The following is a 72,089-nucleotide window of genomic DNA, read 5'->3' on the forward strand; positions in this document are numbered from 1 at the left end:
CGGGGCAGAGCGAGTCATCGCATACGCGAGTCGGACGCTGTCTAAGGTGGAGAGGAACTACTCTACAACTGAAAAGGAGTGCCTTGCTGTCGTCTGGGCAATAACAAAGTTTCGCCCATATCTGTATGGAAGTCCTTTTCGCGTGGTCACGGACAACCACTCGCTCTGCTGGCTCGCGAATCTGAAAGACCCCTCCGGACGCCTCGCCCGGTGGAGCCTACGACTGCAGGAGTTCGACATGACCGTTGTGTACAAGTCCGGCCGGAAGCATCATGACGCCGACTGCCTGTCAAGAGCTCCTGTCGAGGCCGGTCCTGCCTGTATCGAAGACGACGACGATGAGTGTTTCCTCGGCGCTTTGGACGTCAGCGACCTGGCAGCACTCCAACGAGACGACCCTGAACTGCGAGCGCTCATCGATCACTTAGAGGGACAAGCGAGTTCGGTTCCCCGTGCTTTCTTAAGAATCCTGCATACATTTTCCATGCGGCGAGGGGTGCTGTACAAGGAGAACTTCGTCAACAACAACACAGCATGGCTGTTGGTTGTTCCTGCCAGCCTTCGAGACGAAATATTCCAAGGATGCCATGACGACCCAACGGCTGGACACCTTGGCTACAGCAGGACGCTCGCCAGGATTCGAGAAAAGTACTACTGGCCGAGGCTACCGAAGACCGTTCACCTATACATTCGATCATGCTACGAGTGTCAGCGACGCAAGAAACCGCCAACGAAGCCGTCAGGACTTCTGCATCCGATTTCTCCCCCGTCTATGCCGTTCCAGCAGATCGGAATGGATTTACTTGGCCCTTTCCCATCGTCAACGTCGGGAAACCGCTGGATTATCGTCGCCACCGATTATCTCACACGGTACGCCGAGACGAAAGCCCTTCCAGCAGGCACGGCTGTTGAAGTCGCCAAGTTTTTCATTGAGTCCATTGTCCTCCGGCACGGCGCCCCTGAAGTCCTCATCACAGACCGTGGATCTTCGTTCATGGCCCAGCTGACTCAAGAGATCATTCGTCTCAGTGGCACCGGCCATCGTCGAACCACTGCATACCACCCACAGACCAACGGACTGACCGAGCGACTAAACAAGACAATCGCCGATATGATCTCTATGTACGTTGACGTAGAACACAAGACGTGGGACGAGGTGTTGCCCTACGTCACGTTCGCCTACAATACGGCGGTTCAGGAGACCACTGGATTCACCCCTTTCCAGCTGGTACATGGTCGGAAGGTCACGACCATGCTGGACGCAATGCTGCCCCATGAGCCATCTGTAAATGAGAGCGACGACGCCCAGGCGGTTGCTCAACGCGCCGAGGAAGCCCGCCAGCTCACCCGACTCATGATTCAAGACCAGCAACGCGTCGACGCGGGCCGCTACAACCTTCGTCGCAGGGACGTTCACTTCCAGCCCGGGGACTAGGGTGTGGGTGTGGACGCCCATCCGTCGCCGCGGCCTGAGTGAGAAACTGCTGAAACGGTACTTTGGACCATACAAGGTACTTCGTCGCCTCGGCGAGCTGAACTACGAGGTGATGCCTGACGGAACAAGAACATCATCACGCCGCCCACCACGACCTGAAGTCGTCCACGTCGTGCGCCTGAAGCCTTACTACGCTCGATAGGACTGTGGATCTTATGTGTTTCAAATGACTCTTTAGTTTGCCGTTCTCTTTATGTGCTTTGTTTTGTGTTGCATCGAGGCGATGCACTTTTTAAGGGGGGAGTAATGCCGCGGGCCAAGTAGGCACCGCGGCCGTAGCACAACGGTTATCGCGCTTACCTCCCACGCGAAGGGCCAGGGTTCGATTCCTGGCCGCGGCTACGCATTTTTGTTTACACTGTAATGTGATGTTCTAGTGAATTCGAGAACCGTCTAGCTGATTCGAGATTAGAATGTTCTCCGCGTCGAACCTTCTACATCGAACGCTCCAGAAGCCAACGCGTGTACAAAAGCGGCTCCGCCTGGCAAGCAGGATTCAGTCTCGCCCCAGCGTTCGACTCTGCTGCCACGCCGACTTCGACGCCCGCGACGCTCTATTATTATCTTTTGTACCTTTTTATTTTTGGCACAAGTTCGCCACATTAAACGTTTATTTCTTTCTGTTTATTATTGTTTATTGGTCACCACCCGTGACAATATATTGTAGCAGGGTTCCATCGGCCAAGCGCTCGCTCGGCAACGCGCGTGGCAATGGGGAAATGTGGTAGACCGTTTCCGCAGCCCGCTAAGCACCCGGATAGCGCTTTGTAATCCGCCACAAGACCTTGAACTATGCAGACAAGGCTGGCGGCGCGCATGCGCAGCTGCGGCCTTTATTTATTTATTTCTTTTTTACGGATACCGTAGCGGTGGAGAAAAACGGTCTACTACATATGCATGCCTAATATCACTGATATATATTACAAAATATTTCTGGGACAACAAGAAAGAGGTCGATTTAGCTATTGGGGAGGAGATCAGACCGTGGCGCCCCAGGCGGTTAACTTTAGAACTACACGGATGGGGACAACGAATACAATGATTCAGCACTCGGCTGACATAACCAAATGCGGCGTCAGCGTTCGGCGTGTTCTCCGGTGAGGGGGAGGAGGGTCTCTTTTGTTACCACTCCAGCCTGCATGAACAATGCATCATGCACGGTACCCAGCTCAGCACAAAAGCCCTCAAGCTCGCATCCTCTTACTACTGCTTTCGGGAGAGATCCGGCACTTAACGTCACTTCGTTTATTATTAGTATTTTTACGTTACACTGTGCCCCGCACTCTATTAAAGGAGAAAATATGAACATTCTCACAAGGCCTGTGGGCATGTGCACAGGCCTTGTATTGGGTAAACACCGAGGTGTGAGGGCAACAAACGGCTCAGAGCGCCTCGCCAATAGTGATATCGCTGAATATCACGTCCTGAGGCACACCTTAGGCGCGCATTGTTTAACTACAATCCATCAGTATAAACGAACTTGGGATACGGGTCTGAGTGAACGGATAACAGAGAGAACCCGCATAATAGCCACGGCAGTGGTCGCACCTTCTTCAAGTAGACTGCGTTCAGAAAGGCACTCAACGTTGGAACATGCTTTGTTGGCATTTTGATAGGTCATCCAGCTCGTAGTCTGTTTCCTGTCCTGTTCTCTGCTTATCAATGTTCGCTTACAGGCAGTGTTCGCGAGAGCACTAAGTGACGGACTGAGGACAAAAAGATAATAAATGAAAGAAAACCTCGACGCTTTGCCGTAGCGAAGTCAAAATACAAAAAGCAAAACTTTTTTTTGTCCACTTTATCATTTTATTTTTTAATATTTGTTCCCTTCTTGACACTCAAGTCTGCATTGTTGTTGTAGGTCGTTTCCCGGTCTGCGTTAAGGCAAAGTGGGGCTGTCTTTACTCCCGTAAAACGACCCCTTTTGTTTTAGGATTTTTGAGGGGAAACTCTAGGAAACAAAAGGCGCCTTTGGGAAGGCGGGGGAAAAACCTTGCAATAAAATGCTTAGATGGGCCAGTTAATACATCATGGGAAATAAGCCTCGGTTGTACAAACTTTGGGCTGAAATATGAGTCAATATCGGCCAAAAAACTATGTTTTCACGAGCTCAATCAAAGTCAACTTAGCTAATCAGAGCTAGCAACAGGATTTGGTTGCTCGAAAGAATGTTCACGTTTGCTCGTTGAAAAACTCGGAAAATGGCAGAATGTCAAAAATGTATTTGAGATAATGAGTAAAAGATACTCAGAAATATAATTAAAATAGAGTATTAAATACTCTCGATCAAAAGTATTTGCAAGATACCAAGATACTTCAAAAAGTATTTTAAATAATGTATCTTGAGTAGAGTATTTGAGATAGGCACAAGTCTGCTGAAGTTCCAAGTCACCAAAAACAATTCCAAGAACTAAAAAGTGAAAGCCGTTTACAACTTCCTGTAACGCCGAACTAGAGCGCAGCTCTTGAGGAGAAGGAGTGGAGGGTATTTTTCTCCTCCTCCCTCATGATCATGCCTGCTAGTCCTCCTCCCCTCCTGCTCCCCCTCCCTCTCCTTTACCACCTCCTCGTCCTTCAAGCTCCTCGTCTCTCCTCCCCCCCTCCTCCACCTTCGTACTGCTTTCCTCCTCGCCGCTGAAGTCATGTGACCCCCTCCCCCGAGGTCACGTGACCCCCCCGAACCATACTAGACAATGAGGGGAGGAGGAGGAGGGGGAGGAGGAGGAGGAGGGCAGAGGTCCGGGGGGTCACGTGACCTCGAGGGGACGGGATCACATGACCGTGGGCGGGCCGTCACGTGACCGGCGGGGGGAGGGGAGTCACCCCCCGGGGTCACGTGACCTTGGCGGGGGAGGAGGGGGGAGGAGGAGGAGCGGAGGGGGAGGAGGAGGAGGGGGAGGGGCGACGCCGACGCCAACGCCGACGCCGACGCCGCACAGGCTGGAAACGGGTCATGTGACCCCCTCCCCCCGAGGTCACGTGACCCGCCCGGACCATACTACACAATGAGGGGAGGAGGAGAAGGGGAGGAAGAGGAGGAGGAGGGGAGGAGGAGGTGGAGGAGGAGGAGAGGGAGGGGCGCGGTTACGCCGACGCCGACGCCGACGCCGACGGCGACGCCGCTCAGGCTGGAAACGGGCCCCTAAGAGCTGCGCTCTAAAAGAACCTTGTCACAATGCCGACAGCTGGAGAAAACGAAAGTGGACACTCCCTGCATTTTCTCCGTTCCGGTGATATTGTAAGAGTAGCTTTGCCTACTGGCTGGAACCTCGAGGCTAAAGTGCTCCGTCAGGTCGCGGTAAGGTCTTCTGCAGTTCTGACTGAGAACAATACCGTACTTCGCAGAAACGGACAACACCTAAAGTTGACACATGAATCGTTCTGTTTGCACGGTGACGACGACGACGATGGACACTCCCTAGCCGAATCACCTATACCACCACCACTGCTGTCGGCACAGCTTCCCCAACCAACCGCTGCAAGCCTCTCACACCTTCCGTAATGAACAAACATCTCAAGCGCGCAGGTTGGCTAGAGTGCATCACCCGCAACGAGATTGAGCTACGTTTCTTTCGCAGGTCGCTTTCCACCTTGACAGTCCACGAAAGCTTCAGCGGCCGGGAGTTGGGAGTCGGGACGCCGCGACGACAGGGACACTCGCTTTCGCTCTTACTTAGTGCCGGCGTTTCTAGCGTATTCCGCCATGATCGCAACATCAAATAACATGACATGCCGTCTTCTTTGTTGCCATCTCTTGCCATTTCGGGACCCCTTTTCAGGTCGGGCGGGATAGGACCCTACTACACACCGGTCGAAGACGGGTCCTAGGCACCATGGGCGTTTCAAGGGGGGGCAAGGCATCGGTTTTGCCCCCCTTGAAACAGCTGCGCCAGGGCAAACACTGGCCGGCGGCGCCCAAGGACACCAAGGGCACCGCCCCCTGGCCCTGGAGGAGGGGGGGATGGGTCTGGTTTGCCCCCCCCTCCCCCCTCAAAAACAAGTTGACACGCCACTGCTATTCGCGTCTCCAGCTCGACGCTCGCCCTCCCGCGGCGGAAACGGGAAGCGCTCTAGTGAGAGTCCCCCGATTCTCCTGCTCAGCGGGCATGGCGGAACTGCTCGCGATCATGGCTCGCGAAATGTCGTTTCCGAATGCAAACAACACTCTTCACTGTCCCAACGTAGTGCTGCAGCCGGTATGAGATTGTACCTTACTGGAGAGTTTTAGTATTGCGCATAGAAGCAAACGCAAGCGGTGTGCGTTTGCGTTAGAGTTCCGTGCCCCTCGTTGTGCGTGCGCCTCATCGCCATGCGCCATCCAAGACCGCGATTTCGGGCTCCGCGCACGCGCAGTGTGGAACGCGCAAAGCTAACGCCAACACACAGGGCTTGAGTTCGCTCGAATACGCAATATTAAAACTCACTACTGTTTCACCGGCTTCCAACGCCAACGAAACGTGCTGCAGTGAGCAGACGTGCAAGCAGGTAGGCGTTCCTTCGAACTGGAAAGGCTGAGATTGGCAAAACGACGGCGAGCAAATACAAAAGTAAATAAATGTTATGAAAAAAATTAGTAATTAAAAAATGCTTTTTTTTAACCTTTGGGCATTTGGTCTGGAAGTATATTGGCGGCGACTTTGGACGTTTCGCCGATTGTCAAAAGTCGCGACTTTGATAGCACAATATACTTTACCCACAATTCATGTAATTTTATATGGATTTCTCACATTAGCTAGAATGTTTTCATTGATTTTAGACTATTTTTATTTTATTTGTAATTAAAATGCAGCAATTGGAACCAGTGATGATAATTAGCACAGTTTTCATTGTCGTATTTCGCGCGTTTAAAATTAGATCATAAGCAACAAATTATATTAGAGCTTGAATAATTACTTATTCAAATATGTGAATTTTAATATTATTATTATTAATACAAATCGCGGCAATGTATGCCTATAATCAACGCCAAGATCACGAGAATACTCTTTTTAACCATAATAGCCTTTCCAGAAAGGTATAATTTTGTTTTCTTTTTAGCATATGAAAAACTCTGACATAGTTATCAAGATAGACAAACAGTTAAACGCTGGATGTAATATGAAGTCCTACGCGTCACGCGGTGCTATAAACACACACACACACACACTTCAGCTGACTGACTCGGATTCCGTCTTGGGTTGTTGCAGTGAGAGCAGCCTTTATTAGTTTATGCGTTTCGTGAACATATTGTAAAAATTGGAATTATTCATTTATTCTTGTGCTGGGATAATTGTCATTATTTCCCATGACAATTATCTCAGCGAGAAAAAGGCAGCGAGAACGCACAGATATCAGCACTCATTTCTTCAACAACTACGAATATCAGCCTGGATCGAACAGTACGTCACAAAATAAAGTTTCCGCGAACAACTTTTCTAAGTAAATAATTACGATATGAGACACATCTTGAGTCATGAAAGAATTCGAAATTAAGACCTCTGTCAAGATATTAAATCCAAAAAAGACGTATACGTTTCGGTTTCGCTCCAAACTTAAAACGCGCATCCTTCCGTAATTAATACGCTAAACACCGTTCTTGTTTTCAGATTAAAGAAGTGACCTGCGCTCACAAAAACATTAGCTTCCTCGTATTACCAGAAATAATTTATGTCGCTCAGTGAAGCCAGCACACTAGACAGGCTCAACAGCGGCACGCATCTGTGACCCTCACTAAACCCGCCATCTTGGAAAATGAGTGGCGCCACCTATAGTTAGTTGGAGTCGTGAATAGGCTAGGCACCTTATGCGCCGAGAAAGTGATGGAGAGGAGGATATCAGAGCGGTGGCGGGGACGCCAGGCCGCCGAGCTCTGATTCGAACGATTAGTGGGTAGACCTAATGCTATAGCTGCCTCTGTCTCCACTGCACTCGTCGGACGCGTTCGAATGCGAGAGCCAAACACCAGACGCCTGCATTCCGCGTTCTAACGCTTAAGGTCTATCCACTAATCATTCGAATAAGAGCACGACGTTCTGACGTTCCCGCACGCTCTCGTATCCTCCTCTCCCTCACTTAATCGGCGTTTAACGTCGCTGACAAAAGTCGACGGTCTTCGTCGTGCGGATGAAGACGGCGGTGTGGCAGGATCATTTGCGCGCTTGGGCTCTTTCGCCGTAATTTTTAATCGGCGGAACTTGATCAAAAAGTGTTCGAAATACAAACTTAACGCAGATGACTTATCTCGGGGGTCGACCATAGCACTCAGCTATGGTCGACAGTGATTATGCCCATACCTGAAAAAGCTTTTCCCACGAAGCCACCGCCGCCGCTGTCATCCTGGAGCCCAACTTCTCCTGCAGCACCTCCAGCAGCACGCGGAAAAGGACCTCAAAGTGCTTCGGACTCACGCCAGGTCGCATAGTGTGGTTCACGGCGTTCTTGTGGATGAGCGCTCCGAAGACGAGCGGACTGTCCAGGGCGCTCACGATGGCCGTCATCTGGCTGCCGACTGCGTGAGCGTGAGCCTTGAATTTTGGAGTGTCGATAATAGCCGCCAGCTTCTTGTCCTTGAATTGTGGGAAGAGCTGCATGAAGTCCGGATGCTTGATGAAGAGAGCCACGAAGATGAGCTTGCCGCACTGCGGGTTGTGCCTGCTCAGCACGTTCCAGCTGTCCCTGATGAGTTTTTTCTCTCTCTCGGTAAGTCCGTGGCTATCTACCAGGTCCTTCGCTAGTGCTTTGCCCATTGCGCGTTCGAGAACGAATCTTTCGCGTCTGCTTCTACTTCGTCTTCTGCTGCTACAAATGCTCCAAACTTGCTTGCATCGCGGTTGTTCGGCAGCACAGGAAGGAAGAAGAAGTTTTCCCAAGGTAGGAGCAGTAAATTTCATAGCTCCAGCGTTTTTCCCTTTTTCCCTGTTTCGGGGGGTTATGGCCCCCCAAAAGCCAACGGCAGGACACGGAAACCCTTCCGCGACTGGACCAAAGCATTCCTTGGTGGCAGGGACAAAGCCACCAATACAAAAGGCCGGAAAAAAGACGTGGTCAGGCACGGCCGCACCAACAGCCAGGATAAGCCTAATGGCTGTAGCTGACGCAACGACCTCAAAAATGGGGACCAACCCACTCTACACGATGAGGAAAGGCTTCCATGTAACAGAGACCACACCTGCCCTGGACCAGACTCAAAAAGACGACGAAAACATCCAGGAGGCCTCTGAGGAACGCCCTGAATTAACAAATGACAACTCAAGCCATTCATTGGAGGCTACAGTTATTGAGGACCACCAAAACGACTCTTCGGATGCGATGGAGTCCACTGATGAAACCGATGGGTTCACAGTTGTGACACACCGACGAAACAGGACAACAGGAGTTCCTGTCTTGCTGCTGCCAGCAATAGACGGTTCCAAGCTTCAAAACATGAACCCGCTGCATCTTAGCGTTGACGTAACAAAGGCGGCAGGTGGAAAGATTCTTCACCATAGATTTACTCAGAAAGGAGGCCTACTCGTAGACGTTGCTGAAGAAGCCGCTGTGAAACGGTTACTCAAAGTCACCGAACTCTGCGGCGTCGCCATCAAAGCGTCTCTTCCGAGAGCCTACACACAGAACAAAGGACTTACCAAAGGCATACCTCGATGGTACACCGTGGAACAGCTCGCAGAATACCTTCAGCCGCAAGGCGTGGTTGCCGTCAGAAGACTTTATCGACGAAATGGAATTACCACAGAGACAACCCCGACAGACAGAGTGGTCCTCTCCTTTCGCCCAAACTCAGAACGACCATCAGAAATGAGCCTTGGCTTCTCAACTCACCGCGTTCATGAGCACACCGATGCACCCCCGAGGTGTTTTAAATGCCAAGCAATGGGACATGTGGCAAAATACTGCACAGGCTCCCTCACATGCAAGAAATGCAGTGGACCGCATCGCCACCGCGACTGTCCCAAAGATGTCAGGAAATGCACCAACTGTGGTGACCCTCATCCCGCAGATTACGCAAACTGCAAAGTACGCCTTGCAGCTCTGCCGCGTACGAAGGCGTTTCTGCGCGGCCCAATTCTGCGACCTGGTGAAAAAATACCAACAGAAACAGCTCCTCCAAGCTCGCATGACGTTGCTGAGACAACACCGACCCCAAGGTTCACGAAGGCAGCAAAAAAGAAAAGAAAACCTCACGGTAGACTACGGAGCACCACTTCTCAACAGATGTCGGACGAAGAGGAAGATTTTCCGTCTCTACCTCAACACCAGATTGACAGCGCGAATCACTCACATGATTCGTCATCTTCACGAGGCACCCAACAACAGCATCAGCACAAGGCACGACGCTACAAGAGTTATAGCAGCGCCCTGGAGGGACTCCCAACAGAAACAAATCGGCCTACAGTAACCATAATTCAAGCAATTTTTGCGACACTCGGTCAGGTTCTCATGAGCATGCCACAAGGACCTCACAGGGAAGCACTTCAAGGCATTCTACAACAGGAGAGATTGATTCTCTCGTTGTAAAAAGACACTATAACTGCATCTCAATTTAAAGTGACGATGCCTGCAGACCACATAAATTATGTTGTGCCCACAATCCTTCAATGGAACTGTAGGGGACTCCAAGCCAAGATTTCAGAATTATCCTACCTACAGCGGGTCCCGATCCCCATCTTTGCTTTCTCTGAGGCAGGACTTCCCGACAACCGTTCGATAGCAGGTTACGAGACTTACTGCTGCCCTTCAATTTCTACATTTCCTAATGGAAGTGCTGCATTATACGTTCGTCGTGAGTTATCTTGATGTCAAATTCCGACTGATTCTTTAATACTGCTGATGCCGAGTTTGTCGCTGTGAAGGTGTCTTTTAAGAAAACCACCATTACGGTTATGTCCATTTACATCAGGCCAGGCAGAGAATACGACATGATGGACGCCTTTGAAGACTGGTGCAATCAACGCAAGCCAAATTTAGTTGTTTGCGGTGACTTTAACGCGCACCATACGCTTTGGGGAAGTGATTCAATTGACAGCCGAGGTCGAAGGTTAGAAGAAATATTCTCAGCTACTCAACTGTCTATAGCTTATACAGGCGGCCCAACCTTTTTCAGGCCACCTTCCACATTTTCAGCTCTCGATGTTACAGCTTATGATTCCACTCTTAAACTTTCTTGGAAAATTGCTCCGGATACTGTGGGCAGTGACCATTTTCCTATCTGGATAACTCTGCCGGAATGCAGCAAGCCAAACACAAAATCGTACGGAGTAACTAATTGGGACGAGTTCCGAAATTCTGTGAGTAAATCGACAGCTCCCATTGTCACGACTATACTTTGCGCCTTGATGTTAAACACCAAAGTTGTCCGTCTACCAGACCACTTCCCGTCACCGGATTTAAAACTACTTAATCTCACCGCTGCGCGTCGAAGAGCCCAGCGTCGTCTACGACGCCACCCAACTTCCTCTAATCGCACGACATTTAATCGTATTTCGGCCACACTTAGACGATATGCCAATCATTTAAGACGGTCGCAATGGTGGAACTTCTGCGAGGAACTGAGTGCGCACACACCGGGGACTAAAGTATGGAAAATCATACGATCCCTCACCGGTGACAGATGCCCCATTCAACCTTTTGAAACACTTGCCCTCGCTATGTCTAAGACAATAAAAGAGCTTGCAGAAGATTTTGCTCGCGCATACGAGGGGAAACCAACAGTATCACCAGGGCCGCCCACGGCAAATATTTCCAGCAATCCACTTGACGACGCCTTCACTACCTCAGAGTTCACAACTGCCTTACGTCAATGTCGTCGGCGCAGTGCTACAGGGCGGGATGGCATATCTTACCAAGCACTTCAGAACTTACCCCTAGAAAGGTTAACAGGACTGTTACAATTCTTTAACTCTATCTGGATGACTGGAAAAATTCCGGAAGAGTGGAAAATGTCAATTATCGTCCCAATTCTAAAGCCCGGGAAGCCGTCGTACGATCCGTGCTCTTACAGACCTGTGGCCCTAACATCATGTGTTGCAAAATTAATGGAACGTATGATTCAGAACAGGATGACATGGTTCCTCGAGAAACATCAATTGTTACCGAATGAGATGACAGGGTTCCGCCAGGGTCTCTGTGCAACAGATAGTATCCTTGACTTAATCAGCAGCATAGAGGATGCAAGGGCTCGGCGACAAACTACGCTTGCAATCTTTTTTGACGTTGAAAAAGCTTTCGACACCGTAAATGTTGGAAGCATACTTAGGCGGCTTACTTTTTATGGCATCACTGGCCGTATTCAAACATTTCTGGCAAATTTTTTATCCGGTCGGCAGTTTCAGGTTCGACTGGGAACTACGTTGAGCAGCATACATGGGAAAACTAGAGGCCTTCCCCAAGGTAGCATCCTCAGTCCAATACTCTTCAACCTCGCCATGGCTGGCCTGCCACAAGAGATTCCACGTGGACCGATAGGAGTCAACTGTTCTATCTATGCGGATGCCGTATGCCTATGGGCCAGTTACTTGAGACGCGACATACTCCGCCGATCATTGCAACCAGCAATAACCTCTGTTCAACTGTACCTGGCTACGGTCGGACTTGAAATTTCGGTAAGCAAGACAGCTTACATGTTCTTCCCACATATTCAAAGGCGGTCATGTCCTAACATTGACTTATACCTGGGAGCTACGACGATTCGGCGAGTCACAACATACCGCTTCCTTGGAGCAACCCTTGATACAAGACTTCAGGGAAAACCCCAGGCGGACGCCATAGCAACCGCATCAACCAAATTTACCAACGCAGTCTGTCGACTAGGAGGTCAATCGTGGGGGAACTCCTCCTCCTCAATGCTTCGATTGCAAGAGAGCACTGTGATGGGACGCATGCTGCACGCTCTGCCATACGCCAAACCTTCAAACACCCAAATGCTTCGTCTTGAACGTATTCAACGCCAAGGCATTCGTAAGGCGCTTGGCGTCCCTCGGGCGACATCAAACGAAAAGATGTACTGTGAGAGTGACACACTACCACTACCACTCCGCATTACAAAAAATCTCATGCAACAGCTCATACGACTGCATAAATCAATACCTGGAACTGACCTTATAAGACGCCTAACAGAAAGAAAAGAGTCAAGGTTCAATCGTCTTTTGAGTACAGTATATTTCTTGGACCCACTATTACGTAGCACAAAACCGCCTGCCTATGTAGACTATCCCCCCTGGCGCCAGCACACGTTCCTGTTCCAGGAGCATTTACCAGGGATCCGCAGAAAGAAACACACCCCAGAAATCGTCCTTCGAAGAGTTGCTGAAGAGGCTATCGCACTGCTATACCCGGGAGCACTTAGAATATACACCGACGGCTCTGTAGACCGAGGTCTACAGAGCGCAACAGCTGCTTTTGTCATTCCTGCTATGCACATTAGATGGAGCGGCAAATTCGACAAATTAGTTTAATCAACAACAGCTGAAATGGAAGCCATAAAAAAGGCTCTATCTACAATCGTCACAAGAAACGTTGCGTATAAACAACAGGCTGTTCTTATAACAGACTCCCGTACAGCACTCCGTAGGCTTGCGACACCTGGATCCCGTGACGAACAAGTTGCCACAATCATCAAACTCCTCGAAGTTCTCTCGGAGAGAAGCCTCACCGTACAGTTCCAATGGGTACCATCACACGTTGGAATCCCTGGAAATACTGAAGCTGACCAGCTGGCTGGGGAAACACACAACCAAACCCCCAGCATTAAAAGCCCAACGAATTTTAAGGACTCGCTTTGTCTTGTGAAAGCCCACATCGAAAATCTTGCTCCGTCCAGCCAAACGGCACATCAGCCCTGCGTTACCAAAGGATTTTCCCGCACTAATAACACCCTCCTAATGCGACTACGAACGAATAGCGCGTTTACCAAATATTTTCTACAAAAAATCGGCATCATGGACAGCCCTATTTGTACTACATGTGACGAAGAGGAAACTATTGAACACGTTGTCCTGTGCTGTGACATTTATGAAATACAGCGACAAGAATTCCTCCAAGAACTATCCAAATTTGGCATTACGACACCGAAAATAGATGACATATTATACCCGACTGGAACTACACGCCGGCGTCGTGCACTTCAGCAACTGCTATTCAACTTCCTGAGCGCCACCGGCCTGTCAGAGAGGCTGTGACAGAGGACACCAACCCAGAAAAGACAAGTTTTGTCTTTGTTGGAGCAAGAAGTGCCCATCTATACACTCCGTGCGGGAACTATAGGGGGCGCTTTGAAAAACGCACGTAGCGCCGCTAGCGGAGGAGCTGGCGTTCGACAGCGAGGCGCGCTCAGCACCCTGCGGCGCCTTTTCGCGTGCGAAGCTGTGGCGGCGGAAGCGCGCACGGGCAGAACTTTTGCTTTTTAAGCCGATAAGTTGAGCATGACGTTGCATGAGTGCTGGGGCAGATTTAAGAAGGGCATTTAGCTGTTCTCCGCTTTTTATATATAGAGTTTGAATCGTCAGTAGGGGTAATTTCTCTTGTTGCGGTTGAAAAAGGGGTTTGGGCAATTTTCCGAAAAGCAAGATGGCCGCCACCATAATTGCTCTCAGTGGGAAATTTGTTTCGCTCGTCGCTGTAAAGTTGGTGGGTAGATGATATTTGGAGGCGAGTGAGATGTTCACTAAACTCGTCCACTAAGTGGGCCAAGTTTTATTAAGACAGCAAGTGTGAAAGTTATGGTTCGAACGAATAAAGTAATAAAGCTGTCAGGAATATCCCATAATGGACCCAAAATGTTGTGTTATAACCGGGCTGTGCGAAGTGCAGATTTAGACACGCAGGTTCTTGGGCATGACCGTAACTTGACACAACAGTTATAATAGCAAAAATAGGTGGCATAGGAAAACCAGGTGGAAATTTAGTTTGGGCGGCGTAACTGAATGGGAAAAGGTTTTGAATGTGAAAAGGCTGTCAAGAGAATACCACTTGTCGTGGGAGATGGAGACTTTACAGGTAGGAAGGGACTAGTGCACTGTACTTCCACTTGAAACAACTTTACGGAAGGTGGCTTCCAAACCGAGAAAACAAAGTTGCCGGCCAACACACGGTTTGGCCGTCAAAGGCTTTTGCGGCGAGCTGTTATGTAGTAATCTGGTTGTGCGAGGTGCTGATTTTCGGCACACAGGTACTTGGACAACCGTAACTTGACAAAACAGTTATTGTATCTAAAAGAGATGCCATAGTTTAACCAGGTGGAAATATTTTTGGCCGGCGTAACTAAATGGGAACCGTTTTTGACCGTCAAATGCTGCCAAGAGACTACCACTCATCATGACCGGAAGGTGCACACTTTACAAGTAGGAAGGGACCAGTGAACGGTACTTCCAGTTCGAACAAATTTGCTATAGGTGGCTCTAAAGCCGAGAAAAAAAAATTGTTGTCTTCAAGACTCGGGGTGTCAGCGTTTCCACATCCAAAAGGAGGCTGATCAAAAAAGAAAGCACACCACATAAACTTTCATTGTCAAACATCGATTGTCCAGAGATTCCAAGTTTCATTGTAGTTTTCCTTAGATTCATATTTTTCACTTTTTGTACCGTTCGAATCTTTCTTCATGAAGTACAGACTGCGTGCCATACTGGTCCGGAAATATCATCGACACGTACGATGGGGACGGAACTTCTTTCGAGGGCATTCCTTCAACGAAATTCGCACCTCATACCCACGAGTGTGGAATGGCATTTCAGTACCAGTAACGCCAACATATGTTGGCGTTACTGGTACGAAGAAAAACGCAGAGCGCGAAGCGGCAGTGTAGAATATGTCAGCAGTGCCGACATAGTGGCAGACATGATCGGGAGACCAAATTTCTCGCGTCGTACGGTATGGGTCCATCGCGGTCGCTGTCCCACAAAACGTCGTCGAGGTGAAAAACTGTGAAACTTCGTCCCCACGAGATAAGACGCATAACTATTGCTAATTGGAGCACTTAACGACACAGCAGTTCATGCTGTCAACCCAGCGCAACCGCAACGCTCCGACTTCAATGCGTACCAACGTACGGGGCGCGGTTTCGTTTCGGTGGGGCTCTCACTGCCTACCTTCGATAACGGCCGCGCGGCGGCGCGCCGGTCGCGTCGCACGGAGTGTATATGCGTGTGTATGTGTGTCTGTGTGGACGTGTACATATGTGTGTGTACAAGTGAGCGCGTGCCAGTGATTCACAACATCATCCATAGTCACTCTTACTTCCTTTCCCCTCGCTCCCTTCAATTTTTTTGTGAGAAACAGTTCTGCATCTCAGCAAGAACAACTTCTCCCCCCCCCCCCTTTTTTTTTGCCTGTACAACCCCCCCCCCCCCCCCCCCCCCTCGGCAGCACAGCAAGTGGAGCGAAAGCTGGCGCTGCAGACCTCAGGGATCCTTGGGATCTCTCGCTCATGCTTCGAGGAGAGGCGGTCCAACTAGAGCCCTTTCATGTTTCAAAAGTAGCACAAGGTGCGTCGATGCACGAGGCACATGCAACGTGCAGTCCTTGGGAAGATCATGGCGGCACAACGCAGCAGAGCTAGATTTTAGACGCCATGGTCTTCCCAGAAGCGACGCGCGGTACGTGCCTCGAGCGTTTCTACAAGAATGAATGGCGCCACTATTCCCAGGATAGAGGGGCTTTAGGTCCAAGTAGAGGGTCCAAGGGGTCCGAGAGTTTCGCGCGCTGGAGCTGTACTCCTCCGGCCGTCCCAATCGGCTCAAAATGGAATCCTCGCCGCGTGATGGCGCTGGGGACCCAGGTGATTAGCTTACTGCTGGGGACCCAGGTGATTACACAGTTTTAGTATAGCGTTGCTGGATCTTACGTACGCAATAAGCAATAGTATAGCTTACGCTAAAAATGACCTGCTTGGACCGAATTTAGTTGTGCGTTACGTTTTCGTGTGAACACCGCGCATGATCTTGGTTAAATTTGCTAGAGCCGTGGAATTCCGCGTGCTTATAGCGCAACCATGCTCCTGGAAAGAAATATTGAAAAAGAAAAAGTGTCCAATCATTTTATTTCAGATTAAACCAAGCCACAGCTGCCTCGTCAAGCGCCGCGTCTCCAGCTCGACGCTCGCCCTCCAGCGGCGAAAACGGGAACCGCTCTAGTGAGGGTCCCCCGATTCTCCTGCTCAGCGGGCACGGCGGAACTGCTCGCGATCATGGCTCGCGAACTGTCATTTCCGAATACAAACAACACTCTTCACTATGCCAACGTAGTGCTGCAGCCGGTATGGAATTGTACCTAACTGGAGAGTTTTAGTATTGAGCATAGAAGCAAACGCAAGCGGTGTGTGTTTGCGTTAGAGTTGCGTCCCCCACGTTGTGCGTGCGCCTCATCGCCATCCGCCATCCAAGACCGCAATTTTGGGCTCCGCGCACACGCAGTGTGGAACACACAAAGCTAACGCAAGCACACAGCGCGTTCGCTCGTATACGCAATACTAAATATACTGTTTCACCGGCTTCCAACGCCAATGAAACGTGCTGCAGTGAGCAGAGTGCAAGCAGGCAGGCGTTCCTTCGAACTGGAAAGGCTGAGATTGGCAAAACGACGGAGCGTAGAAATGAAAGTAACTAAATGTTATGAAAAGATTGGTAATTAAATAAATATATATATTTTTTGCCATTTTTTTACTTTTGGGCATTTGATTTAGAAGGATATTGGCGGCGACTTTGGACGTCTTGCCGATAGTCAAAGGTCGCGACTTGGATAGCAAAATATACTTTACCCACAATTAATGAAATTTTACATGGATTTCTCACATTAGCTAGAATGTTTTTATCGATTTTAAACTTTTTTTATTTTCTTACTTGGTAATTAAAAATGCTGTGATTGGCACCAGTGATGATAATTAGCACACTTTTTATTGTCATATTTGTTCGCGCGTTTGAAATTAGATTATAAGCAACAAAATATATTAGAGCTTAAAAAATTGTGTATTAAAATATCTGAATGTTATTATTATTATTAATACAAATCGCGGCGATGTATGTCCTCAATTAACGCCAAGATAACGAAAATACGCCATTTAACCATAATAGTCCTTCCAGAAAGGTATTATTTTGTTCTCTTTTTAGCATATGAAAAACTCTGAGATCGTTATCAAGATAGACAAACAGTCAAAGACTGGATGTAATATAAAGTCATATGCGTCACGCGTTCCTATGAAAAACCCACACACACACACACACACATCAGCTGTCTGACTAGGATTTGGTCTTTCGATTGTTGCAGTGAGGACAGCGTTTATTAATTTATACGTTTTGTGGACATATTGTAAAAATTGGAATTATTCTCTTATTCTTGTGCTGGGAATAATGTTAAACCAATTAATAATCTAAATACCCAAAAAACAATTAAAAGGCCCGCATTTCATTATTTTTCATGACAATTATCTGAGCGAGAAAAGGTAGCGAGAACGCACAAATATCAGCACTGATTTTTTCAACAACTACAACAACTACAAATATCAGCCTGGATCAAACATGCCTGTCACAAAATAAAGTTTCAGCGAAAAACTTATTTAACTAAATAATTACGACGTGAGACTCATCTTGAGTTATGAAGGAATTCGAAATTAAGACCCATATCGAGAAATTAAATCCAAAATAGAGGTTAGTTTCGGTTTCGCTCCAGAGTTAAAAAGCGCACCCTTACGTAACTATTACGCTAAACACCGTTCTTGTTTTCAGGGTAAAGACGTGACCTGAGCTGATAACACCTTAGCTTTCTCGTATTACAAGAAATAATTTGTGTCGCACAGTGAAGCCAGCACACTTGGCAGGCTCAACAGCGGCACGCATCTCGGACCCTCACTATAACCGCCATTTTGGAAAATGAGTTGGAGTCGCGAGAGGCTACGAGTACGAGTGCGTAGCCAAATTCGATCACGGAGCCTCCGTCAGTCGTCCCGTGGAAACGGCACATTTTATCAATGCTATCGCGGAATGAAATTCATCATCCTGATATCCAGTGCATAGCGAGAACTTCGGCGATTTCTTTTACAGTCGTTCGTCCGTCGGTGATGAACTGTGGGAATAGGCTTAGCGTTGAGCAGATCGCAGCGTCGACGCACACTGCGAGCGGCGAACATTTCCACTGTGCACTCTTTCAGCCGCAGGGCGATCTGATTCCACCGCGGTTGGTCCCAGAAAGAATCGCCGAGCTGAACACCACGCAATTTCACGTAACACAGAACTTCGAAAACACCACGTCGCCCTTGCTGCGCCAGTCGAGGCAACCGCCACCTTGAAACTGGCGCTGCTGGCGCTCTCGTTGGGTCCGAGATCTCTCGAAAGCGTCCCGCAAGGCCCGCTAGTCAGCAACGCAAAATCCCCAGCGTTGCGTGCGTACGCAGTACGCTAGTCCTTTTATTGCGTTCTGCGCATCCGCACTCACGACCCGCAATCTCCTTGCGTACGCAAAGCTATAGCGTACGGTCCACTAAAACTGTCTCCATTTAAAATGCAAGAAGAAGAAGGAGAATCTTTATTTGCTCAGGAGAGCCGCGGCACCGCAGAAAGGCAACAGCCCGTACCAAGGAGGCCCGCGATTCCGGGTCTAGTGATGGTGATTATGGGGTGATGTAATGTACACGATGAAAGTGATGATTGTGATACGTGCGTTGGGTCTAGCTGCATTATTCGCGGTGGTGGTCTTCGCGGTGCTGCCATGGGCCGCTTACTTCTAGCTGGCCGGTCTCGGGCGCCGGGAGAGGGCTCCTTGCGTGTCCGACTTCCATACGAGCCGCGGTCGAATTACCGGCGACGCAGGGAGTCCAGCACCCCCGTGGGGGGGAGGGGGCTCCAGGGGTTGGCGCCGGTGTTGGCCAGGCAGCCGTCTTTACGATAGCGGTTCTTGGAGTCTCCCAGCTTGCGGTCGAGCTTGTAACTGAACAGCGTGGGGTCCATATCACAAGAGCGAATGACATTTTAGCGAACGGCGACATTTGAGCGAATGGTCGTTTTAGCGAATAACGGGGGCGCGCGTTAACCCATCCGTCGCGCTGCGCTTTACGCCGCTTCGCGGCGACAGTCTACGGCAACTCATTACAAAAATATGAACTCGCTTGGCCCACCCGAAAACGCCGCTTCGCGGCGTCCGACTATTCGCTAAAGTGTCGTTCGATGAAACGTGGGCGTTCGCTAAAACGTCATTCGATCAAGTGAGTGCCTCCCGAACAGCGTGAGCACCCTGTCGATCGAAGACATGGTCTGTGCCACTGGTTCGGCTGAGTCTTTGACGAAAGACACGTCTTACGTGTCTTTTCGCTCGACACAACGCCGAGTACATTCTGTTTGGCGCCGGTGTTAAAGAGCTTTCAACAGGATCGTCGAAGAACCGCGGCGTGCGACTCATTTTCCAAAATGGCGGTTGTGAGGGTCGGAGATACGTGCCGCTTTTGAGCCTGTCTAGTGTGCTGGCTTCACTGAAGGTTACAAATTATTTCTGATAATAGGTTGTTTGCACATGACGTCAATTCGCCATTTTGTTGTTAGTTTGTTTTTTCAAACACATTTACTACATTGAAGGATTACATCGCAACCGGTTGAGATGATGTCAGCGGTGCTTTGCATGTAAATCCTTGGAATGCTCGAGTTTGGCACACGCCAGACAGCTCACAACAACAAAATGGTGGACGAAATTACGTCAGTGAAAACACCCTATACGAGGAAGCTAGGATGCAATGAGAGCAAGTCACCTCTTTATCTTGAAAACAAAAACGGTGTTTAGCGTAATGTTTATGCAAGCATGCACGTTTTAATTCTGGAGCGAAACCGAAACTAACCTTTATTTTGGTCTTAATTTTGGATTTTTTTATAACTGAAGATGTGTCTCACATCGTAAATATTTAGTTAGGGAAGTTGTTGGCGGAAACTTTATTTTGTGACATACATGTTCGATCCAGGCACTTCAAAATACTTTGAACATTTCAGTGTCCCTTTAAAGACAGTAGAATATTGTTGTTGAAAAAATCTGTGCTGATATTTGCGCGTTCTCGCTGCTTTTCTCGCTAAGATAATTGTCATGGTAAATAATTAACTGCGGGCCTTTTAATAGGTTTCTGGGTATTTAGATGATTGAGTGGTTAAACATTATTCCAAGTACAAAAATAGCAGAATAGATTCAATTTTTAGAATATGCCCATAAACGTATAAATTAATAAACGCTGTTCTCACTACAACAACCCAAAGACGGAACCCGAATCAGACAGCTGAAGTGTGTGTACGTGTGTGTGTTTTATAGCAACGCGTGACGGATAGGACTTCATTTTGCATCCAGTGTTTGATTGTATGTCTATCTTGATAACGATGCCATAGTTTTTCATCGGCTAAAAAGAAGAGAAATTATACCTTTCTGGAAATAATATTACGGTTAAATGGCGTATTTTCGTGATCTTGGTGTTAATTGGGGGCATACATCGCCGCGATTTGTATTAAAAATGATAATATTAAAATTAAGATATTTTAATACGTAATCTTTCAAGCCCTAATATAATTTGTTGCTTATTATCTAATTTCAAACGCGCAAAAAAGTACGACAATAAAAAAATGTGCTAATTATCATCACTGGCGCCAGTTTCAGCATATTTTATTACCAAGCAATCAAAAAAAAAAAAATCAGCGAAAATATTCTAGGTAATGTGAGAAATCCATGTAAAATTACATTACCCACAATGGGTAAAGTATATTTTGCTATCAAAGTCGCGACTTTTGACAATCCGTAAAACGTCCAAAGTCGCCGCCAATGTCCTTTACGCTCCGTCGTTTGCCAATTTCAGCCTTTCCAGTTCGAAGGAACGCCTACCTGCTTGCACGTCTGCTCACTGCAGCACGTTTCGTTGGCGTTGGAAGCCGGTGAAGCAGTAGTGAGTTTTAGTATTGTGTATACGAGTGAACGCAAGCGCTGTGTGTTTGCGTTAGCTTTGCGTGTTCCACACCGCTCGTGCGCGGAGCCCAAAATTGCGGTCTTGAATTGGCGCATGGCGATGACGCGCACGCACAGCGTGGGGCACGCAACTCTAACGCAAACGGTTTTCGTTTGCTTCTACACGCAATACTAAGTCAAGAAGGTAGGAGAAGCTCCTCCCACAAGCGTGATGCGCCCGTTTCAAATCCATCCGCAGTCGGAAGAAGAGTTCACTGGAAACGCTTCGCCAGCTGCTCTCCGATTCCACTTTTTTAAGAAAGCGACCTTTGTATTCATCGGAGGGGGAACCGAGCCCCTGAAAGCAGCCTTTCTGTGCATCGGAGGAGGAACCGAGCCCCTGAAAGGCAGCCTTTGTATCCATCGGAGAGGGAACCTAACCCCCGAAAGTCGTATTTGTTTCAATCGGAGCGGGAAAACTCTTATCTCCCTCTTGCGGCTTCCACAACGCTAAGTCGAAGGTCGAAAGATGAAGCAAATATGTACACAACACTGTAATGTACACAAAGGCACGACCCTCCTCGCCCGTTGGCCGCGACGTCACGGAAACGATGACGGAGGGATATATGATTCCCTTTGAGGGGCATTTGCCGCTACCTTCTTGACCTAGCTCATTCAAACAAAACCCGAACCGGAAGTATTATCGGCTTCCTGTCATGGCGGCAGGAAGTAGCCCGAATAAAAAAAAATATATTTATGTCTTTGTTCTTGCGAGATTAATTTTTTTTTAATCGCTTGATACAATGTTTTTAACCACCACAATCTTATTCAATCCTATCAGCAGCTGGATAAAAAAAGAAAAAAAGGGGGGCCAAGCGGGCAAAGCGGGCAAGCCAACCTTGTTGGGCGGCCCAAGCCACAGTGCCAAGCCAAGTGTTCCTCGAGTTCGCGATATCCTGATCCATGTTTTGTGAGAGGTGATAATGTCAGCTCGTTGCGTTGCCTGTGGTTGGACCAATCATTTTTACGGCAGAGATACTACGAAGTTCTTTAGATTTCCGTCGAAACTCATGTATGCCGAGAAGAGAGACGCTTGGGTAGCTGCAGTGAGGAGAGTGCACCCGGACGCGTATAAGCAAACCATATCCCGTACAGCACCTGGCCACGCCCCCTTGTCACGTGACATGACGTCACTTCCGCCAAGGCAATTTGTTATGTCACGTGACCTGACGTCACTTCCGTTCCAAACCGAAACCAGTTGTTTTATTGGTTAGCGAATTGTCACGTGACATGACGTCACACGCGCCGCTGTGGCAAGGTAAACATGGCGCCCGCCGCCGCCTGAAGCACGAATCGTACGCGGTCGATCATCGGTGCAGTCGCGGCTGAAGCCAGAAACGCTTGAAACGGGAAGCCTACGTGATCGACGCAGTCGCGGCTGAGACGCTGTGAACGCGGTGACGCGAGGGACTCAACACTTGGCGACGCAACTACGCGACGCCCGCAGTATGCGACGTCTCGCATCGTGCTTCTGCACAGGAGTGCGTAAAAGGCGCAAGTACTTCTCTTAGCGTTCTCAACTCGTCGCTTGATAAGAGCGAAGCAAGGTTTACTACCAACGCCTACCGCTGGTTTCCGAAGTCGAGCCTTCGGTTTCCAACGTCGGGTCTCGATGTCGCCGCTATTCTTGCCGCGCAGGTTCGTCGCCGACGCGGCGGATGTGAACCATGTCATGCATGAACGCTTGCCTTTTTCGATACGAAAATATGCTCTGTCGTCACGAACGCTTACGCCGACCCACAAGCTGAATTTGAAGTATTGTCAGCATTTTTATTTCGCCTGTACGTTGTCATCGCATCACCGTTACTCGCGGCGACGCAGATCTTCGTGCTTGCCTTCTAGCGGTGCCGCGGCTCTCCCGACCCCAAATAAAAAAAGCTGCTCTACGCTCGAACCGCAAAATGGGGAAGTGGTAAAGAAATTAGCTTAGTACCGTCAGAAACACTCGTATGACGATAGGCATGCCCAGTGGAACTATGAAGAGAAAAAACAAGAGTGCATACTTTGAACTCGAAAAGTTTTTATTTCACCACATTAAATATATTGTTGCAATGCAGTGCTGGTTTCAAAGAATGCTATTTCCTCAGTCCCTTGCAAAATGGCAAGTTCACACTGAAAAGCAACAGTTTACGCGTACAAAAAGAAGTTCACAAATGGTAATAATAGTTTCTCTCGAGACCTAAGGTAAAGCAAACGGGCATGTCGCCTCAAACGTATAAGGCACATGAAAGCTGTAACTTTGAAAGCTACTACAGCTTTTTCATGTAAAAGCAGCTTCACACACTTGCAACAGCTTATGACCTGTGGCTGACCAGTCAGTCACAAGAGGCTAAAATCGGTTTGAAGTCATTCCCTTCGTAAGCAGTTTGCAGGTGAGTGAAACAGCCTTAAAGTGTGACACCTTTCGCTGTAAACACCAAACCAATTGTAAACAATGAATAAACCTCTTCTGTTCTTACTTAAGTTGTACCATGTCGGAATTTTACATCACACTTGTGTGCCTGTGAAATTGTGTGTGCATGTGACAAAATGTGAAATTGAGCCCGAAACTGACACGGCTGCAAAATAATCAGTTTTAAGAACTCGTGTCGGATTCAAAATTGCACCCAAAAATCCTGGACACGGAGCAGACGTTTGATTGTATCTGTTCGGATGAGCAGCTGTGTTTTTCCTTTCATTAATCCAGACAGTTCGAATGGATGTAACCTCTGCTTTTGTACATAACATGTGGATATGAGCATAAACAACAGGGGAGGCACCCAGCATTAGCATCAGAAGAATGAAAACAGGTTAGAGAGCAGCTGGACTTAATTCTACTTGTTGGCTGATGAGTTCGTGGACGACATGAAGCGTGGAGTCTTCTGCCGCGCATGTCAACCCTCTGTGTATGCCCCTCTTTCAACGTCTTTTTTTTGACTCCGCTTTTGAGGAGACTTGGGGCTAAGGACGTTGGCAACAGGTCACCGGTTCACACTCGACAAGTGCTTCTGGCGAGTCTGTGCCCAACTACATTGCTGTGCTGCGTCGTGTCGCTCAGCACTGCGAGTAGACATAGTTTTCGTACAAGTTTTGTGACCGGTTAGTTTGTTGGGTGTGTGAGGAAGCGATTTAGCGACACCTTCTCGCCACACCAGATCTCGCTTTCGCTAGGGAAATGTGGGGTTTTCCGTTTGTCGCACACTCCGCAGCAATCGCAAGTTGTTGAGCTCAACAACTTGCGATTGCTGCGGAGTGTGCGACAAACGGAAAACCCCACATTTCCGGGCTCCAGAGACGGCATGGACAAACACCACCTACACAAGGCATGAAACGGTTCATCAATGCCAAGCCACAGCCCTGGCGCAGGGAAGACATCTTTGAGTACAGCTAGAAAATGTTGCGCACAATGCAAGTAGCTATAATTTTAAACACGCCATTTCTGTGGTGGAAAGGGACTCATCATACATGCGTGCCGTCAGTAGTTGGCCAAATCCAAGCACCACGCTCCGGTAGTGGAATCCAATCATCATCTGGGATCTTTGAACCAAGGTAGAAATCGTCGAAGTTCAAGTAAATGAAATTTTTATCTGCATAGATGGTGAGGCTTGGTCAACAATTGTTCTAAAGAGATGGTGTCGGCTTGGAACGGCAGCAGAGACTTAAACCTAAACTGCTCTCCGAACGTATCCACAATGTAAGTTGGTGGTTCTGGGAAGTGTCAATTTTTCCACGCGGTTCAAGGGAAAGGAGCGTGAGCCACCATTGCTGACCGTGAAAAGACGTGGAGCAAGCCTGCTTGAAGGAAACCGGTTTGAAGTATTCGATAAGCTACGTGATGCGTGGGCAACAGACCTTTCTGGAAATATGTGATGCCCCCAGCGTCTACTTTATGCACTGCGACGTCCAGATGTATGGTACGAGGAATTGTCCAAGAAGCGAAGACGTGGCAGAGGGAGAGCAAAACAGAGGGTGTGATGACCACTTTTTTTACCACTCACTCAATTTTTAGCATGTTCTGAGCTCCTAATGATAAGAAAGAGAGAATCGTGCTACTACTACGATATACAAAGCATTCGAGCCGGCACGAGCATACATCCGAAGAGCCCCACAATTCCCCCCTTTGCAAGGTCTTTTGCGGAAAGGTCTATTGCGCATTCAGAAGGGGAGAGAGAGAGAGAGAGGGGGAGGGTCCAAGAAGATGACAAATTGAAACACTCTTTGTCGAGGCTTGAGAAAGGACGGTCTTGCTCTTGTCTACCGCCTAACACAACACAAAGCACTACTATTTAAGGTGTCCTTCAATTAGCCGAGCCACTCCCACAGACTCAAGGACTGCCAAAAGAATTTCCAAGGGTCTTCGAGTAAGGACTTGGCGGACCCACATACTTTCACACTAAATCTAAACTTAAACCCAAGTACCACAAGCGTCGACTTGTTCCTTTGGCCCATGAGCCAAAGGTGTAGTACACCATCATGCAACTCGTGCAACAAGGAATTTTGCCCCCGGTGCGGAAATCTACATGGACTACTCCGGTTGTACCCGTGGGGAAGTCACACGGCGTGATATGGCTATGTGCATGTCATAAACGCATCATTAATCCAGTCTTGAAACAGAAGTCGTACCCACTGCCAACAGCACAGCAAATGTTAACTTGTAGCATAGTCCTTTATTACGCTTCTGGTCACAAAACTTCTCCGTAACGCTATAGGAGGGCTTGGTGTGCGACTACGTGTGGCACTGGAATTGACAAGGAGCCTGAAAGCTGTCAATCTGGCCAGCACCGCTGGGAACTGGGCATCCAGGACGTGCTATTGTAGTTCCGAACCCACTCTGAATGAGCCACCTTTAGATCACAGTGATGCATCAATGCTCTGATAGTACCGTCCTTTTAACCAAAATTCATCAATGAAACGCATTTAACCCCAGTTTGCGTTCAATTAACGACGAGGAAGTTTCTGGACCCCTGAGGATGGACGGCTCCGCTCATCACGGATGAATTATAAAGCTTTCTCCTGGTGAAAACTGAAGTTTGTAGTTGGAATGCCTCGAATCCTACTTCAAGGCTAAGAACATCACAAGCTCCGCAAAGATGCAAGCCGTCTTCCTGGCGTTCTGCATGAATAATCCTACGACACCGTACGAGCCCTGCCCGCGCACAAAAAGCTTCGGAGGTCGAGCTTGAGATCATCAAGCGCCTCAATGAGCACCACGACCCCAAGCCAGCGAAAGTGCTCAGTCGGTTCAAATTCCATCAACGGTACGAATCAAACTACGATGGGCTCCGTCTCCGAGGATGTGGTCGCACTGCAAAAAATCACTGCCGACTGCAACTTCGGTACAGTGACGGCCACAATGACCACACCCTCTCTGGCAACGGCCACCACAGCCATGCTTGTGTCAAATGCCAGTTCACCACAAAAGACTCGACAGGTCCCGCAAGCCCCAGCGAGAGAATTCTCCGCTGTGCTACCGCTCGAAGTGATGATGAGGGACCGATTAATTTGTGGCATCAAGGATTCCCACCTTCAACGTTTGCTAGTGGAACGGAACATCACTTTAGACTGCGCCAACACTCTCGCATTGAAAACAGAGTCGGCCGCCAGCCAGCAATTCCAGATGCGGAAACAAGGTAATGTGCCCAGTTCCACTGCAACCACAAGTAAGGGGGTGAGATCATCAAAGAAATCCTGTATCCTTTGCGCAGGTATGCGTTCACCTGATAAATGCAAGCTCGCTAAAGATGCATGCAAATTTTTCCACAAGGGACACTTGGAAGAGCGTGTTTCAAGCAAAGAGTTCAACGAAAAGTCAAAGGAATGCTCGTCAAGTCGTACCCGTCGGTTGACGGTAAAGGCGAGACGCATGGAGACCTCTGCAATGAGCAGCGTCGGTGAAGGGGACCCGTCGTGGATTATTGTCACGCTCCTGGTGGATGGATGACCTTTGGAAATAGATCAGACTTTCTCAACGAACGTCGCAGATTCCAGTTCGCTTCACCGTCCTTTCAAGCGAAACTCATTAATAAAACTTATTTAACCTTAGTATGCGTAAGTGGACAACCCTCTTTCACATGTCTCTGATTTGTCAAAGCTGTATGTTGCGCTAGTTGGTATTGGTCTTGGGTTGCCAAAGGCATGGTAGCGCTTTTTTGGATGAGGACAAAAGAAAGAAAGACAAGACAGACACGAGCGCTGACTGCAACTATTTAATCAACATGGAAATGAGGCATATATACATGCTTCGATCCTATCGATCAACCAACCCCAGGCCTAGCCGCCACTTGCATGAACTGCACCTCCTTATCGAAAAGGTTGATAGATGCAACGCTGACACACCCCAGCCCTGCCCTTTTTATTTCGTCTGCTTCGATAATCTCCCTAACAGTTCTATTTTTATGTTTAGCGAGTACGGAGCATGAGTCAAACAAAGGTTTGCACTCGCAGTCATGGCAATGCATTGAAAGGTGGCCATCCCGATAGTTTTTGATGTTTAGACTATCTTCTCGGAGCCTATCGTTCAGGCATCTCCCAGTCTGACCTACATATTTCTTACCGCATGTTAAGGGAATCTGATATACCACACCCTCAACACAAACGACAAACGAAAAGGTCGATAGATGCAACGCTGACACACCCATGCCCTGCCCTTTTTATTTTGTCTGCTTCGATAATCTCCCTAACAGTTCTATTTTTATGTTTAGCGAGTATGGAGCATGAGTCAAACAAAGGTTTGCACCCGCAGTCATGGCAATGCATTGAAAGGTGGCCATCCCGATAGTTTTTGATGTTTAGACTATGTTCTCGGAGCCTATCGTTCAGGCATCTCCCAGTCTGACCTACATATTTCTTACCGCATGTTAAGGGAATCTGATATACCACACCCTCAACACAAACGACAAACGACAAATCCGTTTGTCGTTTGTGTTGAGGGTGTGGTATATCAGACTTCCTTAACATGCGGTAAGAAATATGTAGGTCAGACTGGGAGATGCCTGAACGATAGGCTCCGAGAACATAGTCTAAACATCAAAAACTATCGGGATGGCCACCTTTCAATGCATTGCCATGACTGCGGGTGCAAACCTTTGTTTGACTCATGCTCCATACTCGCTAAACATAAAAATAGAACTGTTAGGGAGATTATCGAAGCAGACAAAATAAAAAGGGCAGGGCTGGGGTGTGTCAGCGTTGCATCTATCGACCTTTTCGATAAGGAGGTGCAGTTCATGCAAGTGGCGGCTAGGCCTGGGGTTGGTTGATTGATAGGATCGAAGCATGTATATATGCCTCATTTCCATGTTGATTAAATAGTTGCAGTCAGCGCTCGTGTCTGTCTCGTCTTTCTTTCTTTTGTCCTCGTCCAAAAAAGCGCTACCATGCCTTTGGCAACCCAAGTCTCTGATTTGAAATGTGTTGGAAGAAGCAGTCAGGTCTTAAGTGAATGCGACTTTATAATAAGTGCATAATGCATGGGAGGCTAGCAGACTCCCGCGTCAGCTAAGAAATCTTAGGGTACAAGTAACATACACCAAAAAGGTTCAACCGGAAAGGCAACCTGAGCAAAGTCGCGACACAAAGAGGGCTTTTCGCAGTGGCACACTAGGAAAACCTTACCGTGGAAACCCACACTCTTCTCACAGGTGGCACGTTTCAACGTTTTAGACTAACCAGAGTGAAGCTGTTCATCTCCTTAACAAGGACTGCTTAACGAAGAACGGTTGCCAACACTGATGCAGCTACACTAAGGTCGCTGACATTGGTCGAGCGGTCAGCTCGTGGGGCTGGACCGAGGCGCATAACCCTTCGATGGCACTGCTGAGGGGATCGGTGGCCGAGCATGTTAGTGCACCACAGCTCGGAGCACATGAAGCAGGAAGCTTGGACTGCAGAATCCAGGAATTCGAGGTTCAATCGCCGTCCCTCCTTGCTTCAATGTGGATGAACATCATAGTGGCACGCAGTCATGTATCACTACTGCGTGATGCACGTCAAAAGGGTGGTGCAACGATTTTAGTGTTGAAAGAATTGGCAGTTTGTATTTTTTATATTTTTTACCCAAGCTCAAGTGACCAAAAACGTGTCACTTTGCCTCGAAAAACCGCTATTCCGGTGCATAGTCGCAAAGAAAAGAAAATATTTGCCAATCTGCAGTTGCCGTGGTGGCTAACGGAACTGATGTGTGATATGCGGAAGTGAACAAAACCTGTCCCCCTCCACTGCTACACTCGCCGTCAGCACCGTGGCAAACCGTCTTTTGTGTCGACAGCTCGCCGCGACCTTTGATGATGCTAATCCTTGAAAAGTTGATAATCGCGGAGGAAGTGCGGCCACGTACTCGAGAACGGAGCCCGTCGTAGTTTGATTTGTTCCGTTGATGGAATTTGAACCAACTCTGCACTTTCGCTGGCTTGGGGTCGTGGTGTTCATTGAGGCGCTTGATGATCTCAAACTCAACCTCGATCTGAAAGCTTTTTCGGTGCAAGCAGGGCTTGTACGGTGTCATAGGTTTATTCATGCAGAACGCCAGGAAGACGGCTTGCTACTTTGCGGAGCTTGTGATGTTCTTAGCCTCGAAGTAGGATTCGAGGCATTCCAACTACTAACTTCAGTTTTTACCAGGAGAAAGCTTTATAATTCATCCGTGATGAGCCGAGTCGTCCATCCTCGAAGGTCCAGAAACTTCCCCGTCGTTAATTGAACGCATACTGCGATCAAATGCGTTTCATTGATGAATTTTTGTTAAAAGGACGGTGCAATGAACAGGATGCTGCGACGTTTGTTGAGAGAGTCTGATCTATGTTCGTGGCTTCCTGGCGCTGACAATACTTGATCCGAGCGAGGGGGACCGTGAGAGCGACGTTACTTGGACTCTGCACGGTGTTCTTATAAGTATTGCCGCCGAATATAACATTCATAGCCTCGTCCCACTAGAGCGACAAACACCGGTTTTTGTCCGACGACACCACAAAGTTCTGTGGCGCCGACAATCGCCGACAAACGATTGACGACGGACGAGTTCTTGTCTGTTGTTGGACTTGAAGTGCAGCAAGCAGTCCCACTGAGGAACATCTCTCGGAGACAAACCTATCCTCCTCGCCCGTTTATGCCTTTTGTTTTCTCCCTTCCCACCCTTCTACCCTTCCTCCCGGAACGAGAAGCCCTTGGTGGCCACTGCCACTCCTCGTTCCCGGCCCCGCAGTTCCGGTCCCTCGGTTGCATGTAGTAGTCACGGGCGAGGCTTGCTGGCTGGTGCAGGGCGGTCGTGTTGCAAAAGCGAATTTGCTCTGGCTGGTTTTGCTCGTGAAAACTTGGTGTGCAAGGTGGTGCTTCAAGACGCCGAAGTCTACGCCCTTGCATCAGGATGGATACACCCATGTGCGAGGACCGACCAAAGTAAGACCGCTTACCACGAAGTAGGACACGACGTTCCGCGGCAAGCCACTCCGGCAGACAAGAGACTTGTCATCACGTTCTGTGATAATCGGGATGTCGTATTGTTCACAAAGGAGCGCTTTCCCTCGATCATTCGAATATAAAGTTATAAACATCCTCAAAATCAGCGTGAAACTCCGTGGCGCTCACCTAGAATGCCTCGAACGGCCCACAAAAGGAACGATTCAGGTATTTCTAGTTTGGAAAAAGTTTGGTGTCGATTGTCAGCACTGTTTACGGAAAGTCGCCAACAGCAAACGATGAGAAGCTGAAGATTTAATCAAGAAATAAAGTAATCGTCGCGCCTTTCACCGTGTTTGTCGGCGCGTTTTATGCCCAAAGAGCAAAACACGAAAACCGCGTCACCAGACTTTGTTTGTCTGTGTATCTTGAAGTGTTTTGTTGACAACTCCAGTCCCACTAGGAAACAAGTTTCCTTGCCCCCGTGTTCTGCGTCGTGTCCGCCCAGGTGGGACGGCGGACTCCGACAAACAGGCTGTCTGTCGGTGTAGTCTGTCGTTCGTTGTCGTGTGTCGCTGTCGTTTGTTGCTGTTTGTCGCTCTAGTGGGACGCGGCTATCACACTGTTTACAAATAGCACCTGCAATCAAGGTTTTAAAGTTTGATCAGTTGACTCAGCGTACAGAGCCAAAGACACTTAGACTTGTCAGAAATGCTCTCAGTGCATTGATGCATCACCGTGATCTAAAGGTGGCTCATTCAGAGTGGGTTCGGAACTACAATAGCCCAGTTCCCAGTGGTGCTGGCTAGATTTGCATCTTTCAGGCTCCTTGTCAACCCCAGTGTCACACGTAGTCGCATACCAAGCCCTTCTATAGCGTTGCAGAGAAGTTTTGTGACCAAAAGCGTAATAAAGGACTATGCTACTAGTTGAGTCAACATTTGCTGTGCTGTTGGCAGTGGGTACGACTTCTGTTTCAAGACTGGATTAATGATGCGTTTATAACATTCACATAGCCATATCACGCCGTTTGACTTCCCCACAGGTACAACTGGCGTAGCCCATGCAGATTTCCGCACCAAGGCAAAATTCCTTGTTGCACGAGTTGCGTGATGGTGTACTACTCCTTTGACTCATGGGCCAAAGGAACAAGTCGAGGCTTGTGGTACTTGGGTTTGAAGTTTAGATTTAGTGTGAATGTATGTGGGTCCGCCAAGTCCTTACTCGAAGACCCTTGGAAATTCTTTTGGCAGTCCTTGAGTCTGTGGGAGTGGCTCGGCTAATTGAAGGACACTTTAAATAGTAGTGCTTTGTGTTGTGTTAGGCGGTAGACAAGAGCAAAACCATCCTTTCTCAAGCCTCGACAAAGAGTGTTTTAATTTGTCATCTTCTTGGACCCCTCCCCTCTCTCCCTTTCTGAATGCGCAATAGACCTTTCCGGAAAATCCCAAGAGACCTTGCAACCGGGGGAATTGTGGGGCTCTTCGGATGTACGCTCGTGCCGGCTCGAACACTTTGTATATCGTAGAAGTAGCACGATTCAGTCTTTCTTATCATTAGGAGCTCAGAAAATGCTAAAAATTGAGTGAGTGGTAAAAAAAAAGTTATCACACCCTCTATTTTGCTCTCCCTCTGCCCCCTCCGTGTTCTGAAATCACAAACTGTTAAACAAACATCAACCCCGTCTTCGCTTCTGGGACAATTCCTCGTGCCATACATCTGGACGTCGCAGTGCATAAAGTAGACGCTGGGGGTACCACATGTTTCTGGAAAGGTCTGTTGCTCACGCATCATGTAGCTTATCGAATACTTCAAACCGGTTTCTTTCAAGCAGGCTTGCTCCACGTCTTTTCATGGTCAGCAACAATGGCTCACGCTCCTTTCCCTTGAACCGCATGGAAAAATTGATATTTCCCAGAACCACCAACTTACATTGTGAATACGTCCGGAGAGCTGTTTAGGTTTAAGTCTATGCTGCCGTTCCAAGCCGACACTATCTCTTTAGAACAATTGTTGACCAAGCCTCACCATCTATGCAGATGAAGATTTCATTTACTTGAACTTCGAAGATTTCTGCCTTGGTTCAATGATCCAGATGATGACTGGATTCCACTTCCGGAGCTTGGTGCTGGGATTCGGCCAACTACTGACGGCATGCATGTATGATGTGTCCCTTTCCACCACAGAAATGGCGTGTTCAGAATTATAGCTACTTGCACCGTGCGCAACATTTTCTAGCTGTACTCGGAGATGTCTTCCGTGCGCCAGTGCTGTGGCTTGGCATTGATGAACCGTTTCATGCCTTGTGTAGGTGGTGTTTGTCCATGTGGCGAACCTCTGCCATCTCTGGAGTCCGGAAATGTGGGGTTTTCCGTTTGTAGCACACTCCACAGCAATCACAAGTTGTTGAGCCCTAGCAAAAGCGAGATCTGGTGTGGCGAGAAGGTGTCGCTAAATGGCTTCCTCACACACCCTACAAACTAACCGGTCACAAAACTTGTACGAAAATTATGTCTACTCGCAGTGCTGAGCGACACGACGCAGCACGGCAATGTAGTTGGGCACAGACTCCCCGGAAGCACTTGTCGAGTGTGAACCGGTGACCTGTTGCCAACGTCCTTAGCCCCAAATCTCCTCAAAAGCGGAGACAAAAAAAAAAAAAAAAAAAAGAGATTGAAAGAGGGGCGTGCACAGAGGGTTGACATGCGCGGCAGAAGACTCCACGCTTCATGTCGTCCACGAACTCATCAGCCAACAAGTAGAATTAAGTCCAGCTGCTCTCTAACCTGTTTTCATTCTTCTGATGCTAATGCTGGGTGCCTCCCCTGTTGTTTATGCTCATATCCACATGTTATGTACAAAAGCAGAGGTTACATCCATTCGAACTGTCTGGATTAATGAAAGGAAAAACACAGCTGCTCATCCGAACAGATACAATCAAACGTCTGCTCCGTGTCCAGGATTTTTGGGTGCAATTTTGAATCCGACACGAGTTCTTAAAACTGATTATTTTGCAGCCGTGTCAGTTTCGGGCTCAATTTCACATTTTGTCACATGCACACACAATTTCACAGGCACACAAGTGTGATGTAAAATTCCGACATGGTGCAAATTAAGTAAGAACAGAAGATGTTTATTCATTGTTTACAATTGGTGTTTACAGCGAAAGGTGTCACACTTTAAGGCTATTTCACTCACCTGCAAACTGCTTACGAAGGGAATGACTTCATACCGATTTAAGTCTCTTGTGACTGACTGGTCAGCCACTGGTCATAAGCTGTTGCAAGTGTGTGAAGCTGCTTTTACATGAATAAGCTGTAGTAGCTTCCAAAGTTACAGCTTTCATGTGCGTTTGAGGCGACATGCCCGTTTGCTTTACCCTAGGTCTCGAGAGAAACTATTATTACCATTTGTGAACTTCTTTTTGTACACGTAAACTTGCTTTTCAGTGTGAACTTGCCATTTTGCAAGGGACTGAGGAAATAGCATTCTTTGAAACCAGCACTGCATTGCAACAATATATTTAATGTGGTGAAATAAAAACTTTTCGAGTTCAAAGTATGCACTCTTGTTTTTTCTCTTCATAGTTCCACTGGGCATGCCTATCGTCATACGAGTGTTTCTGACGGTACTAAGCTAATTTCTGTACCACTTCCCCAATTTGCGGTTCGAGCGTAGAGGAGCTTTTTTTATTTGGGGTCGGGAGAGCCGCGGCACCGCTAGAAGGCAAGCACGAAGATCTGCGTCGCCGCGAGTAACGGTGATGCGATGACAACGTACAGACGAAATAAAAATGCTGGCAATACTTCAAATTCAGCTTGTGGGTCGGCGTAAGCGTTCGTGACAAGAGAGCATATTTTCGTATCGAAAAAGACAAGCGTTCATGCATGACATGGTTCACATCCGCCGCGTCGGCGACGAACCTGCGCGGCAAGAATAGCGGCGACATCGAGACCCGACGTCGGAAACCGAAGGCTCGACTTCGGAAACCAGCGGTAGGCGTTGGGAGTAACCTTGCTTCGCTCTTATCAAGCGACGAGTTGAGAACGCTAAGAGAAGTACTTGCGCCTTTTACGCACTCCTGTGCAGAAGCACGATGCGAGACGTCGCATACTGCGGGCGTCGCGTAGTTGCGTCACCAAGTGTCGAGCCCCTCGCGTCACCGCGTTCACAGCGTCTCAGCCGCGACTGCGTCGATCGCGTAGGCTTCCTGTCTCAAGCGTTTCTGGCTTCAGCCGCGACTGCACCGATGATTGACCGTGTAGGCTTCGCGCTTCAGGCGGCGGCGGGCGCCATGTTTACCTTGCCACAGCGGCGCGAGTGACGTCATGTCACGTGACAATTTGCTAACCAATAAAATAACTGGTTTCGGTTTGGAGCGGAAGTGACGTCAGGTCACGTGATATGACAAATTGCCTTAGCGGAAGTGACGTCATGTCACGTGACAAGGGGGCGTGGTCGGGTGCTGTACGGGATATGGTTTGCTTATACGCCACCCCGGACGGCTTGCGATGGGAGCCGAGCGGGGACTGCCGGATCTGCAGCGCGCACTTTATCACAGGTACCACTTCGTGAGCTTCTGGCGAGCTTTGCCCGGTTATAACGTAGTGTTGACCTCTAGGACGGCCATCGAACTTCAGGGACCGCCCTGATTTCGTGCCCACCGTGTTCAACTACGCAAGAGCTCCTGGCGAGGCCGCAGTCAAGTCGCATGACCTCTTCGTGGAAAGGCAGGAAGGTAAACGCGAGATTTCTGCTTCTAAATCATCACGGAAAGAGGCTGCACGTGCGACTACACGCGCTGCTCCACGCGAGCTTCGGCTCACACTGTAACCGTCTAACTATGGAAGCGGATACTATATACCAACAAAACATGAAGACGCATTTGAGCCGGTGTAAGTTCATAATTGTAGAGTTAACTGAGACTGCGTTGGTGGCGGGAAGAAGGAAAGAAGTCTCAAACACAGCTGAAATTGTATTGCCACAGAATCGATTTATATGTATATTGTCTGAACAAGAAAAGAGGGAAACAGGGTAAAGGGAAAAACCCGCAAATGTTATGCTCTCAAGTCAAAACAACACAGAGCTGAAGGACGAAACACGCGGTACGAACTCGACCTGTATCTGTCAGTTTGAGGTCAAAAGGAGGGTCAAGCAAAATTTTCCAACCAATAGTTTATGGTTTGAACATACACATACAAAAGAGGTGACCTCAAAGCCGTGCATTGTAAAGGACATACATTTGCATAAAAACGTAATCTTCATAAAAAAAACAAAAAAAAATCTTGCAGCGCGAGTGATTGAAGGGACCGCATAAATCGGTTTCTAATCATATTGTGCAATGATTTTGTACGGGGGTGGCCAAAGATGGTGCATTTTGATCATTGAAATTCCAAAGAATGAACTTGAGTAAAGGGTAAAAAATTCAGAGCGTGAACTCGCTGCATTAAGCAGCCGTTTGCAGACAAAAGACGTCTTGGACATGGGCGTACCAACCGGGGGGCGAGGGGGGCGCTTGCCCCCCCCCCCCCCAGTTCTTAGAGTGGGGGGGGGGGGGGGGGGGGGGCAAGGCATGTGCTTTGCCCCCCCCCTCAGACAGTGGCCACTGGGTAGGACAAACATTGTCCGGTGGCGCCCAAGGGATATGGCTAAGAAGCTTCTGGAATTCGCTCTGTCACCCCGTGCCACCTAAGCAAAGGATCAGGAAGGAGGCGGCTTGAGTTTCCATCGGAGGAGTAAATTCCCAACAAGTTAGGGATTATCGTAGTGGCTCCGCGTCGTGTGGACAGTGTTGGATATAGCATGTCGGAGTTCACGCGCGTAAGAAGAAGACGTCGAGGAAAAAGACGTCGAGGTTGTTCACGCGCGGTGAGACTCTCGCGGGCGTGTGCATGGCTTGGCATGGCGGACTGAATAAAACATGGTGTCAGGAGTGAGCCAGCCTGATGATGATGTATCCTCCCGGTAACCTGCGAACGTCCAAGGTCAGCAATGGCAACGTCTCAAGCTGGAGTTCCTAATTCGTCAAATGCTGACAGCGCCGATACACCCGGCCACAGCCAAGCTTCAGGTCCGCAGCTGGGATACAAAACGCCTGTGACCATGACGTCGTTCCAGATTACGCCGCCGGAGCCGTTTGCCCTCGCGAATCCCAATGAATGGCCTACGTGGAAGAAACGATTTCTTCGCTACCACACGGCATCGGGACTGAGCGACAGGCCAGAAGCCAGCCACTACCACACGGCATCGGGACTGAGCGACAGGCCAGAAGCCAGCCAAGTCGACACACTAGTTTACCTGATGGGTACACAGGCTGAAGAGGTGTTCAGCAGGTTCAAGCTCAGCGATGCTGAACAGAAGAAGTTCGATCTAATCCTGAGCAAGTTCGACGCCTACTTCATTCCCCGTCGGAACATTATCTTTGAAAGGGCACGTTTCAACACACGAATTCAGCAGGACCGTGAGTCCGTCGAAGATTTCGTTACGGCTTTACATGCTCTGGCAGAGACCTGCAACTACGGAGTCCTTCGAGAGGAGCTAATCCGAGATAGGCTCGTTGTTGGCCTCAAAGACAGGAAAGTTTCCGAAAAACTGCAGCTCGATGCGGATCTAAGTTATACGAAAGCATTGACTGTGGCACGCCAACACGAGGCCGTCCATCTGCAGCAAGCAGTAATGCACAAGGAGCCATTAAGCGAGGTCATAATAGACAACGTGCGGACCGGGAAGCATCAATCGTCCTCACGGAAGACCCTCGCAAAAAGCCCCGCTGGTGCATCGAGCCCTCTACCGTCAACGACTGCAAAGGTCCCAAAAGGCAAGAACCAGACAAGCTCTTGCGGCTGGTGTGGTCGCGAACGACATTCAAAGAATGCATGTCCGGCAAAAGACGCTACTTGCAGACAGTGCTCAAAGAAAGGACACTTCGCCACCGTCTGTCGGTCGGCGCCAGCTGTACGCAGCGTTCAAGAGCAAGAACCAGGCTTTCTGGGTCTGACAAGTCATGGAAGGTCTTCAAACTGGGACGTCACAGTGGTCGTCAATAACAAGGGAGTTGTATTCAAAGCCGACACAGGAGCGGATGAAACAGTGCTTCCAGATGGCCTTTTCCGCCATCTGTTCAAAGGTGTACAACTCCAGCCAGCGAAACGGCCCCTCGACGGCCCCAACGGTAAGCCACTTATCGTTGTCGACACGGCCCAGATGCACATAACTTTCAACGGACGAACAAGCATTGAAGAAGTTTACGTACTTCAGAGCTTGAAGTCACCACTTCTAGGCAAGCCTGCCATCGAGAAGCTTGATGTTCTAACTGAACTCGTTGCATGCATCGGCGTTATCGAAAAAGGAAACGTCGAATCCGAGTACCCTGACCTCTTCCAAGGTCTAGGAACCTTGAAAGATGAATACAACGTCAAGCTACAGCCAGAAGCTAAGCCTTTCGCGCTGACGTCTCCTCGGAGGGGTACGACAGGGGTACGGCAGGGGGTACCCCTGTCGTACAACGGCAGGGGTACCCCCTGCCGTTGTACGAGAAAACGAAGCAGGAACTTCGACGCACGCAGAACGAAGGAGTGATATCACCAGTAACGGAGCCAACATCTTGGTGCGCGCCAATGGTAGTTGTGCCAAAATCATCTGGGGCACTCCGCATTTGCGTGGACTTCACAGAACTAAACAGGTACATACTGCGAGAATGGCATCCAATACCTGCCGTGGAACACACTCTGGGTATGCTACAAGGTGCAAAAATGTTCTCCAAGATAGACGCAAATTCTGGGTTCTGGCAAATCCCAATCAGCGAAAACAGCAAGCTCCTGACTACGTTCATCACGCCATTCGGACGCTTCTGCTTTAACCGTTTGCCATCTCTTCCGCCCCCGAACACTTCCAGCGACGCATGGCTCAAATCCTGGAAGGTCTGGATGGAGTCGTCTGCCATATGGATGATGTACTCATCTGGGGGTCGACAAGACAGCAGCACGACCAACGACTACGACAAGTGATGGATCGTCTCAGAGCAGCCGGAGTTACCCTGAACAAGGACAAATGCGAGTTCAGCAAGTGCAGCATATCGTTTTTGGGGCACATCCTTGAAAACGACGAGGTGCGGCCCGACAGGGAAAAACTTCGTGCTATTGCCGAGATGCCCCACCCTACCTCTAAAAAAGGGCTGAGGCACGTGATGGGGATGGCAACATATCTAGCAAGATTTGTGCCCAACATGGCCGAAGTGTTGCGGCCATTGTCGTCAATGATGTCGTCGAAGCAGAACTTCGTTTGGGAAAGCCCCCAAGAAGAAGCCTTCAAAAACTGGAAGGCTCTCCTGTCATCGGATCCTGTACTCGGCATCTACGACCCCAACAAACAGACAGTTCTCACGGCTGACGCGTCGTCGTACGGCCTTGGTGCCGTCCTGAGACAAAAGCAGGAAAACGGACACTTCAAGGTCGTCGCGTATGCATCCAGAGTCCTTACCGACACCGAGCGCCGCTACGCGCAAATTGAAAAGGAAGGCCTCGCCCTAGTTTGGGCATGTGAAAAGTTCAGAGATTTCCTGATTGGGAGAAGTTTCCAACTCGAAACTGACCACAAACCCCTGGTTTCAATTTTCGGATCCAAAACACTCGACGACTTAACGCCACGGCTCCAGAGGATGCGAATGCGTCTCGTGAGATACACCTATACCATTTCCTACGTTCCAGGAAAGGATCTCACCGCGGCTGACGCCCTGTCTAGGTCTCCAGTTCAACGGCCTGGAACGACGGAGCTCGCCGAGGAGATCCGAGGCTTCGTAGACCACGTGACGTCATCTCTGCCGGTGACTCCGCCAAGCCTTAAGCAAATCTCTGCTGAGCAGAAAGTGGACAAGGAATGCCAACGCATCAGCAAATTTTGTGCGATTGGATGGCCAAGTCGCCGAGATATAGGAGCCGACCTTAAAGACTATTGGATTCACAGATCCGACATTGCTATGGGCGGAGACGTCCTGATGTGCGGAACCAGGATCCTCATTCCTCAAAGATTCCGAAAGTCAGTCCTTGTCCAACTTCATGAAGGACGTTTCGGCATAGAAAAGTGCCGAGCAAGAGCCAGAAGTTCTGTATGGTGGCCCAACATCGACGCAGACGTGGAAAATCTTGTTAAAAAGTGCCACATCTGCCTAAAACACAGCCGAAACAGACAAATGCCACTGAAGCCGATGGAGTTCCCCGAAAGACCATGGCAACAGGTGGGAATGGACCTCTTTTACCTCAGTGGTCAGTGGTGGCTGATAGTGGTTGACTACTCGCGTTACCCAGAGCTAGTCCGCCTGAGCAGCCTTACCGGAGCCGCGGTAGTCAACCACTGCAAGTCTCTTTTCGCCAGACATGGCATTCCGGAAGTGGTTATCTCAGATAACGGACCGCAGTTTTCTAAGACATGCCATTCTGAATTTGCGAAGTTTGCACAAGAGTATAACTTCCGCCATGTGACCTCGAGTCCGCACTACCCTCAGAGCAACGGGCTCGCCGAAGCGGCGGTAAAAATAATAAAAGGGTCCTTAGACAAAACAAAAGATCCCTACGAGACACTGCTTGCATATAGGACAAGCCCCCTCAAGAACGGGTACAGCCCCTCCAAACTCTTGATGGGAAGGAAGCTTCGTACGACTCTCCCAGTGGCCTCCGAGAGTCTTCGTCCTCATACTCCCGACGAGAAACAGCTGAGGCTATTCGAGAGAGAAAGTCGTCGAAAACAGAAGCAAGACTTCGATCGGCGTCACGGCGTGCGGGACCTGTCCCCACTAGACGATGGTACAGACGTCTGGCTGGTAGACCTCCAGCGCCAAGGCGTCATCAGTGGTCAAGCCGATGAGCCCAGATCCTACTGGGTAGAAACTGAGAAAGAGTCCGTACGCCGTAACTGCACTCACTTAGTACCGCTTCCGGAGCAGTCTTCGCCTGCTATGGATGACAGTGGAGACACATCTACAAGCACTAAAGTCCCTACGTCGTGTTACGACCCAACACACGAGCACACTAGGAGTGGGAGGTGCATAATTCCTCCCTAACGTTTTCAGCCATCGTGAAGAGAGCTTTGGAGCAATTCATGTGTCCAGAGCTATGAACTCGCGGAACTCAAGAAAGACTTGTAGAACAGTATACAGTCCAGCTATGTTCCCTATATTCTAAGAAAGGGGGATGTTGGATATAGCATGTCAGAGTTCACGTGCGTAAGAAAAAGACGTCGAGGTTGTTCACGCGCGGTGAGACTCTCGCGGGCGTGTGCATGGCTTGGCATGGCGGACTGAATAAAACAGACAGTATGTGCAAAGAACCATTAAAGAAACCAACTCGTCTCGACTTAGCTCCTGGCGGACCCGCTGAGTGCGTTTATCCATCCGACAAGCTCAGCGCGCACTTCTCCCGAATTTGGAAGGCATCGGGGAATCACGTGTCCTTGACGCAGGCACTTGTCTGGTACTGCGTAAAACTAAAACACAGCGATTTTGAGACTGTCTGGCAGCGCCACATGGTAAGCAGATTGGGAATTATGCTCGTAAGCGTTTGAACTGTAAAATTGTATCTAAGCAAAAAGCAAACCTTTTTTTTTTTTTTAAGGTATTTTTTTATTTTTTTATTTGGAGGACGATTAGAGCACAAACGCTTGACAATGGCAGCACCCCAGCGCCAATTGGATTCTCAAAAAGTTCTTATTTTTGCAGAAATTCTACTGCGATATCCACTTAAAAACGCACAAAGAGTTCCTTCGAAATGTGCTCTCTGATGTTGACGTTGCCACTCAATTACTGAATTTCTGATTGAATCCTGAGAAAAAACGAAATAAACTGTTTCTCTCTACCTGCACCATCTGACGGCATCACAGGTTTAATCCAATTAAAAAAAAAAAAATGTGGGCCGTAAATGACCAAAAGTTTCTTTAGTTGACGTTGCCACTGTAGGCGTGTAATTAATTAGTGTCTATAATGAGACACTGGGATCTCCAGAAGTCCTGCTTCTATATCCCGCTTCCATGACGGGTCGCTTTCCACGAACGGCGTCAACTTCTCGCTCCCGACGTCTTGCTCATCCGGTCGACCCTGCTGTTTCGGAACCTGCTTGCTCCAATAAGTGCTGTTTATTGTCTTGTTTAATGCAATATGTTTGAGGGCAGTTGGTAACTACGAATATGTGTCTTTTCGTGATTTCTTTATCTCGCTTATGTTCTGTCCTCAGTAGCGCCATAGGATTGATGAGCTCAAATACAACCCCCCCACCCGTGCTCTTTTGTTGCGATGAAGTGGTGTTCGGTGATATGTCACTTCGTGGAATGGCTTTCAATGGAATGGTGTTTGATTAAATGTCCCGACAGACTCATTTGCCTGCATGAGCACCTGTGCATGATTGCTGGCATGTCACATTTCGTACTGTTTACTGCAGTTAGACTTGATTGCAATGAAAGTAGACACCTGGAAATTAATGTTATTTACCTTTCACCCGGTAAAAACAACAGCGAAGTTTGTAAATGTTGTCGTTTAGTTAGAGCAATCGGAAGTTTGCTTTCCAAAATGAGACGCTATCGAGCGAGGCTCTCGCGTGAATGTACTTTTTGATAAAGTAGGGCTGGCCAGTTAACCAATCGACCTTCTGATTATATGATTAAAGCTTTGATTGCGTTTAATATTTTAACCAATATAGCGGTTCAGGTCAACTGAACAAGAGAAAATAGAAACAGAGAGCTTCCTTATGATTTCTCGTTGCTGCCGAGCTCTCCCTAAACATAAGCTCCAGCCTCTAAGTTGCGTCTCCAGCGCTGCGAGGTCGAGAAGGAGAGGGGAGATTTCGGTGTTGTTTCACCTACGGTACAGCTTCACTTCGACCAGATGCTCCAACATGGTTTTTATGCAGTTGTTGACCGACTCATCCATGAAGTGCGACGACGGTTCATACAGGATAGTATTGACATGCTCCTGAGGCTAGAAATTCTCGTCGTCTCAGCAAAAGGGAAGGCACTGCCTTCAGAAAGATTGAAGGAGCGCCTGGGGATTCACGCTTCAGATTTTAGCCTCGACGAGCTGCACGTGCAGATTCTTATGCTGCCAACAATAACATCAGGATTTGAACCGTGCAACGTGCTGTCAATTGGTGAAAAACTTGGACGCGAATCCCAACTCTGCGGGACCTCATGAATCAAGTTGTTCGGCTAGTTACGCTGGTCCTACAGCACCAACGTCTGCAGCGACTTCGGTGTGAGATCATTCAGCGCCTTCTGCCGCTTGAAGACATACCTCCGGTCGACGATGTCCCAGTCCCGACTTACTAATCTCATGCTCCTTCACGTTCACCAAGAGAGAACTGCTGCGCTCAATATAGTGCAAGTCATGAGGAAGTTTGTCTCCAGAACCACAGAAAAAAAAGTCTCAATTGGAAGCGTATAACATTCGGGGATCTCAAGCAATGCAAATACTATGTCTACTATGTTAATTTTTTTTTTTTTTTTCGTTTGATGTTTTAGTTTATTTTTCGGATTTTTGCATGCGTGGTGAATTTATATAAGCAATAAACTTGTAGATGGGCCTTATCTGACCCTTGAAATTGTCTATTGCTCTCTTCAATCACTAAACCTAAACCCCACAAAAAAAAACAACAAGAAAACTGAGTATGTGTTTTTTTCTTGTAGAATTTAAAGTGTGAAAGGCGCTGACTTGACGCACAGCCGACAGACAAATGTAGCGCTGCGCTTGCGTTCGAGATCGGGTAAAAAAAACAATAAAGCAGCCTAAGCCGCGTGCAAGTGCTAATCTGATTATCTGTAACATTAAGTTCTCTAATCAATGCTAAAAATATTGTTGCTGCTTCAAAAAAAAAATTGAAAAAAAAAAAAATGCAAAAGGGAGATCTCTACTTAGCTTTACATCATTGCTACGTAGAGGGTAAACATTTGTCTTAACTTCATAAAAACCAAAGGCACCACCCTCCGACCCAAAGGGCAATGCCATTGAGTGCCCGAGGGGCGGGGGGGGCTCTGGTTTGCCCCCCCCCCCATTCAAAAACAGGTTGGTACGCCACTGGTCTTGGCTGGTGCAATGGCTGAGAGGTGACGGCAGCTGTTAATGTCGCCGAAGTAGCTTGATTATAGCCGCATTTACATGAATGCGACTTAGCTGCATCGACTCTATTTGTCACATTCAAATGTGGTCATGTATATGTCATAATGTGCTGAGAATCTTTCTACTTGGTTTTGTGTCCAATCAGTGTATTTGTTTAGTAAATGTAACAAAACGTGCACAACACCAAAAAAGCCCGCACTGCATCAAAACTATTGTCTGCTATTGTTGAGGTTGAGGGAAGCGTTCATTAGGGTAGTTGGGGCCACCCCAACTACCCCATGCGAGAGTATGCAAGATTGCATACTCTCGCATGCAATCTTGCGTCCCGCCATCTGTCAGCTGTTGTGCCAATTGAACGCCTTTTGTTGTGGCCTTTTAAATTCCTGTTGTGCAAAGCTCTCCTTAAGCTCTTCCAAACGCTCGGTTGCCCAGTAGAAGGAGCATATAATGCAGCTTCTCCAGAGTCCCGCGAGACGTAGTCGACACAGCTGTTTATGATGCTGATACCGGCATCATGGACGGCGATGACAGGAAGCTATACCGGGTGACCACGACGCTATGTTTCAAGTCCTGGACATGAATGCCTTGGGGTAGCAGCCATCTACTTTGACTGGGCCACCTCCTGCAGCCCGCTGCCTTCACCGAAGTGAGCGACCACACCTCCTGACCAACCGGACTGCCAGGGCGTTATCATTTGAAACCTTAATTGAAAAGTCCGCAAGGTCACCTCGGCTCACTGGCTGACTTGCCTCAACCGTCCCCAAACTTCCAAACTCGGACAGCCGTTTTCACAACGATCGGAAGAACATGTCGTCCTCATCTTTTATAAAATATTGTCACATAATCACCATCTAGACACGGCACCGCCGACTTCTAGGGTACAGGCCGTTGCCATCCTGTGGTCCTGAGGCTCTCCTTAGCCAACAGAAATTATTGTTATCTCGAATGTTAAATGTGTGCATGCGGTATACAGCTCATGTTTTCATTAACACTGCGAAGGCTGAGGTGCACAAGCATGTCTATATACGCGACTAACTAAAATGCCGCTCAACTGATGTGCTGGGTCTGGCAGTAATGTGTGTTGTGGTGAGAAGCAACGACTATAGTTCGTGCAAACAAGCACCTTTTCATCCAGGCAGCTAGCCAATCAAGCTCAATGATGATGATTCCGGACCTGTACCACTGGCACAACGCAAGAAAAACAGCCTCGAGCCATTTCTGTTTTTATATCGATCTCCTGACGAATGGAATGGCTGGAGGAGAGCTTTGCATGGTAAGAATATCCGAGGCCGTGATGTGACAAACAAACATTTGTCGTAGCGTGCGGCACACGCATTTGCAACCATAAAAAAAAAATGAGACGAGGCTTGAACAAAAAAAAATTTTTTCCCGCTGAGAGCATATAAATAGAAGTGACGCATTCACAATTTGTGTTAAATGCCCCAGAGACCTGCTTAGAAGCAGAAATAAATCTGTGTGCAGTAACATGTGATCGCACCATGTGTGCCATCCCTTGCCTTCTGTACGGTGCTGTTCACGCCTGGCGCGATGCTTAGGGAGTTACAGAAAGATTAGCAGAAGGATTCACGAGACACGTACCCTTATTTTCAGTTCCTTGCTCACTTGTGATGATGAGCAACATATAAATGAGAGCAAGCGGTGCCTCATCAAAGGGAAGTGCTCAACTGTGAGCATGTTATTGAATAGTATTGCTCGCAACTACGAGCCAGCAGCCGACAATGTTCACGTCGTTGCTTACATGCTTTCTTCAGTTTTCATCACCACACAGTAACCAGCACGTTGCAAATCTCTTAACAATAGAGATATTGTCTGGCATTGTTGAACACGTCATGCAGTTTAAGCAGTCATAACTCTATTGCTAATCTTGAATTTGATAGCGTCGGAAGATATTGACACGAGGCCCTAGGGCCTCGTGTCAATTGTTTGCACATTGTCAATTGTTTGCACCCTAGGGCCTCGTGATAGCGTCGGAAGATATTGACACGAGGCCCTAGGGCATTACAGAGGTGAGTGGTGAAAAATACAAAAAAAAAAAACATGAAACAACAGAAAAGCAAGAGCTAAACACTCTGAAAAACATGGTCACTAACACTTGTTTGAAACAGAGCACTATCAACAATTGATGTAAGAGATGAAAGTAACTGATTCCATTCTTTCGTGGCTCTGGGGATGAATGAGTTGAAATATTTATTAAAGGGCAAGATGGAACCTCCACTTTGTTCTGGTGACCCAGACGAGCTGAAAGGAACGACTGTGAGGTTAATAACTGACTTCGGAGTACCGGGTTGTGATAAAAAAAGAATTGTGAAAAATGCAAATGCTAGTAATTCTGGGTAGAACTGGGTAGAACTAAAATGTTTTTCATTAATGTGACTCTTATGGTGCGGTTATTATTACTAAGGATAAAAAGTGCAGATTTGTTTTGTAAAGATTCGATGGAGTCGGCAAGGCAAATTGTACCGGAATCCCAGATGGAGGGTGCATATTCAAGCTTCGAGCGCACTAAAGTTTTATAAAAAAAATCATTTTAACGAAGATGGGGCCACAAAAAAAGTTACTCTTAAGATACCCAAGCATGCGGTTAGCGTTGTTAATGGTGTAATATGTAGGTTCCAGTAGCGGTCGGAGCTAAGGATGGCACCTAGATACTTATAAGAGTGAGTTCTAATGGTGTGTTATTATGGTTATATGTAGTATTAAAAGCAACTTTATGGGTTATGTGCTTTAGTTTACACTTTTTTTACGTCAAATTCCATTGACCAAAGTCCTCACCATTGAAGAATAGAGCCCAAATCATCCTGTAATTGTTGGGAATCAAGGCCCTTAAAGGGGTACTCCACCGATTTTTTGAGCTACCTCAACTAACTATATTTTCTAACTCCCCGGCCTTTACTCTCTCCAGTATGCTATTTAGAATCGCGAAATTCATAATAGTTATTGCGAAATCGGCAAATGAAAATGATGCAAAAACCAACATTCAAATATACGCGCGCTTTTCAGGGCCGTGACGTCAGTGGCAGGCAGGCTTGCCAGTCGAGCAAGCAGCCAAAAAATAGAATATGCCAATCATTTGTTCCGTGCTGGAGCTTGGGTACTGCAGCGAGCTTCCCAAGCATTCATTTGACACCATGAAACTGCTTCGAGTCAGTTTAAAACAAAATCTACAGCCCAAAGAGTGAACCCCTGCCTTCCACTGACGTTATTTTTTCATTGTTGCCAGTAGAGACTTCGAGCTTGAAAAACATGGTGAGGACCAAAACTGTAAATTCAATAACTTTGCAAAAAAACAATATTTCGACCTAATATTTGGGATACTATTTTCACGATGTTTGTTGGTTAGTTTAGCAAAATTTCAAGCAAATCGGAGACAATGAAAAAAATCAGTGGAGTACCCCTTTAAGTGCCAAATTTTTTTTTCCAAAAGTAACCTAAAAGTGCCATATTTCTTTTTTTTTTTTTTATTTTGAATTGTTATTCCTTTAGTATTACATAAAATTTGAAAAGTGTATTACGCAAAAATCAGCGGAGACGAAAAAATATTCGCCAACTAAAACGAGTGCTGCCATCTATGATCAGCACCGCAAAACTACTCAGACGAGCCTAGCTCATCCGTGGAATTTTTAGCCAGAAAGTGGCCAGCAAGCTCAGCTCGTCCAAGGCACAAAAGGGATTAATTGGTAGATAGTGCAGTCGTCGGCAAATAGCCTTATGCAAGAAGAGACAACAATGGGCAGATGGTTGATGTAGATTAGAAAAGGTAAAGGACCTAAGACAGACCCTTGTGGTACTCCAGAAGAAACAGATGTCAGAGTATGTACAGTTTCATATTTATTGATTTTTTTTTTTAAGGAAGAGTGTTGTGGTCAGCTGGTCAGCCTTGTAATTCTTTCACATTGTCATTTTAGTTTGTTTAGTTTGCACTATTTACCAGCAAAGTTGTTTGTCATAATATTTTGCAAACTCTGGTTACCGTTACGTCAAGAAAATTACACTGTTCTAAGAACCCAAATCAACCGAATGTAATTCATATGCCAAGTACTGCGAGGTAAAAGAAAGAACAAGCACGTAAAACAAGGGATTTTCAGGCAAATCTTTTGCATAAAATTTACCAGTGAACTTTTAATCTAAAATTAAATAATGCCTGGAATACAGTATTTAAGGAGCATTTATTTGAATTTGTTTAGAAGAAATTAAGAGGGTATCACAGCTGAATTTCAAGTAGATAGAGTGTTTTTGCAATTCCAGGTTGGTCTGGGGTGCTGCCTTTTTGCCCCACTGGCCTCCACCTTTCACAAAAGACTTCCTCGTTTTTTCGAAAAAAAATTAAGAAAACAAGTTTGTCTTTTGTTTGAGTTATCTTTGGAACCAAGACAATCGCCATTCATCCCTAAGCTGGCGGTCTGGTGGGTGCTACACACTCGGTGGACGAATCAACTGCCCCTTTTTATCGCCTGACCCCGCTATCTGCGCATGTGTATGGGCAGTAGAGGGTGACCTTTTGGCCGGTCATACAAGCACGTAGCTTTCATTGCACTGACAGCTTAGGGGTAAACAAAGCTTAAACAGAGTAGAGCTTAGTCTCGAGAAAACTGATTCCCCCTCTCCTCCCCCGACCGAGCTGATTTTGGTGGGGATTAGAGAGGAAAAACAGGGTGGGTTCGAAGTTTTCTGGAGTGATATCTTGCTGCCTGTTTTTTCTCAAACTCGTTCAAGTCTGGGTGCCAATTAGTCCACCCCTAAAATTCTACATGATGATAAGCTGTCCATCTATCTGGGATCATAGATAGCTTGGCCCATCGGAAAAGACGCTTTTTCTTGTTTAGTAGCCGTTTCAATGGTGGCGTAAACCAAGGCGACTGCGAGTTTCTCATTTTACGAAGGGGTATGTAACGGTTGGTCAACTCAGTTACTTTCGATTTAAACACAAGCCAATTTTCGTCCAGCGTTCGCTTGGAAAATTTCAAAAGAAAATCAGATAAAAATACCCCTAGTTCAGCATTTATTACGGTGTAGTCAGCTCTTGTATACACTCCGTGCGGGAACTATAGGGGGCATTTTGAAAAACGCGCGTAGCACCGCTGGTGGAGGAGCTGGCGTTCGACAGTGAGGCGCGCTCAGCAGCCTGCGGTGCCTTTTCGCGTGCGAAGCTGTGGCGCCGGAAGCGCGCACGGACGGAACTTTTGATTTTTGAGCCGATAAGTTGAGGGTGACGTTGCATGAGTGCTGGGGAAGATTTAAGAAGGGCATTTAGCTGCTCTCCGCTTCTTATATATTGAGTTTGAGTCTTTATTAGGGGTAATTTCTTTAGTTGCGATCGAAAAAGGGGTTTGAGCATTTTTTCCGAAAAGCAAGATGGCCGCAACCATAATTTCTCTCAGTGGGTAATTTGTTTCGCTCGTCGCGGTAAATGTAGGACTGCTGGGACGATGATATTTGAAGGCGAGTGAGATGTTCACTAAGTTTGTGCACCAAGTGGGCCAAGTTTTATTAAGACAGCAGATGTGAAAGTTATGGTTCAAACGAATAAAGGAATAAAGCTGTCGGGAATATCCAATATTGGACCCAAAATGTTGTGTTACTTATAACCGGGCTGTGCGGAGTGCAGATTTGGACACACAGGTTTTTGGACATAACCGTAACTTGACACCACAGTTATAATACCAAAATTACGTAGCCTAGGGAAACCAGGTGGAAATTTGGTTTGGGCGGCGTAACTGAATGGGAAACGGTTTTGACCGTGAAAGGGCTGCCAAGAGAATCCCACGCGTCGGGGGAGATGGAGACTTTACAGGTGAAAGGGACTAGTGCACTGTACTTCCAATTGAACCAACTTTACGAAAGGTGGCTTCAAAGCCGAGAAAACCAAGTGCCGGCCAACACACGGTTTGACCGTGAAAGGCTTTTGCGGTCAGCTGTTGTGTAGTAATCTGGTTTGTGCGAGGTGTTGATTTTTGGCACACAGGTACTTTGACAACCGTAACATGACAAAACACTTGTTATACCTAAAGAGGTGGCATAGTTTAACCAGGTGGAAATATTTTTGTGCGGCGTAACTAAATGGGAACCGGTTTGACCATCAAAGGCCTGTCAAGAAAATACTTCTCATCATGGCTGGGAGGTGCACACTTTACACGTAGGAACAGTGCTTAAAGTCCACGTAAATTGAGGGGGGGTCCCTACAAGAAGGTAGGGGAAAGGGGGGATTTTTGATGAGATGTAATAGATGCACATAAAATAAACCCCACTGCTGACTCTGTCCACGTTGTACCTGCAACCCTCAACCCCAAATGTCACATCCCTGAAAACAAGCTATCTTATTGGAAGATATGATTTTGATTTCATTAATGCTGGGGCTGTGGAGGAGGGTCTCAGACCATCCGTTAAAATAAGTGGGGGGGTCGAGACCCCCTGAGACCGCCCAGACTTTAAGCCCTGGTTGGAAGGGACCAGTGGACGGTACTTCCAGTTCGAATAACTTTGCGATAAATGGCTCTAAAGCCGAGAGAAAAAAAATTGTTTTCTAAGACTTGGGGTGTCAGTGTTTCCACATCCAAAAAGAGGCTGATCAAGAAAGAAAGCACACCACATAAACTTCCATACTCAAACATCAATTGTCCATTGATTCCAAGTTTCATTGTAGTTTTACTTAAGTTCATATTTGTCAATTTTTGTACCGTCCGAATCTTTCTTCATGAAGTACAGACCGCGTGCCATACTGGTCCGGAAAGATTATCGACACGTACGATGGGGACGAAATTTCTTTCGAGGGCATTTCTTCAACGAAATTTGCACTGCATACCCGCGAGTGTGGGATGGAATTTCAGTTCGAGCTGAGACATGTTGGCGTCACTGGTACGAAAAGAAACGCAGAGCGCAAAGCGGCAGTGTAGAATATGTCAGCCGTGCTGACACAGTGGCAGACATGATCGGGAGACCAAATTTCTCGCGTCGTACGGCATGGGTCCATAGTTGTCGCTGTCCCTTAAAACATCGGCGAGGTAAAAAACTGCGAAACTTCGTCCACACGAGATACGATGCATAACTATTGGAGCACTTAACGACGCAACAGTTCATGCTGTTAACCCAGCGCAACTGCACCACTCTGACTTCAATGCGTACCAACGTATGCGGCGTGGTTTCATTTCGCCGGGGCTCTCACTGCCTACCTTCAGCAACGGCCGCGCGGCGGCGCGCCGGTCGTGTCGCACGGAGTGTATAGTCCCTAATTACTTTTGTAGTAGCACATTTGTGAGGTGAGGTGTTAGGAATATTGAAGTGAATAACAGAGTGGTCGCTCACACCTGGTAAAACTGAAAGTGACTGAACAAGGTCTGGGTGTGTACTTAATACTAGGTCAAGGACACTGGCACTTGTCCCAGTTGTACGGGTTGGACATTTAACAAGTTGCATTAAGTTAAAATCTGAGCATATAGAAAGAAAAGAATTGCATTCTGAAGAGCTGAGGCTTGCTATGGAAATAGGTGCGTTCCAAGTGACGCCCGGTAAATTAAAATCACCAAGGACAAAAAAGGGTGATGACGGGAACCTTACATGTAATGTATTTAAAGCATCGTGGAAATCAGAAGAAAAACCTGAAGGTGAACTAGGGGGGCGATAACAAGCGCAAAAAATTACATCCTTATAATTCAGACGAATGCACACTGAAATTCATTCTAGAGGGGAAGCAAGCGACACATCAAAAGAAACTAACTCGTCACTAACCCCGATCAAAACGCCACCCCCAGTCCAAGTTCCCCTGTCACGCCTGTAGAATCTATACTTCTTCTGGCAATTTGAAATCTCACTGTTATCTACTTTTGTGGACAGCCAGGTTTCCTCAATACCACTACATCAGCAAGACACTAAAAAGATGACAAAGTGTCACGCTTGTTTATAGCACTCCTGACGTTACAAACCAAAAAAGAAAAATCACGTGATAAAGAATCAACAGATGCGGTAGATGAAGGCAGATTACAAACACCACCCCTCGCTGACTGCTAAAGCGATGTGGGTGCACCCTCCGAGCTTGATGGTTGTTGCATAGAATCCCGGGAGCTCGGCGACTGTACATACAATTAAGAAAACGTCTTCTTTTTTTCTAAAAAATTTTAATACTAAGGCGGTGTTTCCCTCAAGTGAGTGTACTCTTTATGAAACATCTCTTGCTCTTCCTACAATTTCCACGGAGCTTCCTCGGAGACCCGAGCCGTGGTAAAATAAAAAGAATTGCAAAAGAAAGCCCCAAAACAGGGGGTATTTTCTTTACGTTACCTTACGCAGAAGAATCTCGTTTTTAAGAAAATGAAAGCTCAGGCAAGATACATTCGCCGCCAGTTTAAGCGAGAGAAGTTCCAGAAGTACACCTTTCAATTAATAGTACTGTAACACTAAAAGAGGTCTTGGATAAAGTTCATTGGGTCGAAGGGTAATACCATGCTCTCTTAGTCCCACTTCTCTCCCAGAATGGAGTCTGTCCAGAGAGCCTAGAGGGGCAGGCCAATCTTCTTGGTCAGCATTTTGCCCGTGTATCCAGTTCCGAACACTCTTCCTCCGCATTTCGTACATAAAAATAGCAAGCAGAAGCACACGGGTTTGCCCGTGTGCTTCTGCTACATTTTGCCGGCTATCTTTCTGCCCGGTTTGCACGCTACATTCTTCACGGAGAATCCATGTGAAGCTCTCAACAAACCTCTATTGCTTCAATAAAAGTGTTGTCAAGCACTCCTTGAAAATATCAGTTTTTTGCGATTTTGTGACATTTAAACATACAAGTTCAAAGGCAAACAAACAAGCATAACTGAAATCACCTAGGGCAAACGTTTGTGCTATGGGTGATGGACATTCGTTGTTCCCTCTTAGTATGGCAGGAGAGGTCTTTGTATAACCATAAGCTGTGCCCGCTAAGGAGAAGATTGGTGCTGATAAAAACTTTCAGTAACAAAGCACATGAACAAAATCAGCAAAGGAATGTTGTGACTTGAACTTGTCACCATTCAGCTATATACAAAACATTTTCACCGACAAAATGAAATAAACAAGTCAATGAGCATAATAAACTTCACGCAGCTAAGACAGTGCATGTGACAAACATGATATTAGACAAAGTTTGGCTTTTTATTTGTCAACATCAATTTTATCTTGGAGGTTTTAGAACTTAAGCTTCACTGCCAGAGTTTTCCAGCCTAAAGAGCATAGATCACGAGGTATTATTCGACTTGAAATAGGTGGAGCTCTATTTAAACAAAGTCACTATCATAATAAGATAATCACAATGCCCACGGTATAAGTAATACTTCAGTAATTTTTGAATCCTGTCATTGACTGCTTCCAGCCGACAGATAGTAGCCAAGATAGTGAGAGAGAATATCTCTAAGGATAATGCGCTACATTTGCTCGACCTTTCCTTATAGCTCTGCAAGACAGTCTGTGTACATTAATATAAAAAGTGAACCTCATTCTAAGATAGAAAAACAGACATAGCATAATCTCAAAATTTAGAGATAATCGCGAAAAAATGGGGGATGGGCGCTTGCCCATCCCCCATTTTTACATGTCAGTCTACTGTGCATATTTTCTCAGATCTAAGAAATTTGGGAATGGGCGCTTAATGTGGAATGGGTGGATGCGCGGTATTCTACGGTATGCTTTTAGTTGAACATTTAAATATCTTGATCAAATTACTTCTCATACTTACGAAAAAAAATAAAATGGTGAAACAATATAAAGTTTTTGGGGTTTCAGTAGTTTCTGTCAGCATCATGGTATGAAGTCCTTGAACCGTTTTTGTGGCTTCAAGATGCCAATGCTTCACCAAATAACAAAACATAATCCCCACAAAAAAAAAAAATCTCAAGCAGAAATACTGATAAAAGTAGCTTTCCTATGTCCCTTCCCCCTCCTTTAGAAACAGCAAAACAACAGAGAAAACAATGTTAAAACCAGAGGGTGTTATTTCATATCACCGCACTTATGAAAGCAAGAAACCCAGCACCTCCTCAGTGTATCTGAAAAAATAAAAACTAAGCCTGCACCTCAAAATTTTGGACATGACTGAAAGAAACAGGGTAATGCCTGGAGTCCGTCGCTATGCACTAACATAAGATGACCTTGTATGTGGAATAACTATGAAAGTTTGCTCACATATTGTACCACTAGATAGATAAAATATTCGCCCAGCGCAGGCAATTATTGGGCTTTGACTGGAGCGCAAACTTGGTTCTCTCATTTCACTATGGTAACACGAAACCAATATCTTGTTAGAGGTAAAATCAGAAAGAAATTACCTTCTGCAATGCATAATCTGAAATTTTGTTAGTGCCTCTGTTTTCTTCAGAAGTACTATAAATACTGGGATGAATAGGGGGCATTTGAAGCAATTCAAGTTGCTTCAATCGAGATTCAAGAAATCTCTAGCCTCAAAACTAGGAATGTGCCAACAATCTGCAAACCAGTTTTTGATCACCGTAAATGACTTTTTTTTGTGGGCTCACTATTTCGTAATTTAGGTCAAATCTGAACTTTTGGAGTATTTCGCTGGTTCTAATTTTTGCGACGCGGTGCAATCTCAGTATAGATTCCAATGTGTTTACATTTTACGTGAATTTTTCGCGAGACCTCTTTTTCGCATATTGTAGGCGATTCGCGAAATTCACAAAAGTGAGGTTGTTTACAGTATTTTTGAACGAAACCATCCCCAGGTCAATCCATCCAGTCGTTGCTGAGCAGTAGGACCAAGAAGTTTCCATTAGAAATACATCGGGAGCTGTGGTATCCTCTTAAACAGTCGTTTGAGGGAGTAAAGAACATACTGTTTAGGCCCGCTTCAGACGGGGCAACTTTTCCAGCAATTTTGAGGTTGCTGGCGGGTTGTTCCCTAGCTTTCCCTAGATCGACGCGAATTGCTGAGATCGGGTCCGGCTCCTACAAGCGAGCAACTCAGAGCAATTCGAAGATGGTTGAAGCGGCTGCAGCCAATCAGAGACGCAATATTTTCACGTGACACCCCTGTGGTGGTGATGATGACAGCTGAAGACTTAGTTCTGGTTTGGAATGGATCAGTTTCGGAAATAAACAGTTTCAGAAAAATTAGTTAGTATTCTCAACGCCGTTCAAAGATAAAAAAACACGTTTTTAGCGCGTAGCTGGGCGTCTAAATAGTGAAAGAAGAATCAAATTTAATGATGATGATGGCAAGTCGGAGCAATTCAGTTGTTGCGTGTGAACGCAGGCTGCTTCTAGTTTTCACCATGACTTCAAGTCACGTGACATCAATATCCCTGCTGAACTTATCTGGAAAATTCCCATGAGGTCGCATCACAGTGTCATGTTACCTGATGTCATAATGTCATCAAATAATAGTCTAGCATTAGGTGACAAGTTTTCCCACTAAATCCAAGGATATTGATGTCCCATGATGCCAGGTCCTAGCATTTTACATGTGTATCCTAATGCATGTAACATCTTTTTTTATAGGTGACAGAGCTACACCTGTGGGGGACACCAGCCGCCAATTTAGAGCTACCAAGGACATCTGGTTCAAATGCTGTTTCTGTGCATATGTCACTACAGATCAGCATGGAATTATGAGACACCTGGTTTCCCACGATGATGAACAATTCAAGTGCCAGCATTGTCTGGTGTCATTTGACTCTATGTTAGATTTGCAGTGCCACTTTCCAGTGCATACAAGTGATGAATCATTCAAATGTGCCAGCTCTCCAAGAATATTCCTTAGTGAGCAGTTCTGTTTGACTCATGTGCATGTCTACAAGTGCCACTACTGTCGTATAACTTTTAATGAGCATGGAGACTTGACCGACCACATTCAAACACACTTGGCAGAAAAACCTTACAGGTGCAAACAATGCCTCAAAGACTTTAAACATAGTAGCAGTCTGGCCAAGCACAATCGAACACACACAGGTGAAAAACCTTACAAGTGCAAACAATGCCCCAAGGCTTTCATTCGGAATAGCTACCTTATCATCCACAATCGAACACACACGGGTGAAAAGCCTTATAAGTGTGAGCAATGTCTGAAAACCTTTAGTCATTCCTACAGTTTGGCAGAACATAATAGAATACATACGGGTGAGAAACCTTACAAGTGTAAACTGTGCTCCAGAACCTTCACTCGGCTATCATGCCTGTCCAGTCACATTCGAACACACAGGCAACAAGCCTTCCCAGTGCAAGTGGTGTGATAATGCCTTTGCCCAGAACAGCAACGTGAACAAGCACAGTCAAGTGCACACAGATGAAAAACCTTACAAGTGTAGTGAATGCCCCGAAGCCTTTGCTCGGAATAGCAGCCCGACCATCCATAATCGAATGCACATGGGTGAAAAGCATTATTAGTGTGAGCAATGACTAAAAATATTGATGCAGAAACCACTATTGTTGTTTGTCTATGAATTGTGATAGCATTCGTATAGGACAACCTCAAGGACGGCTTCAAGGACGATGTGCTAGAGGACATCTAGGATGACCTCTAGGGCGATCTCTAGAACGATCTCTAGGACGCCGACTAAAACAGCCTCTAGGGTGATCTTAAAGGAATACTGAATCGAAACTTAAAAAATATAGAAAACATCTAGAGATAAGTCAAATAGGATCAGATAAACCTGTAATTCATAATCGCATAGTCATATTTTAAAACTATATTTTTCGTTCTAAATGCCTGGATTTTGCCGAGCGCTTTAATATCGGCCGTCGAAGAGCGCGAGCGCGATGCATCGCGGGACATCTGGCCGATCCGGCGCGGTCTTGACGTCATCATGCCTCGAAGGGCCAAGCGTACCGTAGTTATGAGTCTTGCCACTTGGAGGCATCAACGTGTTACAGTCTTGTTTAGTCAAAGTACCCGAGGGCTGTAGCATATCGCGGATCCAGCGGAGCTGCTTCGAATGAATGGTCACCGACCAACGCGACGAGAGCGATGGGTACGATGACATTAATAAGGACCAGGACAGCGCCACGCCGCTACATCACCAGTGGCCCTGATGGCCGAGAGGCGATTCGGCCTAGAGTCACATTTGTACGACCCACCTGCCTTGTCTTCATCGTCCACAACAGGTAACGGAGCTTATTCACGAAACGATCTTACAGCGTAACCTAAGAAGAGATCCGTATTCACGAACCGCTATTATCGCAAGTTTTTCGTACGCTGCGATGAAATCCTACGACTACTCGTACGACAGCTACAAAGCTTTACGCACTTTTTATGATCAAATCTACATCGCCGGCAACATCGCTCGCTTACGTCGTCGCGACGACCAACGTGCATTTCAATGTGCTCTCTGTGCGTCCCAATGAAAGAAAAAAAAGAAAGGTACTTGAAACTGAACGCTGCAGCGGAGACAAACACTAGAACCACGGATACCTGAAAAAGCTACAACGACAACAATCCCACCGACCAAGCGACCACAAGAGACAATTTAGAAACGCTAGGCTTAGCAAAACACTTCGACGACCCAGGACAAAACCATCTGCACACGACCAGCTGGCTTGATGAATGGAATATGCCCACGAGACCTTTGTGGACTCTCCTCGTATGAATAGTTTGAACCCTGACCTTTATTTTGAGGTAAGAAGGCCAGTCTTTCCCCTTGTCGTACCTAGCTTGTTTTCAGATGCAGCGGTGATGAACGCTCTTGTTGAAAAGGGACACTCTCCTCTATTCAATCTCCTTTTTTGTGTTATAGAGCTCAAATAAACGCCATATGGATTGCCTTCGCAACATGGGTACGTACACGTTTTTTAGATGTCCATTTTATTCCGACATGATGGTACGCCAACATGTCAAGTTTGAGCAGTTTTTGGGAGCGACTCAATCCCAGTCCAATCTTTATCTGTTGAGCGTCACATCAGCATCGAGTTGCGATTGTGTAGAGGCCCCGCGGTTCATAAAATCGGTTGCAAAAAATTGTTCCCGAAGCGGTCTCATTCTCACTGAAGATCGCTTCAGTCAGTGCGTTTCCTCTCGTCAAAACTGCCATCTATAGAAACAGTAAATATTGCAGGGCATCAATCGTCCCGAGAAAGCTAGTACATTGGCAGGGTAAGAGCAGAAACTTCCTTCAAGCAAAGAAAACCTCAAATGTACAAGTCACAAGACAGTAGAAGAAACGTCCCCCTCTCCGCAGAGAGTAGTGTGGTCATGATTCCAAAAACAAAAGGAGTGCCTCGACAGCGAGCGCGACCCTATGGCGCCACGGTTTGTAAAGTTTCAATATCAACAGCATATGCACATAGGCAGCCCGTAAACTGCCTGTGTGTTTCTTTTTTCTATGCTTAGAGACCTAGCCAGAAAGTCTGGTAGTTCATATTCGTCTAACCACGATGCCAGGGCGTCGTAGCCAGACGATTATGAACCTCTTACTTTTTAATTCTTTGACGGAACTAAACTCTCATAATTTAGTATGCCCTTTTTAACTTTTATGTTTTGAAAGTACACGTCGGCATAAAATAGATATTACAAAGCTAAAAACATATATATATATTTTTTGTGTGGTTTTCTGGGCAGAGTGTCGCGGACCCCTAGGACGATCACATAGCTGAGATCATTTTTCCTTCCGCGCAGTGTCTCGAAAAGGCTGATCGCTTTTAGTATAAATACAATGAAACTGATAATGACAAAATGGCATCCCCTTTGACTGGTGTCCTGAAGATTTCTCTGTACAAAAATAAACAAACAGCTTAAAACGTGCTATATATTTTTCATTCATACTTGATATTGTGAGTCGGATGCGGTTACACATTTTGCGAATGCGGTTTGGATACAGATACAATAATGCGGATCGGATACGGATACAATAATGTAAAAAGTTTGCGGATACAAAGTCTGCGGATGCGGATAATCAAACCGTTATCCACGCAGGGTTCTACAGGTTTTCCCGCTCATTTTAATCCAAGCGACGACCAATTTAATCCCGGGGTCACTCAATTTAATCCAAGCGCCATACAATTTAATCCAAGCGCCACACAATTTAATCCCGGGGTCAGTCAATTTAATCCACTATATATGCATGTGTTCAGTGGTCGTGTTTTGCTTACACATTTGGTAACTTAGAATAATTGTTTATACAATTTTAATTTTTGGGGGGCAATTGAGAATTTTATCACTAATGTGATTACTTTGAGTTACTAGTCCCACTATTGACGAGGCTTAATTGATATGTTGGTTACTCTTTTTACAGCGCAGCTTTTAGGCACCCGTTTCCGGCTTAAGCGGCGTCGGCGTCGCCGACGCCGTCGGCGTAGCCACGCGGTGCATGATGGGCAAATTCCCCCGCTAAATTTAGCGGAAAATTTCCCCGCTAAATCTAGCGGAAAATTTTTACTGCTAAATCTAGCGGAACATTTTCCCCGCTAAATTTAGCAGAAAATTTTCCCCGCTCTATCTAGCGGAAAATATTCCCCGCTATATTTAGTGGAATATTTCCCCCGCTAAATCTAGCGGAAAATTTTCCCAGCTAGATTTATCGGAAAATTTGCGCCGCAAAGTCTAGCGGAAAAGCTTCCCCGCTAAATCTAGCGGAAAATTTTTAAGCTAAATCTAGCGGAATGTTTTTCCTGCTAAATCTAGCAGAACATTGTCCCGCTCAATTTAGCGGGCAATTTTCTCCGCTAAATCTAGCGGAAAATTTTTCCCGCTATATTTAGCGGAAACTTTCCCCGCTAAATCTAGCGCAAAATTTCCCAGCTAGATTTATTGGAAAATTTGCACCGCAAAGTCGAGCGGAAAAGCTTCCCCGCTAAATCTAGCGGAAAAATTTTCCCGCTATATTTAGCGGAAACTTTTCCCCGCTAAATCTAGCGCAAAATTTCCCAGCTAGATTTATTGGAAAATTTGCACCGCAAAGTCGAGCGGAAAAGCTTCCCCGCTAAATCTAGCGGAAAAATTTTCCCGCTAAATCTAGCGGAAAATTTTTACTGCTAAATCTAGCGGAACATTTTCCCCGCTAAAGTTTGCGGAAAATTTTCCCCGCTCTATCTAGCGGAAAATATTCCCCGCTATATTTAGTGGAATATTTCCCCCGCTAAATCTAGCGGAAACATTTCCCAGCTAGATTTATCGGAAAATTTTCCCCGCTAAATCTAGCGGAAAAGTTTCCCCGCTAACTTTAGCAGAAAATGTTCCCCGCTAAATCTAGCGGAAAAATTTTCCCCGCTATATCTAGTGGGGACATTTTCCGCTAGATTTAGTGGAGAAAACTTTACGCTAATTTAGCGGGAAAAAAGTTTCCGCTAAATTTAGTGGGAAAAATTTTACACTAGATTTAGCGGGGAAAATTTTCCGCTAGATTTAGCGGGAAAAATTTTCCGCAAGACTTAGCGGGGGAAACTTTTCCGCTAAATCTAGCTGGTAAATTGTTCCGCTAGATTTAGCGGGAAACATTTTCCGCTAGATTTAGCGGGAAAAATTTTCCACTAGATTTAGCGGGGAAACGTTTCCGCTAGGCTTTGCGGGGCAAATTTTTCGCTATATCTAGCTGGGAAATTTTTCCGCTAGATTTAGCGGGGAAAACATTCCGCTAGGTTTAGCGGGAAAAAAGTTTCCACTAAATTTAGCGGGAAAAATTTTACACTAGATTTAGCGGGGAAACTTTTCTGCTAGACCTAGCGGGGAAAATTTTCCACTAGAATCTGCGGGGCAAATTTTTCGTTAAATCTAGCTGAGAAGATTTTTCGATAGATTTAGCAGGAAAAGTTTTCCGCTAGATTTAGCGGGGAAATTTTTTCGCTAAATTTAGCGGGGGAATTTACCCATCATTCACCGCGTGGTTACGCCGACGGCGACGGCGACGCCGCTTAAGCAGGAAACGGGTGCCTAAGAGCTGCGCTCTAAAAAGAGTAACCAACATATCAGTTAAGCCTCGTCAATAGTGGGACTAGTAACTCAAAGTAATCACATTAGTGATCAAATTCTCAATTGCCCCCCGAAAATTCTAATTGTATAAACAATTGTTCTAAGTTACCAAATGTGTAAGCGAAACACGACCACTGAACGCAATAAGTCCATATATATATTGTGGATTAAATTGACTGACCCCGGGATTAAATTGTGTGGCGCTTGGATTAAATTGTGTGGCGCTTGGATTAAATTGAGTGACCCCGGGATTAAATTGGTCGTCGCTTGGATTAAAATGAGCGGGAAAACCTGTAGATATAAACATGATGGCTGGGGATAACTTTCTTTTAGCGGTGCAAAAATGTCCGAAATGCTTCGAGATCATCCGCCTGTTCTTTGACGTTCGTTGTCTTTCCCGGGTTCGGCAGGACTAGTAAACCCAGTGAGCCAAATCTGACGGTGTTTATTGAGTGGTATTAATAAAACAGACTGTCTCTTCACACTTGGCATACTTCATATCATTTTGATGCGAAACGCTTGGTGTTCCCGGTGCAGGTGACAAGGTTTGGTGAAATTCTCCTGAGTCCATACGTCGCAGGGTTCACACGTCGAACTCCACGTGTGAACAGGCCGATTTCGCGAAATCTCGGTTTTGCTAAACTGTGGCACGTTGAAAAGATGCATTATGTGAATAAGCCTTTAGAGAGTAGCACAGAGCTGTATATGGGGAGAGTTTGGCCAGTCTATGATCTCGCTGCCGTAACGTCCCTCTCCCGAGTGAGCCAATCAGCCCGCGGCGCAGAGCGAGAGGCATGAGCGCATGCGTGTGAACTCTCGGCTGCTCCCAGCTTTGCGGAGAGGGCCGCCATTTTCATTCATTCGCCGGGCAAAATGCATGGGATCGCCATCCAAATTTCGTTTCTTTACTTTTGTTTGGCCGGCTCTGGCAAGAAAATGATATAATGTTATTCCTCGGTAGCTTAAAAAGCTAACGAATTAAGTTTCTCCACGTTTGAATGCAAACTTTTGATTCAAGCGAAAAAGAAATAAGCCCGTAGCAGACAGCGTGCAGCCTCAAGAGTGCTCCACGCCGACAGCGTTGCAACAAAATGGAAATTGTCTCCTTTATGCTCCCTTCTTTCTCTCTCACTCCTTCGGCGCTGTCCTCTCTTTCCTTCGCTTTTCTCCTCTCCGGCGCCTTCGTTGCCACTCCCACTGGCCAAACTGTCCCAATAATACGGATCTGGAGTAGCGCAATCTTGAACGCCATCTCTCGGCGACTAGCGATGAACACCCGGAGGTTCCAACGTCGATCAGAAATGCATGGGGAACGTGAGAAAATAGTTGTTTCTTCAATATTGTGGGGATGAGCGTAACGGCAATGGACCTTTTCCGCATACCGACGGCACCAGGCGGTGGCTGCACGAACTAAAAATCGAGGAAGTGACCTACCTGCGCTACCAATCGATAATGGGAGCTACGCTACCAGTTTCTTTGCTCTCTGAGCAGCGGCGCCTGCTCAATGCGACTTAAAAGAGGGGCATCCGTGGCGCCCACCCAGACGTCGTGTTTTCCTTTCCGTCGACGTTCCTTTTTTGTGTAACACAATTATATATATGCTGCAGTTACGTGTTCTACTCGCTGATATACAGCCTCCTTCCGAATTTCCTCGATTTTTCGTTTCGACTTCCGCCGCTTGGCATCGGGCGCTCGCGCGTGCGCAGATCGCTTCTCGGAAAAGGTCCATTGTTTTTTTTTTACATAATAATGAAACATTTTAGAATGGTTTTTGCTAAGTTGTGTGTCACATAAAAGCGTAATTTAAAAAAAAAAAAAAAAAAAAAAAAAACTGCTTGAGCGGTATTGGCAGACGACGCGGCAACGTCACGCCGTTCACGTGACCCGCTCCGGCCAACCCAAAAAGCCCATCTCCGCTGCGTTCAAAAATCGTCTGCTTCAAACTCCATTGCCTTGGAAATTGCCTTCTCAAAATTTGCACATGCATTCGATATTATGAAAACTTTGATAAAGTGTTTAGTGCTTACCAACTCCCCGACAGACTAGTTTCCAAAAGTGTGAACTCGGCGTTTATTTTTTAATCAGCCGTGTTGCGTCGATCTCCACCTGTATGTTCTCCCATAAAGCGAGCCGCTTCCTGGAGCCCAGGGTACCACGCACTGGTACCACCACTGATCTACCACGTTACTCGCGCCGAGCTGCTCTGTCGGCACAACGAGGTAGAGGGGCTTAGAGTGATAAACCGGAAGTTCGGAAGTGGCACCCCCCCGGTTGCCGCCATATTTTACGCAAATGTAACCACTCGTCACGTGACCTCTCAAGAGCCGTGACGTCACAGGTAAGATGGCAGCGCCCAGAGCTGGCGGATGGGGCGGATGCGAGTTTGTTCGGTGCGCGGTAGCCGTGATGTGCAGCTGCTTTCCGACGACTTCGGGCTTCTTCGTGCTCGCTGACGCAGGTATAATGTGAAAATATGAAGGAATGAGACTTTATACCGTTTTTGCGCAAGATCGCTCTGGATCATCTGGATATTAACGCCTGTGAGACAGCATCAGCTCTGCATCGCCGTACCGGTGCTTGGATTCCGGGATGTGTCCGAGGATCGATAGAACTTTGAGTGCTTTTAACATGAAATTTTCGCATTCTCTTAGCTTTGTTTGAACGTTGAAATATCTGAGAATCTACGCGAAATGTATACGTCGCGTTAGGGCCTAAGGGAAGTTGTTTCAGCCCTCCGTCACCTAACAACCATAGCAACTTTTAGCGAGGAAGCTCCTGCGATTTTAACCTTTTGTGCTAATCCACGATTCTACATTCGATCGCTTTTCTTCCTTTTTTTTTTTTGTGTGTGTGTGTGTGAGTGCGAAGTGCACCCTTATTTTCAGCTACGTGGTTGGCGTTTTATTGAGTATGGGGAAGAATAAATCGTTGCAGGCACCTGCTTCAAAGCTATTCGACTTGCTATAAGAACAACTGTTTTGGTGCATGCATAGGTTAACTGCGCATTTTTTCTGTTTTGTAGGATTTATTGCAGCTATACTCTTTTCCATCAAGAGTGCGTTGTATTAGTCGGTCAATTATTTAATTGTTCTAATTACCTGGATAAGATGATTCATATTTGTGTTCATCCCTTGCCTGGACAGCAGTCTTGTTGAAAAATGTTGACTACCATTCCTTTCGGTCTCTTCAATAGACTCTTTTTAAAAGTGTGGGCTGTCTATACTTCGCATCACCGTAACTTGGAAAAGGCCAACCGCCACAGCCCCCTCGAGCCAATCAGAGAGACGGAGCGAAGGTGTGTGACAAATTTGTGCAGACGAGCACTCTGGTGATATGCTGTCATGTGCCTCTCTCCAATGTGTGTATTGACTCACTGAGACCGTAGCCTTTGCCGTCTGCCAAATTCTGATGAAACAAATTACAGTATAGCTACCACTGTAATTACCCCAGGCTTTCATACTTTGGGTATTTGTTCGACAAGAATGTTATGTCCGCCATCCCTGTGAATTCGGCTCAGCACCTATTGGACTCGAATGCTGCATTGGCGTTCGACGTGAACTGGGGCCCATCCGTGTGCTTAGCGCCGAAAAAAATGGTGACGGTTGTGTTGCTTGATAAGGTTCTGCAAAGGGTCTATTGTGTCATACATATAGGAAGTGTCATGCTATATAACAATGCATCAACACATACTATTAAACTATATGCCCAGAGGTGTGTTTGTTTTTCCAATTAACAAGTTACAGCAGTGTGCTTTAATGCTATTATCATGTGTGTAGCTTTAAGTATCCTCTCTGCAATGCTTACGAAGGCCCCTGGAAGGAGTAAATTAATAAATAACATTTTCACATCACTGGAGTTGGTTTTCGGATGCACCACATGTTCAGGAAAGGTTGAACGAGTGCAGCCCCTTGCAAGAAGTCTGCCAGTCTGGTATGACCCCTTAATTAATATTGAAGGGTCAGAGAAGAGAGTGTCCTCGTAAGGTCCAGAGCGTGCAATGGACACAATTCTCGGTGTGTAGACTCTCAAGGCATGAAGGCAAGCGGAAATATGTTTATCTGGTTAGTGTATCAAATATGTTTATTTCCACTTGATTACATAATTATTGATTCTTAGTAAATAGTTCCATAACGAGCTCTTTCTGCGACAGTCTCGTGTCAGGCGTTCAGTCGTAGTACCTGTGGACCTTGTTGTCGGATGATGCTCCTGGCACGTCGGTGTTCCGTTTGGTCGAGTGGCAACTTTGACCGACTGATGCTGTCTTGTAATCATACGTCATGTGCACTGAAGCTGCAGGGCTTGCTTCTAATCCGAAAATTTTCCTGGTAGTTTTCGGCATCAATGTCGCAAGCTCGGGCATGTATTGCTTACGTGACTGTGCCTTTTGCTGCACCGTTGACTTGAAAGCTGGCAACAATTTTTGTTTGCTATCCAAGTCTGGTGATGCTTGCAGTTCACTTCTGAGAGCAACCAACCATTCTATTCCTTTTCAAGTCACTCAGGGGCATTCTCCCTCAAAGTTGGAAATTGTGTGCTTCGTGGAGTGGACACAGAAAATTGGTGTCAGCAAATTTTTAGGTATTGTCCTTGGACGACAACCGACACCAAATCCACTGTCACTGCATCGCCGCTCACCTGCTTTGTCGTGCTTACCTCTTGTTGAGGTGATGGACATGAGGAGCTTTGGGGTAATCAGGGATTCAGAATCTTCGATTCAGCACCTTCGGCATCAGGGACAAAGGTCGCCGAAGGTAATCCTTAATCTCCCGTGGTCGCTCCTCGAGACGTAATCGAAGGTCATTTGGCACGAACCCTCGCCGACCAATTCATTGGTACGGGCTGCTTTGGTAGATACGGTCGGCTTCATGCAGTGGTAGCAAAGTGGTTTTCGGTCGCACATTCGCATCACCTACGTTTTCCTCGGTGTACTTTGTTGAGCACAGTCCTACACACGATGTCGGGAATGCTTCGGCGTTAGAGTGTCTCGTTGAATTGGCATTGAATACTAAGGGGCAGCCGGTGGCGGTCGTCGTGCCATTGTGGCGCAAGTTGCCCTTGGTTTGTCAGATGCCGCTTCGCTCGCAGAAGTCTCGGTTGAAATACCTGTCAAACTTGTTTCGAAACAGTCTCGGCAATCAAAATAAAAGCCGGGCAACTGATGGCAGGAAGTAGCTTCCTGATCTCCTCCCAGACAACGTCGTGGGTGATGTCGTGGATGCCTGGGAGGCTGGCGTCGAAGTAGTAGCTGGACAACTCGAGTGTCGAGACGCCGGGAAGTTGTTCATAGTGGCAGGCTCGGGCATGCAGTGCACATTCCATGTTGGAAGCCTCAGTGATATGAACACTTCGACTGTTGTTGGGGGGTTGCGGACAAGGCTGCCGAAGGTGTTGTCCCTCACGTGAGGCGCATGGGATTCTTAGGTTCTTGTCTTCTGTAGCATCAAGGTCGGCATGGGTGTGGGTGTGGGCGCTCGATCAAGCGCAAAACATCCTCCATGAGTTCGGTGGCGCTCTCATTGGGGCAGTGTCCTGGGCAGAATCAAGAATGCGGCTCTCTTTCGTTGATGTTGGCTGACGGATGCGCGCTTCAGCTTGATCTTGCAAACTTCCCATGACGTTAAGGAGGATCCATGGTTCTCAGACCAGTGCCGGCAGTTGCTTCCATGAGAAGTATAGGTTCTGCAGGAGCTGGTTGTCTGTCCACCCAATGTGGCGGGCGACACTGTCATATTGTTCAATCCAGTCCTTGACGTCTTCATACAGCTTGCGTGAAAAAGCGTCGGAGTGTGATTTGCGACGGGCATGCAAACAATGGTGGGAGGGGACACGGTTTGCTGCTACAGGTTTGTCATTGTTGGCTTAGTCAGGTTCGGATTTTCTGACAGGAGACTGAATTCCGGTGGTTTTTCCTGGTAGCAGCAACTGGCTCGGATTTCAGGTGCTTCATGGTGTATTTCCGAGGTTACTCCTTGTGGTACTCGGTCGTCTTGCGGTTGTTCTGCCAGGCTCGGGTCAGGACTTTGCCTACGGCTCGACAGGGGTATAAGATGCAGAATAGTCCGCCAGCCGTGTCCCATTATCGGGTAACTCGGCTGAAGAGCCGCCGGGTTCACACAGAGTGAAGAGCTACGGGTAAAGTGCCCAGCACCTCCACCTGAACATACGATTACAGCTGAGCATGACCTGCAGTGTCCCAGAATAGTGAATATTGATAGAAGATAGGACTGGAACAAGGATCCGTGACAGTATAACAAAACTAGCAGAAGAGAATCTATCCTGACCACTGAAGAAGCTGCATTGCTTTAGTGGCATTCTGTCCGAATATATCCTCTCCTTCGGGGTTTGGTGACTGCCGTGGACGAACTGAACTGAAATGGATGTGAGACCACTTTTCTGGTAATGAACCACTGCAGACTGTTGCTAAAAAGCGGCGTGAGCTGGGTACGTAACACGCTCGGTGAAATGTCCGGACAGCTTGCAATTCGCGTAACGAGTGTGGATGAAACGTTTGTGTTGACGGAACGTGCGACTGACCAGCGGGATCAATACCAACTGCAACACCTGTGCTCCGTGAAAGTGCACGTCTACGCCGGAACAATTTCGGAAGCAGCACAGTATCACCTAAAGCATGGCACAGGAACTACCAGCTTGAAGGCAGCTCTTCGGTGCGCCGCACACCTGTGCTCCGTGAAAGTGCACTTCTACGCCGGAACAATTTGTAGGCAGTACAGCATCATTCAGCAGGGCACGGGAACTACCAGCTTCAAGGCAGCATTCCGGTGCGCCGCACAACCGAAGTGAGCCCTCGGTCATTTGATCGAAGCTGCACCACGATTGCACACCGCCAAGCACGACTCACGCAATTTCCGTCGCTAAACTGTGTATCCAAATATATTGCACACGCTTCACTGCAAACCTCGAAGATTCCGATGGTCAACGAGAGCACAGAAACGTCGCCTTAAATTTTATCCTAGCGGTATCCGAATCAATCCGAGGTCCGAGCAACGTAGGTCAGATTGTCTCTTCCGTGGCAATATGCCGGTCGGTCACCAGCGAAATGCACACAGTTTCTCCGTATTTTCACGTTATACCTACGTCAAACACCACGCTGAACTCTGAACTCGCTTTCGACCGGCCTCATATGACGGCTTCCGCGTCTGAAATCAACTCGCCGAGACGAACGACAACCAACAAAGCATCCGACAAGCTCCGGCCCAGCTGGGGCCAGCCGCTGCATGGGCGCTGCCATCTTTCCTGTGACGTCACGTATTTGGTTTGGTCATGTGACGTGTGGTCAAATTTGCGTACAATGGCAGCCTCCTTATGGGGGTCACTTTCGAGTGCAGACCGGAACCCCGGTTTATCGCTCTAAGCCCCTCTACCTCGTTGTGTCGGCAAAACAAAATACTCTGCTCGCTCTATGCGCTCTATGCAAGTCAGCCCAAAAGTTGATGAATTTTGAAAAAGTTTCATGTTGACAGCGGCTTTCCGGGAGCGAGTCTTCAAGCTTGTTTGTCTGCTAAACTAAACAAACTAAACGACTAAACGCATCAAAACAGCCATCGACTCGCACTACATTTTTCGCCCAGCGGAGTCACTCTTGACCACAAAACTTTTATTTATAAGAACTGTGAAGGCTGTCAGTTTTATCGTTTTATGCACAAGCTATTTGGCACGCAGCCAAAAAGTTTCGGTGCCGACAACAGCTCAGAAACGGGGGAGAAATGCACTATTTTCTCGTTTTTTTTATTTGTCAACGGCTGTCGAAGCTGAACGTGAAGCCGAACCGCCGAACCACAGCCCGAGCCAGCCATCATCCATGGCGAGCGCCTATCCAGAGATCTGCCCGTGCCTAGATCTGGGGACAACGCCAGCGTAGGGAAAACCGCTCGTAGGGAATCCGTTTGCGTGGTGGTGATGATGATGATAATAATCATGCCATATAACACCTGAGGCTGTGGTTGAAGTAATTAGAAAATTTTTAGTAGAAGGATCAGACACAGAAAGGGACGTCTGAAACTCAGCTAACTGGTTTATTTCTCGACCATCCTATATCATGATAGCATCACGTATGACCCGCCCACTGGCGCCACCCTGGCCTCGCTGTTTTCAAGTTTCAACCGTAATAACGGTGGTAACGGTTCTCAGTTTAAAATTTGGATCGTTAGTGGTTGCCCCGTAGCTTTTGTGTATGTTAGCTGTGCTAGCGATATAACGCTTTATCACTTCGTAAAACCGCCGTCCTTACTTATTATTATTATTATTATTATTATTATTATTGTGCTCGCATAACCGTGTTGCGTGGCTTAATTCAGATGCAGCACACTACCGGTTAGGGTGATAACCTAAATTTTAAGAAGTTAGGTCTGCTCGTATTCGTCTTTCCTCGCTATGGCGGAACCCGCGGAACCTGGAGGAAGCGGTGGTGTTTCTTCTAAGACCGACCCAGATAAGTACAAGTGCACGATTTGTGATAAGCGTTTCAAGAAAATTTACAACTTAAAGAGGCACTTAAAGGAGGTCCACGGGGAATCTGACAAGAGCTGGGTCACATTTCCCCTTCGCCGTTGCCGCCTTGCATGCGATCTGTGTCCAACGGCTTCTTTTGCGTTCCATGGGGGCTTGCTGCTCCACTTTGAAGCGAAACACGGGTTCGTCGCGAGGCGCGAGAAGTTAGAGTTCGATTCGTTGAAAGGTAAGTGGCGCTCGCTTTTCTCGATATGTTGTCGCATTGGAAATTAAAAGTGTGTTGTTGGGCCAGTGTGATCATCTCGAAAACATTGCAAAAAAAAAAAAATAATAAAGGATAAGAACAGAGACGCACAAGCGTTACTATCGAGTATCGACTGACTGTTTAATGCGTGTTAAGAGAAGTACAAGAAGAAAGTCGCTTTGTTAATTTTTTTTTTTTTTTTAATTTTCTTTTCTCGTTTAGGGGATTTGTTCACCTTTCTAGAATCTAGTGCATAAAAATGCAACATTGCCTTCCTTTGAATCTCAAAATGCCCCACTCTTTTCGATAGTACCGCTTGTCCTGTCCCTCACTCGTCTTTTGTGCGAATTGTTTACGAGATGCTTAAAACTTGCCACGCAGTACGAGTTTATTCTTTAGTTCCCCTCTGAAAAGGGCTTTCAAAATTGTAGCTTGTGACGTCATGTACAGAGCTCTTTCGTTCTGCAAGTGCATGGTCCTCAAAAAGCTCGTGCACTGAATGCACTGATCAAATTTATGCACACTCAGCGTGCTCCTGGAGAGGTGGCAATCAATTCATTGCAAAATGTCTTTAGTCTTTCATTACTCTTTATTTATTTTGCTCTGGAGAGCCACGGAAAAGCAGCACCCAGTACCATGGAGGGCCACGGTGCCGCGTCTAGTGAACATGAAAATGTGATGAGTACATACATGCGCGATGACGACGACATGGATTTTTGGTATTGGAGAGGATGGCAGACCGATTCGCAGAAGTCCAGATTTAGTCGAGGTGGGTTGGGTGGGTTAGCAGCGAGCCATGGGGATCTGGCATACCGTTCGATCGGTGCATGAAAAAGCCCCAGGAACATGATGGCGCTGTTGCTCACTGGGACCCACTGGAGTCAAAGCATCAGGCTCCAAGGAGGTAGCCCAGTCAAAGTAGAAGCTGCCGCCTCCAAGGAACCGAGGCCCAGGGCTCAGATTGAGGCACCGCTGTCGCCCGGTGTGTCATCCTCTTATGTCGTTGAGAGGATGACACACCTGTTATTTGTAATAAGCTGCATGAGAATGTTGCCGTGACAGTCTTGTGCAGCGTCGGTCAAGTGGGTTAACATTTTTGTAATAAGCCGCCGCAGACTGTCGCTGCGAAGCGGCGTGAACGCAGGCAGGTGGGTGGGTTATTGCGCACCCTTATGATGCACACTAGACGAAATGTCCCTACAGCATGCAATTCGCAGAACGAGCATTGATAAAACGATTGTGTTGACGAAACGCGTGTCCCTGAAAAGTTGTCTACGAAACGTAATTCCACGAAGCGAGTTTCAAGAAAATTATAAAAAAACCCTCATGGAGCGGCACGCGCTGCGTAGCCGAAAGTCTATATTTGACGTCGTAAATGGTGAATGGGGGACATGGATTTCTTACGTTTGCCAATAATTTTGCACCAAATAATTGTCACATTTGGATTCAAGTAAATATTCACCTCCAACTATATTTTTAAGAACCACTTCAGCTTTCTTTAAGGCGTGTTACTTTACTAACAAGACTTTCAGATCAGGACATCAACAGGATCGCCTCCTAAAGCACATCTGCGCTTGGGAATAGCCATACTTCCACCATACGTACCTTATAACATCTTGGAGAAGGATTTAACCGCATACAAATGATTTAGCACTAAATCATTTGTGTGCTAACATACTTTACTTCCTCGTTACGTTATAGTGTGGTAGGTCAAGAAAGAGTTGAATGACCGTCTGAGCCCTTTCTAAGACAAAATCAAATGTAAATTTTTATTCCTTGAGTTGGCACTCGTGCACTGGCGCTAAAGCTTGCGGTTACTACACAAACCTGGCACACCTGATTGTAGGGGCTTTCGCCGTTGCCACGGGTATGCATGATGGAAGTACGGCTATCTGAGGTGTGGAGTAAATTGGGTGAAAATAAGGAGTGGGCCGACTTTCAGTGTGAAGCAATGATGGCTCTACTTGCCAGTCGGTAATGGTTCTTTATATTCCCATAGCTAGCTAAAAGAAAACAGCTAATCAAGCTAAAAAACAGGGGTGGTTTACCTTTCAGGGCTGGGGCATCTCGGAATTTTATCGTAAGCATATATCTCATGTCTACAGTTTACGTGGTACTAACATACTAGGGTTTTTCAGCTGCTCTTGTTACTGCCACTATAATGAGACTTGACATTTTCCTAGGGGTGTATGAATACTTTAATATCTGAATACAAATCGAATAGTAATCTCTCGGATAATTCGATTCGCGAATAAAATTCTTAGTGTTTAATTAACCGAAGATTCGTTATGTTTTGTGAAATATGCGCAGTCGACACACAGCCATAGAAACTTGTGCTCTGTCCGATGTTGTGCGCACTTGCGTTCAACTTATGAATAAACAAGATGCATTTTGGTTTCTGGTTGTTCTGTCCTCCCGTCACTCACTTAGCAGGTGCACTTGCAAACACCACACATGTGGGGCTCAGTGAACCTGTTTTTGCAGACTGCAGTGTTTTGGAGTGCACCTACTGTGTGGGCATTGGGAGCACAAACAAACCATGGACCACATGCTACAGCTAAGTCTGGTTAGGGTGTATATTTAGTGAAAAAGAAAGTATGTT

The 72,089-nt window shown here is 47.0% G+C and overlaps 1 protein-coding gene and 1 pseudogene across 2 annotated transcripts in view; both read left to right on the top strand.

Annotated features, from left to right (window-relative positions):
* Nucleotides 1-22,306: 22,306 nt before the first annotated feature.
* LOC115321910 lies at nucleotides 22,307-58,634 on the top strand (annotated as a pseudogene).
* A 10,018-nt stretch (nucleotides 58,635-68,652) lies between these two features.
* The window catches only part of LOC115326113, an 11,875-nt gene continuing 8,438 nt past the window's right edge, over nucleotides 68,653-72,089 (top strand). The window contains exon 1 of one of the 2 annotated variants that reach the window (XM_040219791.3): nucleotides 68,653-69,469. In XM_040219791.3, coding sequence (XP_040075725.1) covers nucleotides 69,166-69,469 — 304 coding nt within the window. In that variant the 5' untranslated portion in view covers nucleotides 68,653-69,165. The remainder of the gene's footprint in view (nucleotides 69,470-72,089) is intronic. The other variant, XM_029986854.4, reaches the window with a different exon arrangement.

This window comes from Ixodes scapularis, unplaced genomic scaffold (assembly GCF_016920785.2).
Source record: "Ixodes scapularis isolate PalLabHiFi unplaced genomic scaffold, ASM1692078v2 PGA_scaffold2__306_contigs__length_199485367, whole genome shotgun sequence".
Lineage (NCBI taxonomy): Eukaryota > Metazoa > Arthropoda > Arachnida > Ixodida > Ixodidae > Ixodes > Ixodes scapularis.